This window comes from Oncorhynchus mykiss, chromosome 26, assembly GCF_013265735.2.
Source record: "Oncorhynchus mykiss isolate Arlee chromosome 26, USDA_OmykA_1.1, whole genome shotgun sequence".
Lineage (NCBI taxonomy): Eukaryota > Metazoa > Chordata > Actinopteri > Salmoniformes > Salmonidae > Oncorhynchus > Oncorhynchus mykiss.
Genome location: NC_048590.1, coordinates 8,128,221 through 8,200,309, shown reverse-complemented (window position 1 = coordinate 8,200,309; position 72,089 = coordinate 8,128,221). Strand labels below are relative to the sequence as shown.

Here is a 72,089-nt window from a genome sequence, read left to right as displayed (position 1 = left end):
GACACGTGGGCCTCGGAGAGTGAGGGGGGGGGGGGGGGGGGGGGGGGGGGCTCATGCACGGTTCTGTGTTTTTTGTCAAAGTGTGCATAAAATTAGTCTGGCCTTTTGGTAAATGACGGCTGGGTCTTCCTTTGAATTCCGTAATGGACTCTAGCCCCTGCCACATGGGTCGGGCATCAGAGCCTGTTATAATAGGATTCCACCCGTGTTCCTATACGGTCCTTTTGCTTGTTTGATGGCTCTGCGGAGGACGTAGAGGGACTTCTTGTACCTGTTCGTATCTTCAGCCGTAGCCTCTGGGTTGGCTGCGATAGCCCTGTGTGCAGTAGCAGTCCTGTAGCGTAGCCTCTGGGTTACCTATTCCCTATATAGTGGTACTACTATAGACCAGAACCCTATTCCCTATATAGTGTACTACTATAGACCAGAGCCCTATTCCCTATACATAGTGGTACTACTATAGACCAGAGCCCTATTCCCTATACATAGTGGTACTACTATAGACCAGAGCCCTATTCCCTATATAGTGGTACTACTATAGACCAGAGCCCTATTCCCTATATAGTGTACTACTATAGACCAGAGCCCTATTCCCTATATAGTGTACTACTATAGACCAGAGCCCTATTCCCTATGTAGTGCACTGCTTCTGGTCAAAAGTAGTGCACTATGTAGGGAATAGGGTTCTAGTCTATAGTAGTACACTATATAGGGAATAGGGCTCTGGTCTATAGTAGTACACTATATAGGGAATAGAGCTCTGGTCTATAGTAGTACCACTATATAGGGAATAGGTCTCTGGTCTATGGTATTACCACTATATAGGGAATAGGGCTCTGGTCTATAGTAGTACCACTATATAGGGAATAGGGCTCTGGTCTATAGTAGTACCACTATATAGGGAATAGGGCTCTGGTCTATAGTAGTACCACTATATAGGGAATAGGGCTCTGGTCTATAGTAGTACCACTATATAGGGAATAGGGCTCTGGTCTATAGTAGTACCACTATATAGGGAATAGGGCTCTGGTCTATAGTCGTACCACTATATAGGGAATAGGGCTCTGGTCTATAGTCGTACCACTATATAGGGAATAGGGCTCTGGTCTATAGTAGTACACTATATAGGGAATAGGGTGCCATTTGGGAAGCACCCTCATTGGGTCACCTGCAGAGGAAATATGAGTTGCTGTTTTAAACCCATAGATGTTAAAAAAATGTAGCTGATAGGAACCCGGTGTGGTGCAATAGCCAATCCCTGACGAGGATCGACGAGTTGTGCTTTCCCCGAGACGTCATTCTGCACATCACTGTGTGTACTACTGTGTGTACTACTGTGTGTACTACTGTGTGTACTACTGTGTGTACTACGCCATTGTTTGTATATGTTTGTGGCTCGTCTGTCATCTTGCACCATTCCTGCCATTCTCCTTCCACCTCTCTCATCAACGAGCTGTTTTCACCCACAGGACTGCCGCTGACTGGATGGGTTGTTTGGTTTGTTGTTCACCATTCTGGCTAAACCCTCGAAACTGTGGTGCGTGAAAAGCCCAGGAAGGCGGATGTTTCTGAGACACTGGATCCGTCCTTAGAGGGAGTTGTTCAGTCCCAGGGTCCTTAGAGGGAGGTGTTCGGTCCCAGGGTCCTTAGAGGGAGGTGTTCGGTCCCAGGGTCCTTAGAGGGAGTTGTTCGGTCCCAGGGAGGGTCCTTAGAGGGAGGTGTTCGGTCCCAGGGAGGGTCCTTACAGGGAGGTGTTCGGTCCCGGGTCCTTACAGGGAGGTGTTCAGTCCCAGGGTCCTTAGAGGGAGGTGTTCGGTCCCAGGGTCCTTAGAGGGAGGTGTTCGGTCCCAGGGTCCTTAGAGGGAGGTGTTCAGTCCCAGGGAGGGTCCTTACAGGGAGGTGTTCAGTCCCAGGGTCCTTACAGGGAGGTGTTCGGTCCCAGGGTCCTTAGAGGGAGGTGTTCGGTCCCAGGGTCCTTAGAGGGAGGTGTTCGGTCCCAGGGTCCTTAGAGGGAGGTGTTCGGTCCCAGGGTCCTTAGAGGGAGGTGTTCGGTCCCAGGGTCCTTAGAGGGAGGTGTTCAGTCCCAGGGAGGGTCCTTACAGGGAGGTGTTCAGTCCCAGGGTCCTTACAGGGAGGTGTTCGGTCCCAGGGTCCTTAGAGGGAGGTGTTCGGTCCCAGGGTCCTTAGAGGGAGGTGTTCGGTCCCAGGGTCCTTAGAGGGAGGTGTTCGGTCCCCGGGTCCTTAGAGGGAGGTGTTCGGTCCCCGGGTCCTTAGAGGGAGGTGTTCGGTCCCCGGGTCCTTAGTGGTGATGAGCTTAGAGGGTACTAAGGTGTTGAAAGCTGAGCTGTAGTCAATGAATGGCATTCTCACGTAGGTGTTCCTTTTGTTGGCAGGTTGGGAAAGACCAGTGTAGAGTTAGGAGCTGTGGCAGTCAGGACATTTTGTCAGACGGTTATTGTCATGCCCCTCTCACGGTAATTAAAATAAACACGTTGAGCATCTCCAGGCCTCCATTCATACCAGCCACTGATTCACACCTATGGAACATCTACATTTAAATACAATTATAATAAAGCAAAGTAGTAAACACCATCACAATAAATGCATTATTTATTTTAGTCAGGTCAAAAAGAAACATGATGATGTGAATCAAATGTATTTGAGAAGAACAGAATGTGATGTATTTGAGAAGAACAGAATGTGATGTATTTGAGAAGAACAGAATGTGATGTATTTGAGAAGAACAGAATGTGATGTATTTGAGAAGAACAGAACGTGATGTATTTGAGAACAGAATGTGATGTATTTGAGAAGAACAGAATGTGATGTATTTGAGAAGAACAGAATGTGATGTATTTGAGAAGAACAGAACGTGATGTATTTGAGAAGAACAGAATATGATGTATTTGAGAAGAACAGAATGTGATGTATTTGAGAAGAACAGAATGTGATGTATTTGAGAAGAACAGAACGTGATGTATTTGAGAAGAACAGAACGTGATGTATTTGAGAAGAACAGAATGTGATGTATTTGAGAAGAACAGAATGTGATGTATTTGAGAAGAACAGAATGTGATGTATTTGAGAAGAACAGAATGTGATGTATTTGAGAAGAACAGAACGTGATGTATTTGAGAAGAACAGAACGTGATGTATTTGAGAAGAACAGAACGTGATGTATTTGAGAAGAACAGAACGTGATGTATTTGAGAAGAACAGAATGTGATGTATTTGAGAAGAACAGAATGTGATGTATTTGAGAAGAACAGAACGTGATGTATTTGAGAAGAACAGAACGTGATGTATTTGAGAAGAACAGAATGTGATGTATTTGAGAAGAACAGAATGTGATGTATTTGAGAAGAACAGAATGTGATGTATTTGAGAAGAACAGAATGTGATGTATTTGAGAAGAACAGAATGTGATGTATTTGAGAAGAACAGAATGTGATGTATTTGAGAAGAACAGAATGTGATGTATTTGAGAAGAACAGAATGTGATGTATTTGAGAAGAACAGAACGAGATGTATTTGAGAAGAACAGAACGAGATGTATTTGAGAAGAACAGAACGTGATGTATTTGAGAAGAACAGAACGTGATGTATTTGAGAAGAACAGAATGTGATGTATTTGAGAAGAACAGAATGTGATGTATTTGAGAAGAACAGAATGTGATGTATTTGAGAAGAACAGAATGTGATGTATTTGAGAAGAACAGAATGTGATGTATTTGAGAAGAACAGAATGTGATGTATTTGAGAAGAACAGAATGTGATGTATTTGAGAAGAACAGAATACGATGTATTTGAGAAGAACAGAATACGATGTATTTGAGAAGAACAGAATACGATGTATTTGAGAAGAACAGAATACGATGTATTTGAGAAGAACAGAATACGATATATTTGAGAAGAACAGAATACGATATATTTGAGAAGAACAGAATACGATATATTTGAGAAGAACAGAATACGATGTATTTGAGAAGAACAGAATACGATGTATTTGAGAAGAACAGAATATGATGTATTTGAGAAGAACAGAATATGAGTTGTCCTTCTGTTTGTTACCTGGCTATGTTCCATGCCATATATGGGCTGTAGGCTGACAAGATGTGATTATAAGTCCCGGGACAATATTTTACTGTACTTCCACCGGCACGGGAGTAGGTCTCTGACCAGGTAGAAGTTCTCTGACCAGGGAGTAGGTCTCTGACCAGGGAGTAGGTCTCTGACCAGGGAGTAGGTCTCTGACCAGGTAGAAGGTCTCTGACCAGGGAGAAGGTCTCTGACCAGGGAGTAGGTCTCTGACCAGGGAGTAGGTCTCTGACCAGGGAGTAGTTCTCTGACCAGGGAGTAGGTCTCTGACCAGGGAGTAGGTCTCTGACCAGGGAGTAGGAGTAGGTCTCTGACCAGGGAGTAGTTCTCTGACCAGGGAGTAGGTCTCTGACCAGGGAGTAGGTCTCTGACCAGGGAGTAGGTCTCTGACCAGGGAGTAGGTCTCTGACCAGGGAGTAGTTCTCTGACCAGGGAGTAGGTCTCTGACCAGGGAGTAGGTCTCTGACCAGGGAGTAGTTCTCTGACCAGGAAGTAGTTCTCTGACCAGGGAGTAGTTCTCTGACCAGGGAGTAGGTCTCTGACCAGGGAGTAGGTCTCTGACCAGGGAGTAGGTCTCTGACCAGGGAGTAGGTCTCTGACCAGGGAGTAGTTCTCTGACCAGGGAGTAGTTCTCTGACCAGGGAGTAGGTCTCTGACCAGGGAGTAGGTCTCTGACCAGGGAGTAGTTCTCTGACCAGGGAGTAGGTCTCTGACCAGGGAGAAGGTCTCTGACCAGGTAGGAGGTCTCTGACCAGGGAGTAGGTCTCTGACCAGGGAGTAGTTCTCTGACCAGGGAGTAGTTCTCTGACCAGGGAGTAGGTTCTGATATCCTGGTCTGGACCGATGGTTCTGATATCCTGGTCTGGATGGATGGTTCTGATATTCTGGTCTGGACAGATGGTTCTGATATCCTGGTCTGGATGGATGGTTCTGATATCCTGGTCTGGACAGATGGTTCTGATATCCTGGTCTGGATGGATGGTTCTGATATCCTGGTCTGGACAGATGGTTCTGATCTGAACAGCCAGTAGAATGCTGAGCTTTATGACCAAAGCCATTCTACTCAGAGATGTCTGGCTGACGGTAACATACACATCTCTCTCTCTCTCTCTGCTTCCGTTTTAAGATATAACACATACAAGCCAGTGGATCTTATATGAATGCTTCCTGTGACCTTTCCACTTTGAAAATGCAGTTTACTTTTCATCCGTTTTCCTCTGAGATGGCGACAAATAGATGCTTTTTTAAAAAATGTTTTACTTTGTGGTCTGATGATTCTGTATCTACTGCTGGGCAAAGGCCATTTATTTGATTCAGTGTTCCTCTGTGTTAATCTGTTTTATTACATCTTACAAAGAAACATCTGCCGACAGTTTCCCCCCAACCATTATGTTTACAGGTTACTCTACTGGGAGGCGAGAGATGGAGGGAGGGTTAAGAGATGGAGGGAAGGCTGAGAGATAGGGATGGAGGGTTAAGAGATGGAGGGAGGGCTGAGAGACAGGGAGGGAGGGTTAAGAGATGGAGGGAGGGCTGAGAGACAGGGAGGGAGGGTTAAGAGATGGAGGGAGGGTTAAGAGACAGGGAGGAAGGGCTGAGAGACAGGGAGGAAGGGCTGAGAGACAGGGAGGGTGGGTTAAGAGATGGAGGGAGGGTGGGTTAAGAGATGGAGGGAGGGTGGGTTAAGAGATGGAGGGAGGGTGGGTTAAGAGATGGAGGGAGGGAGGGTTAAGAGATGGAGGGAGGGAGGGTTAAGAGATGGAGGGAGGGAGGGTTAAGAGATGGAGGGAGGGAGGGTTAAGAGATGGAGGGAGGGAGGGTTAAGAGATGGAGGGAGGGAGGGTTAAGAGATGGAGGGAGGGAGGTTAAGAGATGGAGGGAGGGAGGGTTAAGAGATGGAGGGAGGGAGGGTTAAGAGATGGAGGGAGGGTGGGTTAAGAGATGGAGGGAGGGTGGGTTAAGAGATGGAGGGAGGGTGGGTTAAGAGATGGAGGGAGGGTGGGTTAAGAGATGGAGGGAGGGTGGGTTAAGAGATGGAGGGAGGGAGGGTTAAGAGACTGGGAGGAAGGGCTGAGAGACAGGGAGGGAGGGTTAAGAGACAGGGAGGGAGGGCTAAGAGACAGGGAGGGAGGGCTAAGAGACAGGGAGGGAGGGCTAAGAGACAGGGAGGGAGGGCTGAGAGACTGGGAGGGAGGGAGGGCCAAGTACATGTGTTTGTCTGTCTCTAGGAGAGAGGGCTAAGTGCCTTTCAAGGCCTTGTAACTGTAGTTTTACTCTAAACCATGTTAAAAAACTACCAATAATTACTTTTTTCCTTGGAAAAATCCCCCATTTTGGAATGTCCCATGTCATTTTCCTGACTTCTAGGAAGATTTTAACCCAGTTAATCCCAAACTTCCCACCATCATCTCCATCTCCCCGTGCAGCCCGAACAGAGGGTCTAGAGGCCTAACAGAGGGTCTGGAGGCCTAACAAGAGGGCCTGGAGGACTAACAGAGGGTCTGGAGGCCTAACAGAGGGTCTGGAGGCCTAACAGAGGGTCTGGAGGCCTAACAGAGGGTATGGAGGCCTAACAGAGGGTATGGAGGCCTAACAGAGGGTATGGAGGCCTAACAGAGGGTATGGAGGCCTAACAGAGGGGATGGAGGCCTAACAGAGGGGATGGAGGCCTAACAGAGGGGATGGAGGCCTAACAGAGGGTCTGGAGGCCTAACAGAGGGTCTGGAGGCCTAACAGAGGGTATAGATGCCTAACAGGGGGGGTGGAGGCCTAACAGAGGGTCTTGAGGCCTAACAGAGGGGATGGAGGCCTAACAGAGGGGATGGAGGCCTAACAGAGGGGATGGAGACCTAACAGAGGGCCTAGAGGCCTAACAGAGGGTCTAGAGGCCTAACAGAGGGTCTAGAGGCCTAACAGAGGGGATGGAGGCCTAACAGAGGGGATGGAGACCTAACAGAGGGGATGGAGACCTAACAGAGGGGATGGAGGCCTAACAGAGGGGATGGAGGCCTAACAGAGGGTCTGGAGGCCTAACAGAGGGTCTGGAGGCCTAACAGAGGGGATGGAGACCTAACAGAGGGGATGGAGACCTAACAGAGGGGATGGAGACCTAACAGAGGGGATGGAGGCCTAACAGAGGGGATGGAGGCCTAACAAAGGGTCTGGAGGCCTAACAGAGGGTCTGGAGGCTTAACAGAGAGTCTAGAGGCCTAACAGAGGGTCTAGAGGCCTAACAGAGGGTGTGGAAGCCTAACAGAGGGGATGGAGACCTGACAGAGGGTCTGGAGGGCTAACAGAGGGTATAGAGGCCTAACAGAGGGTATAGAGGCCTAACAGAGGGTATAGAGGCCTAACAGAGGGTATAGAGGCCTAACAGAGGGCATAGAGGCCTAACAGAGGGCATAGAGGCCTAACAGAGGGGATGGAGGCCTAACAGAGGGTCTGGAGGCTTAACAGAGGGTCTAGAGGCCTAACAGAGGGGATGGAGGCCTAACAGAGGGTATAGAGGCCTAACAGAGGGTATAGAGGCCTAACAGAGGGTATAGAGGCCTAACAGAGGGCATAGAGGCCTAACAGAGGGCATAGAGGCCTAACAGAGGGGATGGAGGCCTAACAGAGGGTCTGGAGGCTTAACAGAGGGTCTAGAGGCCTAACAGAGGGGATGGAGGCCTAACAGAGGGGATGGAGGCCTAACAGAGAGGATGGAGGCCTAACAGAGGGGATGGAGGCCTAACAGAGCGGATGGAGGCCTAACAGAGGGGATGGAGGCCTAACAGAGGGGATGGAGGCCTAACAGAGGGGATGGAGGCCTAACAGAGGGGATGGAGGCCTAACAGAGAGGATGGAGGCCTAACAGAGGGGATGGAGGCCTAACAGAGCGGATGGAGGCCTAACAGAGGGGATGGAGGCCTAACAGAGGGGATGGAGGCCTAACAGAGGGTCTGGAGGCCTAACAGAGGGTCTGGAGGCCTAACAGAGGGTCTGGAGGCCTAACAGAGGGTCTAGGGGCCTAACAGAGGGTATAGAGGCCTAACAGAGGGTCTAGAGGCCTAACAGAGGGTATAGAGGTCTAACAGAGGGGATGGAGGCCTAACAGAGGGGATGGAGGCCTAACTGTGATCCCCAGATTTATAAAGAGGGTGTGAACTGCCAGGAGATGCTCCAGTCTGAGGAGGGTGGGTAACAATGTTCACACAATTAAGAACAGCAAATCTCAATGGTCACAACACACACACACAATCAATTAAGGTCAATCAGTCGGTCAACTAAGGTCAATCAGTAGGTCAACTAAGGTCAATCAGTAGGTCAACTAATGTCAATCAGTAGGTCAACTAAGGTCAATCAGGCCTAACAGAGGGTATGGAGGCCTAACAGAGGGTATGGAGGCCTAACAGAGGGTATGGAGGCCTAACAGAGGGGATGGAGGCCTAACAGAGGGGATGGAGGCCTAACAGAGGGTCTGGAGGCCTAACAGAGGGTCTGGAGGCCTAACAGAGGGTATAGATGCCTAACAGGGGGGGTGGAGGCCTAACAGAGGGTCTTGAGGCCTAACAGAGGGGATGGAGGCCTAACAGAGGGGATGGAGGCCTAACAGAGGGGATGGAGACCTAACAGAGGGCCTAGAGGCCTAACAGAGGGTCTAGAGGCCTAACAGAGGGGATGGAGGCCTAACAGAGGGGATGGAGACCTAACAGAGGGGATGGAGACCTAACAGAGGGGATGGAGGCCTAACAGAGGGGATGGAGGCCTAACAGAGGGTCTGGAGGCCTAACAGAGGGTCTGGAGGCCTAACAGAGGGTCTGGAGGCCTAACAGAGGGGATGGAGACCTAACAGAGGGGATGGAGACCTAACAGAGGGGATGGAGACCTAACAGAGGGGATGGAGACCTAACAGAGGGGATGGAGACCTAACAGAGGGGATGGAGGCCTAACAGAGGGGATGGAGGCCTAACAAAGGGTCTGGAGGCCTAACAGAGGGTCTAGAGGCCTAACAGAGGGTGTGGAAGCCTAACAGAGGGGATGGAGACCTAACAGAGGGTCTGGAGGCCTAACAGAGGGTATAGAGGCCTAACAGAGGGTATAGAGGCCTAACAGAGGGTATAGAGGCCTAACAGAGGGCATAGAGGCCTAACAGAGGGCATAGAGGCCTAACAGAGGGGATGGAGGCCTAACAGAGGGTCTGGAGGCTTAACAGAGGGTCTAGAGGCCTAACAGAGGGGATGGAGGCCTAACAGAGGGTATAGAGGCCTAACAGAGGGTATAGAGGCCTAACAGAGGGTATAGAGGCCTAACAGAGGGCATAGAGGCCTAACAGAGGGCATAGAGGCCTAACAGAGGGGATGGAGGCCTAACAGAGGGTCTGGAGGCTTAACAGAGGGTCTAGAGGCCTAACAGAGGGGATGGAGGCCTAACAGAGGGGATGGAGGCCTAACAGAGAGGATGGAGGCCTAACAGAGGGGATGGAGGCCTAACAGAGCGGATGGAGGCCTAACAGAGGGGATGGAGGCCTAACAGAGGGGATGGAGGCCTAACAGAGGGGATGGAGGCCTAACAGAGAGGATGGAGGCCTAACAGAGGGGATGGAGGCCTAACAGAGCGGATGGAGGCCTAACAGAGGGGATGGAGGCCTAACAGAGGGGATGGAGGCCTAACAGAGGGTCTGGAGGCCTAACAGAGGGTCTGGAGGCCTAACAGAGGGTCTGGAGGCCTAACAGAGGGTCTAGGGGCCTAACAGAGGGTATAGAGGCCTAACAGAGGGTCTAGAGGCCTAACAGAGGGTATAGAGGTCTAACAGAGGGGATGGAGGCCTAACAGAGGGGATGGAGGCCTAACTGTGATCCCCAGATTTATAAAGAGGGTGTGAACTGCCAGGAGATGCTCCAGTCTGAGGAGGGTGGGTAACAATGTTCACACAATTAAGAACAGCAAATCTCAATGGTCACAACACACACACACAATCAATTAAGGTCAATCAGTCGGTCAACTAAGGTCAATCAGTAGGTCAACTAAGGTCAATCAGTAGGTCAACTAATGTCAATCAGTAGGTCAACTAAGGTCAATCAGTAGGTCAACTAAGGTCAATCAGTAGGTCAGTAGGTCAACTAAGGTCAATCAGTAGGTCAACTAATGTCAATCAGTAGGTCAACTAAATTCCATCATAAGTGAAAACATGCATCAGATTATTGAAAAGTCTTGAAGCTGAAATCCCCCCCCTTCTGTTACACAGGTTCATTATAGGAGGATGTAACCTGTGTGGTAAAGACAGAGACTGCTCCCTCCGCTGGGTAGGGTTGTCCTTTCCTCCTGAATCCTCACCATTCTGGAATTAAACCTCCCTCTTTCTTTGGACTGACAAGTCCATCGTATTTCAGCTGTCTGTCACAGCCTGATCGTTATAAAATACAGGATCAACACGGCAGACTGATTGACAGGTCCAGTTGTTTGGCAGTTTCAGATTAAGATGTTCTCTGTTACAGGAACATTTTAGTCATTTAGTATAATGTTCTTATCCAGAGTGACTCACAGTCAGTGTATTGAACTAAGCTATGCTAGGCTAGGCTACCACATATCACAGTCAGTGTATTAAACTAAGCTAGGCTACCACATATCACAGTCAGTGTATTGAACTAAGCTAGGCTACCACATATCACAGTCAGTGTATTGAACTAAGCTAGGCTACCACATTTCACAGTCATTGTATTAAACTAGGCTAGGCTACCACAGTCATTGTATTAAACTAAGCTAGGCTACCACAGTCATTGTATTAAACTAAGCTAGGCTACCACAGTCATTGTATTAAACTAGGCTAGGCTACCACATATCACAGTCAGTGTATTAAACTAGGCTACCACATATCACAGTCAGTGTATTGAACTAAGCTAGGCTACCACATATCACAGTCAGTGTATTGAACTAGGCTACCACATATCACAGTCAGTGTATTGAACTAAGCTAGGCTACCACATATCACAGTCAGTGTATTGAACTAAGCTAGGCTACCACATATCACAGTCAGTGTACTAAGCTAGGCTACCACATATCACAGTCAGTGTATTGAACTAAGCTAGGCTAGGCTACCACATATCACAGTCAGTGTATTAAACTAGGCTAGGCTACCACATATCACAGTCAGTGTATTGAACTATGCTAGGCTATCACATATCACAGTCAGTGTATTAAACTAAGCTAGGCTACCACATATCACAGTCATTGTATTAAACTAAGCTAGGCTACCACATATCACAGTCAGTGTATTGAACTAAGCTAGGCTAGGCTACCACAGTCATTGTATTAAACTACGCTAGGCTAGGCTACCACAGTCATTGTATTAAACTAAGCTAGGCTAGGCTACCACAGTCATTGTATTAAACTAAGCTAGGCTAGGCTACCACAGTCATTGTATTAAACTAAGCTAGGCTAGGCTACCACAGTCATTGTATTAAACTACGCTAGGCTAGGCTACCACAGTCATTGTATTAAACTAAGCTAGGCTAGGCTACCACAGTCATTGTATTAAACTACGCTAGGCTAGGCTACCACAGTCATTGTATTAAACTAAGCTAGGCTAGGCTACCACAGTCATTGTATTAAACTAAGCTCGGCTGAGTTGCAGCTAAGACATGGTCAGTTCCAAGAGGCGGTGCTCGGCCTGTGTTTAGTTGATACATCAGTCATGTAAAACCTGCCAGGGGCTGTTGTTATGGAATAGGCCAAACCAGACAAACCATCCCCAATCACTACATAGAAAACAACTTCCTGCTTAACCGCTGTATCCAGGCAACAGAGCCTAGTGAAAAATACATTAGTCCCAAGACTTAAAAAAAGGAAAAAAAAGCCCTTTGAAAAAGACCTCTATCATGAATGCCAGGGGTACTCCGTACAACTGAGACGGCCCACTTCTACAGCCCTACTTATGGTGTTTCCTTCTCCCTGGTAGTTTGATCATTGGTATTGATTGGATGGGAAGTGCATTCACTTGGGGTAGTATTCATTAGTGTACACCATAGGTAAAAACATTTCTTATTGGGACACATTTTTTTGGTAGATCCCCTGCCGTTTGGTTCCTAGTGAATACGAGACCCAGGCTCCACGCTCAGTAGACTTAAAAGTATTGGAAACATTTCAGATACAAAAAAAATGAGTTGAATAATTCCTTATTCTAACATGTTTAGAAGCAAGACATTAACCACAGAAAAATAAGTTTATTCTCACAAAGAAACTTTATGTTTTCAAGTATTCCAAAACGGTTAAATAAGTACAGGGTGTGTTCACGTGATTTTTGTTGTTTTACATACTGGACATAAAAGCACTGCTCTGGTTTAAAGGTCTGTTTTAAGTGTTTTTCCCCCCCACTAACCCAACGCAACACTAAAAAAATGTCTGCAAACGATTCACATTTCTTTGTTTGTTTGTTTGTTTGTTGTTATTGAATTTCATCAAATCAGAAATGTCGACAGCTGGCTATTGAGCATAAGATCACACAGTAACACCTGGAACAGTACAGAATGGAGAGTGACCGGCGTCCATACAGGGGGAGGTACACGGTATAGCCAGGGTTGTGTTCATTAGGGCACACAACAGAAAATGTTTTGCAACAGAAAAAAAATAAAAAATAAGTGACAATTTCTTATTGGACAAGTCCAGGGAGGCCCCTCCCCTTCTTGTGCCTACATGAACACAACCCCTTGTTTATCACTGTGATTCGCTGCTTGCTGGTGATATGAACAGTACAGGACAACAGAAAGTGGAGGTAACATTCATCTCAGTTGATCCCTTGGGTTAAATCTGGCAGTTCAGTACTTCCACACTAAAAAGACTGGTTTCCCAGACAAGGATTAAAGACTAAAACAACAAAAACACGGTCGATGGAGAATAGCTTGGTAGTTCCGAGGCTAGTCTGAATATGTCTGGGAAACCAGCCCTAAATTAACTCAAACAGAAAGACTATACAGAAAGACTGGGGGGGGGGGGGGGGGGGGGGGGGGGGAGAAAGTGTTCCCGTAGTTACAGTTACCGAGGGACGACCTACAGTTCTTCACCTTCTGATAATCATTTTTTTCAAAAAAACTAGGCCTTCGACAGATACACCCCCCCCCCCCAAGAGTTGTTTGTAAGGCACCTAATACTGTTTGTGAAAAATGACTATTTCGTTGGGGATAACATTTCGATGAAGTCGTCATGTGTTCATTATGTTTGATTTGGATCTAAAGAAAAACAACAACTAAATACTCTAGTGAGTCTGAACTCGTTTTCCAGAACATGATTCAGTCTTCCTGTCACATGACTTCTGGTCTTCTTCGTGTTACTTCCTGATGACGTGTTTAAAAAAAAAAAACAGCAGACAGCGTACACGCCACGTATTCATTTAACAGATTAGTGTTTAAAAACGTTAAACCTCTCGTGGCTAGACGGTATACAGCATGTGTTCTACGGAGGGCTAAAGTGGATGCCGGTTTTCGCTCCTCCACTTGTACTCGATTGATGACTCAAGGTCACCTAATTAGTAAGGAAACTCTTCTGACCTGGTTGTCGAGGTCTTAAAAGGAACAACCAACAAAAACAGCAGACACTTTGGCCCTCCGTGGAATGAGTTTGACACCCCTGGTATACAACAACGGTAAAAAATTCATCGTTGTACGTTGGAGTCGGGTAGAATATTAGCATTTCAGCTAACCCCCAACCCTTTTCCTAACCTTTAACCTAATTCTCCTAACCTGCTAGGAAGTTAATTCTGTCCGTAGCTGTATACGATCTAGTCAAAACCCAATCAGAGGCCCCAGAAATCAGAAATGAAGCTTAAAAATTACCAAAACATTGGTCCATTTGTTGGCTTGTCAATGACCCATTACCCATCATGCTGTAAACAGTACTGTGTGAGCTTTAAACACATTTGGGATATTGCAGCCAGGGTCAACGTTCTCTTAGAGAATAACAAAAAAACACAGCCAGGAGGACAGGAGGAGCAGGGTTGGACTCAATTCCATTTCAATTCAGACAAGGAAGCAAACTGAGAGATTCCAATTCCAATTCGGAATTCCTGTTTGTTTCCGGAATTGGAACGGAGCTCAACCCTGATGAGCAGCTGATAGAACCCACTATGATTCCAGTGTGTTGGTGGGACTGAGTTCATTCATGAGTTGGAACGGTTATAGAAACCTGTCATTATTACTACAACTGAATGGATTGATCCCTATCAGAACGTTACTGGACCCATATCCCCATATCATATGGGTTTTTACAAAAACGAAATTTAAAAATTAAACAAAACAACAAAAAAAGAGTCTGGTTTGCCAACAGAGTTTAGAATTGCGTACTGTGAGACAAAATGTAAAATAAAAAAGTTCAATAAGTCTGTCTGTGGGACAAGAGGATAGTCACCATAATATCTGTACACCTTCTACAATATTCATGTTCATTATGAATATTAAATCATGACAGAAGTGCATTCACTTTTCATTTATACAAACATCTTCCTTCTGATTCTGATTTTTTTTTTGTTGCAACTTTATAAGTTATTTTTTAATGTTTTAAATGACTGTACTTCTTTAAACATCATCAACACAACAGTTGATTAGTGAGTCAAGTGTTTTCTGTACATGTAAAAGGTGGAGTGATGGACTTGAGTCCCAAAATGGCACCCTATTCCCTACCTAGTGTACTGCTATTTACCACACACAAAAGTAGTGCACAGCATAGGGAACAGTTTGACATTTGGGACGCAGCTATGAACTCCATTCAGAGAGCTTTATCAGGCGTTTAGCCTCAGAGACTGGTCTTCTCTCCTCCGGGATGAGATATCGATGTCTATTGAGTCTTTCCCCACGATGAGACGCAACCGCTTCGCCGGCGGGAGTGGAATGAAATCGTCCTCAAACTCATCGTCAAAGTAGTCATCCTCCTCCTCCTCCTCCTCCTCATCATCAGACGAAGACTCATCTACCACAATGTTTTGTATCCTGTGACCCACGTGGTTCCCACCGTTCCTGGCTTCCAGGCCGAAGGCCCCGCCACCCAGACCGCAGCCCTCCGTGTCCCCCCTGTTGTCGGTGTGCGTCTGGGCCCGTCCGTCGTCCTCCCTCTTCAGCTGGATCTTCAGCTTGGTGGAGCTGCTGGTGCTGTGGAGCCCGGGAGGCCCAAACCCGTTCAGCTTGGACACGTGGTAGGAGCTGCAGGAACTGCCCTTCTCCCTGTCCTGAGACGGGTCCTTCCTGAACATAATGCTGATCTTGGACGTTGATGAGGAGGAAGATGACGAAGAGGAGTTGACCGGGGGTTGGGCGGTAGGCTGCGGCGTTGTGGTGGTGCTGCTAGCCTGCTGCTGCGTGCTGATTGGCTCGCTGGGCTCGTTGGTCTTGCTGCTGCTGCTGTCTCTGCGCCGGCGGAGCGTCAGTTTGGGGATCCCTCCACTGTTCTCCAGGATCAGCTGGGCGTCGTAGCGCGTGATCCGCTGTTTCTTCTTCCCTTTGCTCTGCGCTCTGTCCCCCCTGTGACTCCGGTAACCTCCCTTCTCTTTATGCCGACGCCCTTTCTCCCTCCCCTTGTTCCTGTTCCTGTCCTCCCCCCGCTCCCTTCGGAGGGGCTCCCTCCCCTTGTTCCTGTTCCTGTCCTCCCCACGCTCCCTCCGGAGGGGCTCCCTCCCCTTGTCCCTGTCCCTGTCCTCCCTCCCCTTGTCCCTGTCCTCCCCCCGCTCCCTCCGGAGGGCCTCGCTCCCCCTGTAGTCCCAGTGGTGCTCTGGGACAGAGAGGCCCAGCAGCATCTTGTCGCAGTCTGCCGTGTCGGCAGTACTGTGGTGGTGACGGGGTTGTTGGGAGGACGCCACCGGGGCCACCGCTACCGGCGGGAACAGCTCGCCGTACGACGAGTCCTCGCACTTTATCGTCCGTTCGGGCCGGAGCTGGGTGAGCTGGCTGCGTCTGGTACATACCCCTCTGCTCGTGTAGCCAGCATCCAGACCTCCGCCCAGCTCCGAGCCCAACCCGTGGCCCAGGTACTGCTCCAGGTCAGCAGGCTCAGTTTTAATCTCCACCCCTCCAGGGACGGTGCCGTGGCCCTCCAGGCCCCCGGGCTCCAGTTTAACCCCAGCTGACCCGGGTACAGCCTCCTGGACCTTTACCAGGGTCCTGGTGGACCTGCGAGTCCTGTAAGTGCAAGGCTGGTTCTGGCTGCCCTCGCGGACTGCCGGGGTGTTGTTCTCCTTGGCCGCATGGCGGGTCAGACACCCCCGCTGGCCCAGTGCTGTCTGGACTGGTCCCTGTGCATCCTTCTCCGTCTTCACCGACACGCCCGCCTTACACAGCGGCGACGTCCTCGGCTCCCGGAGACCCAGGCGACCAGGCCCGGCGGTACCCAGCACCTCCCCTCGGGCCGCCGCCGCCGCCGCTTTGGGCTCCGAACCTCTGCCCCTGCTGCATCTACTGCGCAACCGGACCTTGGAGAGCGAAGGCCTGGCGGGTTTGGATCGCAGTCTCTTTGGTATCCTGCCAGTGTCTCTGTGACTTTGTTTAGAAGGTGAGGTAGAGGTTAGTGCTCTGGAAAGAGACGGTCTGCTTCGAGTTCTGGTTCTGCTGAACTTCATATTGGAGGAAGTCCTTTTCCTTCCAGCTGAGGGGGGTTGGGGGGGGGGGGAGAAGAGAGGGAAAGTAAACATTAGATCAAATTGTGGTTTGTTTTATACATTTAAAATAAAATAAAAAAATCCCCAAATTCAGCATAGAGAATTCTAACAATACAAGGGGAGGGGATCCACCTAAAACCACAAACTGAATGAACCCCCAAAAACCTCAGCCCTAATTCCAACCCTGGTGTCAACCTGTTCTTACACGTGTGTGTGTTTGGCATGTCCTGAGAGTCTATGTCGGTGTGGGAGCCCACGGAGTGGCTGTCGGAGTTCCTGCTGCCCTCTCCTCCTGCCTCCATCTTCTTCAGCCGGTTCAGGCGCTTGTCCGTCTCCCGTAACCCATACGCGCTGTTGATCACCGGAGCCTCCGCCGGCAGCCCGGCCTTGGATTTGAACGCGCCAGTGAGACGTCTGTACAACAAACAAACAAACAAACGGACCAGTAGAGTTCACAACACAATGTGCCTTGGGTAAACACCTTGTTTTCATATTCCTCCAGCCATATGAATAAACACTGCTCATTAAAAAAACTGTTTTTATGTTTTTTTGTGTATTAAAATTGTGCCTTTTACGTCACATTACCTCAAATGATGTACCCCCCCCCAAAAAAAAGGAGAGATGGAAAAACCAACAGATTTTTGTTGTTATTCAAAATCAGTAGAAAATGGACGCCGAGACCATACATACCGTTCACACGTGTAGCATTCACAATATTCGTTGTTCTCCCCGAAGAATCCGTCGCCGTAGTAACAGGAGATCTCCTCTCCCGGTTCGATGTCCCTTAGCACCTTGACACAGGCCGTGTCACGACCCGTCGACACAAACTGGAACACACCAAGACACTCATTAACCACCTTCAGCCATCCAGCTGCACAACTACACTCATTAACCACCTTCAGCCATCTAGATACACAACTAAAACAGTTAGAGATTCATTACCACCTTCAGCCATCTAGATACACAACTACACTCATTACCACCTTCAGCCATCTAGATACACAACTACACTCATTAACCACCTTCAGCCATCTAGATACACAACTAAAACAGTTAGAGATTCATTACCACCTTCAGCCATCTAGATACACAACTACACTCATTACCACCTTCAGCCATCTAGATACACAACTAAAACACACTAAGACACTAATTACCACCTTCAGCCATCTAGACACACAACTAAAACACACTAAGACACTAATTACCAACCTTCAGCCATCTAGACACACAACTAAAACACACTAAGACACTAATTACCAACCTTCAGCCATCTAGATACACAACTACATTCATTAACCACCTTCAGCCATCTAGATACACAACTACACTCATTACCACCTTCAGCCATCTAGATACACAACTACACTCATTACCACCTTCAGCCATCTAGATACACAACTACACTCATTACCACCTTCAGCCATCTGGATACACAACTACACTCATTACCACCTTCAGCCATCTAGATACACAACTACACTCATTACCACCTTCTGCCATCTAGATACACAACTACACTCATTAACCACCTTCAGCCATCTAGATACACAACTACACTCATTAACCACCTTCTGCCATCTAGATACACAACTACACTCATTAACCACCTTCAGCCATCTAGATACACAACTACACTCATTAACCACCTTCAGCCATCTGGATACACAACTACACTCATTAACCACCTTCAGCCATCTAGATACACAACTACACTCATTACCACCTTCAGCCATCTAGATACACAACTAAAACAGTTAGAGATTCATTACCACCTTCAGCCATCCAGATACACAACTAAAACAGTTAGACACCAGGGACAGTATTTACAACGAGTCTCTGAGAATACGTGCTGATCTAGGATCAGTTTAGCCTTTTAGATAACTACTGTTACTCTGTTTATTATCATCTATACAGTCACTTTACCCCTACCTACACTGATGTTACTGTCTGTTTATTATCTATATATAGTCACTTTACCCCTACCTACACTGATGTTACTGTCTGTTTATTATCTATATATAGTCACTTTACCCCTACCTACACTGATGTTACTGTTTATTATCTATATATAGTCACTTTACCCCTACCTACACTACTGTTACTGTCTGTTTATTATCTATATATAGTCACTTTACCCCTACCTACACTGATGTTACTGTCTGTTTATTATCTATATATAGTCACTTTACCCCTACCTACACTGATGTTACTGTCTGTTTATTATCTATATATAGTCACTTTACCCCTACCTACACTGATGTTACTGTTTATTATCTATATATAGTCACTTTACCCCTACCTACACTGATGTTACTGTCTGTTTATTATCTATATATAGTCACTTTACCCCTACCTACACTACTGTTACTGTTTATTATCTATATATAGTCACTTTACCCCTACCTACACTGCTGTTACTGTCTGTTTATTATCTATATATAGTCACTTTACCCCTACCTACACTGATGTTACTGTCTGTTTATTATCTATATATAGTCACTTTAACCCTACCTACACTACTGTTACTGTCTGTTTATTATCTATATATAGTCACTTTACCCCTACCTACACTGATGTTACTGTTTATTATCTATATAGTCACTTTACCCCTACCTACACTACTGTTACTGTCTGTTTATTATCTATATATAGTCACTTTACCCCTACCTACACTACTGTTACTGTCTGTTTATTATCTATATATAGTCACTTTACCCCTACCTACACTGCTGTTACTGTTTATTATCTATATATAGTCACTTTACCCCTACCTACACTGATGTTACTGTCTGTTTATTATCTATATATAGTCACTTTACCCCTACCTACACTACTGTTACTGTCTGTTTATTATCTATATATAGTCACTTTACCCCTACCTACACTACTGTTACTGTCTGTTTATTATCTATATATAGTCACTTTACCCCTACCTACACTACTGTTACTGTCTGTTTATTATCTATATATAGTCACTTTACCCCTACCTACACTACTGTTACTGTCTGTTTATTATCTATATATAGTCACTTTACCCCTACCTACACTGATGTTACTGTCTGTTTATTATCTATATATAGTCACTTTACCCCTACCTACACTACTGTTACTGTCTGTTTATTATCTATATATAGTCACTTTACCCCTACCTACACTACTGTTACTGTCTGTTTATTATCTATATATAGTCACTTTACCCCTACCTACACTGATGTTACTGTCTGTTTATTATCTATATATAGTCACTTTACCCCTACCTACACTGATGTTACTGTCTGTTTATTATCTATATATAGTCACTTTACCCCTACCTACACTGCTGTTACTGTCTGTTTATTATCTATATATAGTCACTTTACCCCTACCTACACTACTGTTACTGTCTGTTTATTATCTATATATAGTCACTTTACCCCTACCTACACTACTGTTACTGTCTGTTTATTATCTATATATAGTCACTTTACCCCTACCTACACTACTGTTACTGTCTGTTTATTATCTATATATAGTCACTTTACCCCTACCTACACTGATGTTACTGTCTGTTTATTATCTATATATAGTCACTTTACCCCTACCTACACTGATGTTACTGTCTGTTTATTATCTATATATAGTCACTTTACCCCTACCTACACTACTGTTACTGTTTATTATCTATATATAGTCACTTTACCCCTACCTACACTACTGTTACTGTTTATTATCTATATATAGTCACTTTACCCCTACCTACACTGATGTTACTGTTTATTATCTATATATAGTCACTTTACCCCTACCTACACTGATGTTACTGTCTGTTTATTATCTATATATAGTCACTTTACCCCTACCTACACTACTGTTACTGTCTGTTTATTATCTATATATAGTCACTTTACCCCTACCTACACTGATGTTACTGTCTGTTTATTATCTATATATAGTCACTTTACCACTACCTACACTACTGTTACTGTTTATTATCTATATATAGTCACTTTACCCCTACCTACACTGATGTTACTGTCTGTTTATTATCTATATATAGTCACTTTACCCCTACCTACACTGATGTTACTGTCTGTTTATTATCTATATATAGTCACTTTACCCCTACCTACACTACTGTTACTGTCTGTTTATTATCTATATATAGTCACTTTACCCCTACCTACACTGATGTTACTGTCTGTTTATTATCTATATATAGTCACTTTACCCCTACCTACACTACTGTTACTGTCTGTTTATTATCTATATATAGTCACTTTACCCCTACCTACACTACTGTTACTGTCTGTTTATTATCTATATATAGTCACTTTACCCCTACCTACACTACTGTTACTGTCTGTTTATTATCTATATATAGTCACTTTACCCCTACCTACACTGATGTTACTGTCTGTTTATTATCTATATAGTCACTTTACCCCTACCTACACTGATGTTACTGTCTGTTTATTATCTATATATAGTCACTTTACCCCTACCTACACTGATGTTACTGTTTATTATCTATATATAGTCACTTTACCCCTACCTACACTACTGTTACTGTCTGTTTATTATCTATATATAGTCACTTTACCCCTACCTACACTACTGTTACTGTCTGTTTATTATCTATATATAGTCACTTTACCCCTACCTACACTGATGTTACTGTTTATTATCTATATATAGTCACTTTACCCCTACCTACACTACTGTTACTGTCTGTTTATTATCTATATATAGTCACTTTACCCCTACCTACACTACTGTTACTGTCTGTTTATTATCTATATATAGTCACTTTACCCCTACCTACACTGATGTTACTGTTTATTATCTATATATAGTCACTTTACCCCTACCTACACTGATGTTACTGTTAATTATCTATATATAGTCACTTTACCCCTACCTACACTACTGTTACTGTCTGTTTATTATCTATATATAGTCACTTTAACCCTACCTACACTGATGTTACTGTTTATTATCTATATATAGTCACTTTACCCCTACCTACACTACTGTTACTGTCTGTTTATTATCTATATATAGTCACTTTACCCCTACCTACACTGATGTTACTGTTTATTATCTATATATAGTCACTTTACCCCTACCTACACTGATGTTACTGTCTGTTTATTATCTATATATAGTCACTTTACCCCTACCTACACTGATGTTACTGTTTATTATCTATATATAGTCACTTTACCCCTACCTACACTGATGTTACTGTTTATTATCTATATATAGTCACTTTACCCCTACCTACACTGATGTTACTGTTTATTATCTATATATAGTCACTTTACCCCTACCTACACTACTGTTACTGTCTGTTTATTATCTATATATAGTCACTTTACCCCTACCTACACTGATGTTACTGTTTATTATCTATATATAGTCACTTTACCCCTACCTACACTGATGTTACTGTTTATTATCTATATATAGTCACTTTACCCCTACCTACACTGATGTTACTGTCTGTTTATTATCTATATATAGTCACTTTACCCCTACCTACACTGATGTTACTGTTTATTATCTATATATAGTCACTTTACCCCTACCTACACTGATGTTACTGTTTATTATCTATATATAGTCACTTTACCCCTACCTACACTGATGTTACTGTTTATTATCTATATATAGTCACTTTACCCCTACCTACACTGATGTTACTGTCTGTTTATTATCTATATATAGTCACTTTACCCCTACCTACACTACTGTTACTGTCTGTTTATTATCTATATATAGTCACTTTACCCCTACCTACACTGATGTTACTGTTTATTATCTATATATAGTCACTTTACCCCTACCTACACTACTGTTACTGTCTGTTTATTATCTATATATAGTCACTTTACCCCTACCTACACTACTGTTACTGTCTGTTTATTATCTATATATAGTCACTTTACCCCTACCTACACTGATGTTACTGTTTATTATCTATATATAGTCACTTTACCCCTACCTACACTACTGTTACTGTCTGTTTATTATCTATATATAGTCACTTTACCCCTACCTACACTGATGTTACTGTTTATTATCTATATATAGTCACTATACCCCTACCTACACTGATGTTACTGTCTGTTTATTATCTATATATAGTCACTTTACCCCTACCTACACTGATGTTACTGTTTATTATCTATATATAGTCACTATACCCCTACCTACACTACTGTTACTGTCTGTTTATTATCTATATATAGTCACTTTACCCCTACCTACACTACTGTTACTGTCTGTTTATTATCTATATATAGTCACTTTACCCCTACCTACACTGATGTTACTGTCTGTTTATTATCTATATATAGTCACTTTACCCCTACCTACACTGATGTTACTGTTTATTATCTATATATAGTCACTATACCCCTACCTACACTGATGTTACTGTCTGTTTATTATCTATATATAGTCACTTTACCCCTACCTACACTGATGTTACTGTTTATTATCTATATATAGTCACTTTACCCCTACCTACACTGATGTTACTGTTTATTATCTATATATAGTCACTTTACCCCTACCTACACTACTGTTACTGTCTGTTTATTATCTATATATAGTCACTTTAACCCTACCTACACTGATGTTACTGTCTGTTTATTATCTATATATAGTCACTTTAACCCTACCTACACTACTGTTACTGTCTGTTTATTATCTATATATAGTCACTTTACCCCTACCTACACTACTGTTACTGTCTGTTTATTATCTATATATAGTCACTTTACCCCTACCTACACTGATGTTACTGTTTATTATCTATATATAGTCACCATACCCCTACCTACACTGATGTTACTGTTTATTATCTATATATAGTCACTTTACCCCTACCTACACTGATGTTACCGTCTGTTTATTATCTATATATAGTCACTTTACCCCTACCTACACTGATGTTACTGTTTATTATCTATATATAGTCACTTTACCCCTACCTACACTACTGTTACTGTCTGTTTATTATCTATATATAGTCACTTTACCCCTACCTACACTGATGTTACTGTCTGTTTATTATCTATATATAGTCACTTTACCCCTACCTACACTGATGTTACTGTTTATTATCTATATATAGTCACTTTACCCCTACCTACACTGATGTTAATGTCTGTTTATTATCTATATATAGTCACTTTACCCCTACCTACACTGATGTTACTGTCTGTTTATTATCTATATATAGTCACTTTACCCCTACCTACACTACTGTTACTGTTTATTATCTATATATAGTCACTTTACCCCTACCTACACTACTGTTACTGTCTGTTTATTATCTATATATAGTCACTTTACCCCTACCTACACTGATGTTACTGTTTATTATCTATATATAGTCACTTTACCCCTACCTACACTACTGTTACTGTCTGTTTATTATCTATATATAGTCACTTTACCCCTACCTACACTGATGTTACTGTTTATTATCTATATATAGTCACCATACCCCTACCTACACTGATGTTACTGTTTATTATCTATATATAGTCACTTTACCCCTACCTACACTGATGTTACCGTCTGTTTATTATCTATATATAGTCACTTTACCCCTACCTACACTGATGTTACTGTTTATTATCTATATATAGTCACTTTACCCCTACCTACACTACTGTTACTGTCTGTTTATTATCTATATATAGTCACTTTACCCCTACCTACACTGATGTTACTGTCTGTTTATTATCTATATATAGTCACTTTACCCCTACCTACACTGATGTTACTGTTTATTATCTATATATAGTCACTTTACCCCTACCTACACTGATGTTACTGTCTGTTTATTATCTATATATAGTCACTTTACCCCTACCTACACTACTGTTACTGTCTGTTTATTATCTATATATAGTCACTTTACCCCTACCTACACTGATGTTACTGTTTATTATCTATATATAGTCACTTTACCCCTACCTACACTGCTGTTACTGTTTATTATCTATATATAGTCACTTTACCCCTACCTACACTGATGTTACTGTTTATTATCTATATATAGTCACTTTACCCCTACCTACACTGATGTTACTGTTTATTATCTATATATAGTCACTTTACCCCTACCTACATGTACAAATTACCTTGACTAGCCTGTACCTTCCACACACTGAATTGGTGCCCATGTATATGTTATTGTTGTTTTTTCTTTAGTTTATTGTTGGTTAAGGGCTTATAATAAGCATTTAACGGTAAGGTCTACGTTGTATTCAGCACATATGACAAAATACAATTTGATGAATTCGATTATATGGAGGAGAAGGACATGATCCTAAAGTCAGCACTTTATAAATATGGACCCTGAGGTAACCTTTAATCACAGGTGGGTAGCAGAATCCCAACACTGAAGGGAACCATTCAAAGCAAAGAAAATTATTAAAAACTTTTAAAGAAGTGAACATTTTCAGTCACAACTTTAAGGTGTTTTTTGTTGTCACCAAGAAAGAAAAAATATATTATTATTTGCAATGTAATAATTTATTGTCTGTGTGTGAACCACCCTCTTTCTGCCATCTTAATCAATACACCAAGTGTATTGTGTTAACCTCATTCCACGCCAAGGGTAGCAGCCTATTGTATTGAGCCCTGGGGTCTTCGTCACTCTCACCAAGGGTAGCAGCCTATTGTATTGAGCCCTGGGCTTCGTCACTCTCACCAAGGGTAGCAGCCTATTGTATTGAGCCCTGGGGGCTTCGTCACTCTCACCAAGGGTAGCAGCCTATTGTATTGAGCCCTGGGGGCTTCGTCACTCTCACCAAGGGTAGCAGCCTATTGTATTGAGCCCTGGGCTTCGTCACTCTCACCAAGGGTAGCAGTCTATTGTATTGAGCCCTGGGCTTCGTCACTCTCACCAAGGGTAGCAGCCTATTGTATTGAGCCCTGGGCTTCGTCACTCTCACCAAGGGTAGCAGCCTATTGTATTGAGCCCTGGGCTTCGTCACTCACACCAAGGGTAGCAGCCTATTGTATTGAGCCCTGGGGGCTTCGTCACTCTCACCAAGGGTAGCAGCCTATTGTATTGAGCCCTGGGGGCTTCGTCACTCTCACCAAGGGTAGCAGCCTATTGTATTGAGCCCTGGGCTTCGTCACTCTCACCAAGGGTAGCAGTCTATTGTATTGAGCCCTGGGCTTCGTCACTCTCACCAAGGGTAGCAGCCTATTGTATTGAGCCCTGGGCTTCGTCACTCACACCAAGGGTAGCAGCCTATTGTATTGAGCCCTGGGCTTTGTTACTCTCACCAAGGGTAGCAGCTTATTGTATTGAGCCCTGGGCTTCGTCACTCTCACCAAGGGTAGCAGCCTATTGTATTGAACCCTGGGCTTCGTCACTCTCACCAAGGGTAGCAGCCTATTGTATTGAGCCCTGGGGGCTTCGTCACTCTCACCAAGGGTAGCAGCCTATTGTATTGAGCCCTGGGGGCTTCGTCACTCTCACCGAGGTTAGCAACCTATTGTATTGAGCCCTGGGGGCTTCGTCACTCTCACCAAGGGTAGCAGCCTATTGTATTGAGCCCTGGGGGCTTCGTCACTCTCACCAAGGTTAGCAGCCTATTGTATTGAGCCCTGGGGGCTTCGTCACTCTCACCAAGGTTAGCAGCCTATTGTATTGAGCCCTGGGGGCTTCGTCACTCTCACCAAGGGTAGCAGCCTATTGTATTGAGCCCTGGGGCTTCGTCACTCTCACCAAGGGTAGCAGCCTATTGTATTGAGCCCTGGGGGCGTCATCACTCTCACCAAGGGTAGCAGCCTATTGTATTGAGCCCTGGGGGCTTCGTCACTCTCACCAAGGGTAGCAGTCTATTGTATTGAGCCCTGGGCTTCGTCACTCTCACCAAGGGTAGCAGCCTATTGTATTGAGCCCTGGGGGCTTCGTCACTCTCACCAAGGGTAGCAGTCTATTGTATTGAGCCCTGGGCTTCGTCACACTCACCAAGGGTAGCAGCATATTGTATTGAGCCCTGGGCTTCGTCACTCTCACCAAGGGTAGCAGCCTATTGTATTGAGCCCTGGGGGCTTCGTCACTCTCACCAAGGGTAGCAGCCTATTGTATTGAGCCCTGGGCTTCGTCACTCTCACCAAGGGTAGCAGCCTATTGTATTGAGCCCTGGGGGCTTCGTCACTCTCACCAAGGGTAGCAGCCTATTGTATTGAGCCCTGGGGGCTTCGTCACTCTCACCAAGGTTAGCAGCCTATTGTATTGAGCCCTGGGGGCTTCGTCACTCTCACCAAGGGTAGCAGCCTATTGTATTGAGCCCTGGGCTTCGTCCCACTCACCAAGGGGAGCAGCCTATTGTATTGAGCCCTGGGGGCTTCATCACTCTCACCAAGGGTAGCAGCCTATTGTATTGAGCCCTGGGGTTCATCACTCTCACCAAGGGTAGCAGCCTATTGTATTGAGCCCTGGGGTTCATCACTCTCACCAAGGGTAGCAGTCTATTGTATTGAGCCCTGGGCTTCGTCACTCACACCAAGGGTAGCAGCCTATTGTATTGAGCCCTGGGCTTCGTCACTCTCACCAAGGGTAGCAGTCTATTGTATTGAGCCCTGGGGGCTTCGTCACTCTCACCAAGGGTAGCAGTCTATTGTATTGAGCCCTGGGCTTCGTCACTCACACCAAGGGTAGCAGCCTATTGTATTGAGCCCTGGGCTTCGTCACACTCACCAAGGGTAGCAGCCTATTGTATTGAGCCCTGGGCTTCGTCACTCTCACCAAGGGTAGCAGCCTATTGTATTGAGCCCTGGGCTTTGTCACTCTCACCAAGGGTAGCAGCTTATTGTATTGAGCCCTGGGCTTCGTCACTCTCACCAAGGTTAGCAGCCTATTGTATTGAGCCCTGGGGGCTTCGTCACTCTCACCAAGGTTAGCAGCCTATTGTATTGAGCCCTGGGGGGTTCGTCACTCTCACCAAGGGTAGCAGCCTATTGTATTGAGCCCTGGGCTTCGTCACACTCACCAAGGGTAGCAGCCTATTGTATTGAGCCCTGGGGGCTTCGTCACTCTCACCAAGGGTAGCAGCCTATTGTATTGAGCCCTGGGCTTCGTCACACTCACCAAGGGTAGCAGCCTATTGTATTGAGCCCTGGGGGCGTCATCACTCTCACCAAGGGTAGCAGCCTATTGTATTGAGCCCTGGGCTTCGTCACTCTCACCAAGGGTAGCAGCCTATTGTATTGAGCCCTGGGGGCTTCGTCACTCTCACCAAGGGTAGCAGCCTATTGTATTGAGCCCTGGGCTTCGTCACACTCACCAAGGGTAGCAGCCTATTGTATTGAGCCCTGGGGGCTTCGTCACTCTCACCAAGGGTAGCAGCCTATTGTATTGAGCCCTGGGGGCTTCGTCACTCTCACCAAGGGTAGCAGCCTATTGTATTGAGCCCTGGGGGCGTCATCACTCTCACCAAGGGTAGCAGTCTATTGTATTGAGCCCTGGGCTTCGTCACTCTCACCAAGGGTAGCAGCCTATTGTATTGAGCCCTGGGGGCTTCGTCACTCTCACCAAGGGTAGCAGCCTATTGTATTGAGCCCTGGGCTTCGTCACTCTCACCAAGGGTAGCAGCCTATTGTATTGAGCCCTGGGCTTGGTCACTCTCACCAAGGGTAGCAGCCTATTGTATTGAGCCCTGGGCTTGGTCACTCTCACCAAGGGTAGCAGCCTATTGTATTGAGCCCTGGGCTTCGTCACTCTCACCAAGGGTAGCAGCCTATTGTATTGAGCCCTGGGGGCTTCGTCACTCTCACCAAGGGTAGCAGTCTATTGTATTGAGCCCTGGGCTTCGTCACTCTCACCAAGGGTAGCAGCCTATTGTATTGAGCCCTGGGCTTGGTCACTCTCACCAAGGGTAGCAGCCTATTGTATTGAGCCCTGGGCTTGGTCACTCTCACCAAGGGTAGCAGCCTATTGTATTGAGCCCTGGGCTTGGTCACTCTCACCAAGGGTAGCAGCCTATTGTATTGAGCCCTGGGCTTCGTCACTCTCACCAAGGGTAGCAGCCTATTGTATTGAGCCCTGGGGGCTTCATCACTCTCACCAAGGGTAGCAGCCTATTGTATTGAACCCTGGGCTTCGTCACACTCACCAAGGGTAGCAGCCTATTGTATTGAGCCCTGGGCTTGGTCACACTCACCTTGCAATTTGGCCGGCAATCTGAAAAAACAAAGCAACACAGAAGATTAGGATCCTAGTTTCCTCACAGAGAGAGACTGCAGCATAACTTCAATTGTTCTTCTGGAACACTTGACAAAGGACCCGCCCCAAACGGCACCCTAGTACTTATTTAGTGCACTACTTTAGACCAGGGTCTGATATTAAACACCTATTATCTGTTTCCGTGTTGGAGACGGACCCAAACATCCCATTGTAACTGTCCAGAATAAATCTGTCCATTGTAACTACCCAGAATACAGCTATCGGTAAACTCTATTTGGGAGTGCTGGCTGTATTTTTTTCATGTAAGTCGGTTTACTTGTTATATTTTGATTCATTTAAAATGTGGTGTAGTAATTTATACTGGTAAGTGATATGATATTGGTATTGGTATTTCCAATGACAACCTGTACGGTGTTGGCAGTGGAGACTGTCGTACCGTGGTTGATGAAGGCTGCAGGCCCCAGCCACAGCTGAGCACAGTTCTTGCGTGTCGAGTACATGACGCTGAAGTCATTCTCCCCGTGACGCAGCAACATGTTCTCCTCGCTCTCCGACAGCTCGGCGATGCAGCCCACCAAGTACTCTATCTTATCGTTCCTTTTCCTGAAGTACAAGAGAAAGAAAGAGAGAAATAAAGGAAGAGAAAGAGAGAAAGAAAGAAAGAGAAATAAAGGAAGAGAAAGAGAGAAAGAAAAGTCGATCCAAATAAGGGACGTGATCAATATGACACAGAAAATCAAGGACTAAAGAGCATAGTGATTTCAGTGGTTTGAGAGAAGATCGGTCCATTTCAATGATGATGATGTCAGAACAGTGGGGAGTGTAGGTCGGTCCATTTCAATGATGATGATGTCAGAACAGTGGGGAGTGTAGGTCCATTTCAATGATGAAGATGATGTCAGAACAGTGGGGAGTGTAGGTCCATTTCAATGATGAAGATGATGTCAGAACAGTGGGGAGTGTAGGTCGGTCCATTTCAATGATGATGATGTCAGAACAGTGGGGAGTGTAGGTCGGTCCATTTCAATGACGAAGATGATGTCAGAACAGTGGGGAGTGTAGGTCGGTCCATTTCAATGATGATGATGTCAGAACAGTGGGGAGTGTAGGTCGGTCCATTTCAATGATGATGATGTCAGAACAGTGGGGAGTGTAGGTCGGTCCATTTCAATGGTGAAGATGTCAGAACAGTGGGGAGTGTAGGTCGGTCCATTTCAATGATGATGATGTCAGAACAGTGGGGAGTGTAGGTCGGTCCATTTCAATGATGAAGATGATGTCAGAACAGTGGGGAGTGTAGGTCGGTCCATTTCAATGATGATGATGTCAGAACAGTGGGGAGTGTAGGTCGGTCCATTTCAATGATGATGATGTCAGAACAGTGGGGAGTGTAGGTCGGTCCATTTCAATGGTGAAGATGTCAGAACAGTGGGGAGTGTAGGTCGGTCCATTTCAATGATGATGATGTCAGAACAGTGGGGAGTGTAGGTCGGTCCATTTCAATGATGATGATGTCAGAACAGTGGGGAGTGTAGGTCGGTCCATTTCAATGATGAAGATGATGTCAGAACAGTGGGGAGTGTAGGTCGGTCCATTTCAATGATGATGATGTCAGAACAGTGGGGAGTGTAGGTCGGTCCATTTCAATGATGATGATGTCAGAACAGTGGGGAGTGTAGGTCGGTCCATTTCAATGGTGAAGATGTCAGAACAGTGGGGAGTGTAGGTCGGTCCATTTCAATGATGATGATGTCAGAACAGTGGGGAGTGTAGGTCGGTCCATTTCAATGATGAAGATGATGTCAGAACAGTGGGGAGTGTAGGTCGGTCCATTTCAATGATGATGATGTCAGAACAGTGGGGAGTGTAGGTCGGTCCATTTCAATGATGAAGATGATGTCAGAACAGTGGGGAGTGTAGGTCGGTCCATTTCAATGATGAAGATGATGTCAGAACAGTGGGGAGTGTAGGTCGGTCCATTTCAATGACAATGATGTCAGAACAGTGGGGAGTGTAGGTTGGTCCATTTCAATGATGAAGATGATGTCAGAACAGTGGGGAGTGTAGGTCGGTCCATTTTAATGACGATGATGTCAGAACAACAGGAAGTGTGACAGTCGGTCCGTTTCAATGACGATGATGTCAGAACAACAGGAAGTGTGACAGTCGGTCCGTTTCAATGACGCTGATGTCAGAACAACAGGAAGTGTGACAGTCAGTCCGTTTCAATGACGATGATGTCAGAACAACAGGAAGTGTGAAGAAGGAAAAAACCCAGTGTTCCTCACCATTCCTTTGTGGCCACGATCTTGGCTCCGTTCTGCTCAGAGGAGTAGCGGTTACACGGGAGAATCTCAAACCCGCTGTCAGCCGCAAACATCCGCAGATACACAAATACCTGGAACAAAATGGAAAACAAACAAACAAACAAACAAACAAACAAGTTACGAGGAAAAGAAGGGACTGGATCTTGTGGATAACCAACCTAATAAAATATATGTTGTTAGATCAGTTGATTGGTGCAGACTCTACTTCATTTATTATTATTTGGTGAACCTTTGTGACCTGGCATAGAGTGTAATTTGTGACTCGGTGGTGTTGTAATCTCACGTGTTGTTTGAAGAGCTTCTCCTGGGCTTTAGACTTGTGTAGGAAGTGGTGTCTGGACCAGTCTCCAGAGGTGAGTGCTCTGAAAGCCTTGTCCAGGTTGTCGTGCTTCTTGAACCGCTCGATAATCTCCTTCAGCTCTTCCTGTCTTCCCTTGATTGGTCGAAACCTGTCACGACATCACAGGTGTCGTCGATAACGACAAAACATTCCGGTTTCCGAATACCATTCATACTATCTAGCAAAAAGGAAGACTATAAAGTGAATAAGAGACATGGCACATACAAAACATTTCCTGATGCATTCTAAAGTCCTCACGGTGAGTAACTGCCAGAGGTGTGGACTCGAGTCACATGACTTGGACTAGAGTCAGACTCGAGTCACAAATATGATGACTTGCAACTCAACTTGGACTTGAGCCTTTTGACTCGACCTGACACCCTCCCCAAGCCCAAATATTAAAAATTATGCTATTCAAAAAAAAAACAATTGTGCAGCGCATCAACTTCTTAATTTAACGGATTACAGTTTGAATCGGACAGCAGCCAATCAAATTGTGCCAGCTGAGAAAAAGTTGTGCGTGGCAGTGCAGAGGAACGTCGGGGGGGGGGGTGAATTCAGATGGAGCCCTTGGAAAGATGATCTCCAAAATGTTTATTTTGTGATATAAAGACGACGCTGTATCAACAACAAAACGGATTGCAACTTACAAAACATGCGGGAAGAAAATGACAGACGGAGACGCAACAATTTTACAACTTTGTTCGCCATTTGAAGATGCACAAAGAACGGTGAGTCGTGGCTAATACAGCCGACAGCGATATCATTCATAACGTTGCCAGTAGGCTAATGTAACGTTAAATCAATGAGCCTCCACACAGTCAGTCAGTCAGTCAGTCAGTCAGTGTGGGAACGTGATCATTGCACCCAAGATTGAGCTACAACTGGCTAGACAGTTGGTAGCCTAAATCCTACCTGATGTTACTGCTGTTCCTAAAACCATTGACATACGTTAGCCTACTGTAACCACACAGAGAGAGTGTGTGTGCGTGTGTGTTAAGGTTGGGCGATTGTGTGCAAGCCTACATCACCCGATTGAGCCCCATAGCGATCCTCGATTGCTATTGGGGGGGGCGCTTTCTTATGGATACCCATGTTTTTCAATGGAAATATAAAGTTTACTTGGATAGTAATAAATATATTTTTAAAAGCATTCCTGATTTCCGTGAATGTAATATACTAACTATTACTGTTAAAAATATGAAATGGTATTACATTTGGTGAAGAGCACATTATGACTTGTTTAGGACTCGAAACTCAAAGTCTAGAACTTGAGACTTGACGGCCTTGACTTGTGCTAAGACTTGAGACTTACTTGTGACTTGTAAAACAATGACTTGGTCCCACCTCTGGTAACTGCAATTGATTCGATTTCTATACTGCTTTTCCAGACAGTAGCACTCTGACAGAGATGAGAGAGGAGGTCCAGACCTGGCTCAGTAATGAGAGAGGAGGAAAGAGGAGGTCTAGACCTGGCTCAGTGATGAGAGAGGAGGAAAGAGGAGGTCTATACCTGGCTCAGTGATGAGAGAGGAGGAAAGAGGAGGTCTAGACCTGGCTCAGTGATGAGAGGAAGAAAGAGGTCTAGACCTGGCTCAGTGATGAGAGAGGAGGAAAGAGGAGGTCCAGACCTGGCTCAGTGATGAGAGAGGAGGAAAGAGGAGGTCTAGACCTGGCTCAGTGATGAGAGCGGAGGAAAGATGAGGTCTAGGTCTGGGTCCATATTCGCAGTGTCCCGAGTGCTGATCTAGGATCAGTTTGGCCTTTTAAATCCTATTGAATAAGACGGGGAACCTGATCCTAGACCAGCACTGCTACTTTGAGATGCTTTGTAAATACAGTTCGGGATATAGACAGGTTGCCTGGCAACCCCACACAAATGATGCAGAGATCTTCTGGGGACTCTTTAAAACGCACATTCTACTTAAAAAACACATGAAAAATGTAATGATGTCGACACCATCTGGAATCTGTGATACGACCCACCGCGCCGCGGGGAGACGAGGCCCACCGCGCCGCGGGGAGAAGAGGCCCACCGCGCCGCGGGGAGAAGAGGCCCACCGCGCCGCGGGGAGAAGAGGCCCACCGCGCCGCGGGGAGAAGAGGCCCACCGCGCCGCGGGGAGAAGAGGCCCACCGCGCCGCGGGGAGAAGAGGCCCACCGCGCCGCGGGGAGAAGAGGCCCACCGCGCCGCGGGGAGAAGAGGCCCACCGCGCCGCGGGGAGAAGAGGCCCACCGCGCCGCGGGGAGTAGAGGCCCACCGCGCCGCGGGGAGAAGAGGCCCACCGCGCCGCGGGGAGAAGAGGCCCACCGCGCCGCGGGGAGAAGAGGCCCACCGCGCCGCGGGGAGAAGAGGCCCACCGCGCCGCGGGGAGAAGAGGCCCACCGCGCCGCGGGGAGACGAGGCCCACCGCGCCGCAGGGAGACGAGGCCCACCGCGCCGCAGGGAGATGAGGCCCACCGCGCCGCAGGGAGACGAGGAGGAGCATGCGGTGGCTGGATACTAACCTGTCACTCTGATCTTAAAGGGACAGTGTGAGATTTTGGGAAACTTACCCAGATGAACTCATGGACAACCATGTTTATGTCTCTGCGTGCAGTTTGAGGGAAGTGGAAGGCTGTTTCAGGAGCCGTTGCTAACTAGTGTTAGCACAATGACTAGAACTCCATAGACATCCAGTCATTGAGCTAACGCTAGCTAGCAACCTTCAAACTGCACACAGACATAAAAATGATATCCATGAGTTTAATTGCCAAAATCTCACACTCTTTAAAATCAGTCTAGAGTTTAGCAGGGGAAGCCCAGGTATTGGATGAGGATCAGAGTCAGGTTTAAGGTTAGGGTTAAGGCCCCAGACTGACCTGGTGTTCATCTTGTGTGTCTGGAAGCCCAGGTATTGGATGAGGATGAGGATCAGAGTCAGGTTTAAGGTTAGGGTTAAGGCCCCAGACTGACCTGGTGTTCATCTTGTGTGTCTGGAAGCCCAGGTAAGGGTCGAGGATGAGGCTGGTGGTGAGGTCATCGTGCTCACACAGCTCCTTGGCGGTCATCCCAGAGGACGGGATACAGCGTCGCTCCGCCTCCAGGCTGGCCGCACTGAACCCTGGGAAAAACATGAGAGTAAATGAGTACGGTGAAGTTACCCCCTAAGACCAGCGGTTCCTCAACCTTTCCCATTCCGGGGGAACACACAAATCAATATTTAAAAGCTCGAGGACACCATACTCGGAACCATTTTAACATGTCTTGGCGGTCATATTATGATTAACAATTTGCATTGTGAAGAGTAATGTAATATCGATTAGAATACGATTAATACTCCCAACTGTTATTGATTAAAAAAATAAAAATAAAAAAACGTGTAAAAGTAAATAATTTAAATTGCGGACCACCTGCAGCACCACTGTGGACGTTGGTCAAATTATTATTATGATTTATAAATGTTTTCTTCCACAAAATGAGTAACAATTGGGAGTATAAAATCATAAGCGATGTTACATTACTTTTCACAATGCGAACTGTTAATAATAATAATAATAATCCTTTAATTTGTTATTTTCACTGCAAAAATTGACCAAATTTGACCGCCCAATATATGTTGTTAACTTCTTATGGGCAGGTGAGACGGTGGCGTCCCAACATCCGGTGAAATTACAGAGGGTCGAAATTCAAACTACAGAATTATAAATATTTAACTTCCATAAAATCACAAGTGTAATACATCAAAATAAAGCTTACCTTCTTGTTAATCCGGCCGCTGTGTAAGATTTCAAAAAGGCTTTACGGCGAAAGCAAACCATCTGAGGACAGCTCCCGGCGTACAAAAGCATGAAAAACATATTTCAACCAGGCAGGTGCGCCACGAAAGTAAGAAATAGCGATATAATAAATGCCTTACCTTTGATGATCTTCTTCTGTTGGCACTCCAAAAGGTCCCAGATACATCACAAATGGTCCTTTTGTTTCGATAATGTCCTTCTTTATATCCATAAAAACTCAGTTTAGCTGGCGCGTTTCAGTCAATAATCCACCCAGTTTCCCTCCATCAAAATGCATACAAAATGAATCCCAAACGTTACTAATAAACTTTTCCAAACAAGTCAAACAACGTTTATAAATCAAACCTTAGGTACCCTAATACGTCAATAAACGATACAAATTAAGACAGAGAAACGTTATCGTCTTTACCGGAGAAAAATACCAAAGAACGCGCTCTCTTCCACGCGCTTGGAAACACTACAGCCAAAATGGGAGCCACCTAGAAAAACTACAATTTCTGGCTCATTTTTCCAAAAACCAGGAAAAAGGAAACAAACTGAAGCCAACGGACTGAAAACGGGACAGGATTACCTGAACGTGTCCAATAAGAAACTCTTTGTTTTTTGCTGCAAAATGTTTTCCCGTTGTAAAACGTTTTGATACGGTGTACACTTATGAATATGACCCACATATGATAGAATATATTCCCAGTCCCAGTACTCACGGCGGCTACATCTCCTGCTGCCAGTCCCTGGTCGGAGAGAGCTCCTCTGTGGGTGTAGCTGCTGCTGGGAGCGGGTCTGGCTCTGGCTCACGGGCTGCTGCTCACTGGTGGAGTACCTGCTGCCATTCAACACCATGCTCTTGGATTGGCCCAGCCACTTCATACCCACAAGCCCCCTGGTCCAGTTGCATTGAGTCTCTGAGTTGAGGGAGCACTCAGAGTGGGGAAGACTGGAAGCTAGGGGCCGTCACCTGGGGTGGGAAGAGGAATGGATGAAGGCCCGGTTAGAGACCACACACACACACACCATCTCATTACATCATCCAGTCATACTGAAGACATGGTCTCCACCCTGAAGAGATGGGTGTGGGCCCGATCAAAGTGCCTGCATACCCATATTTTCAGTCCGAGCCAGCCCTAGCATTTTGGGGCCCCTACGAGATATTGTTACCCCCCACCTTGCGAGCAAATCACTTTAGCCCTCGCCCCCACCGGACAGCAGAGAAAAAAATGTTTTAGAATTAATTTCCTGCCATTCTACACATTTTGCCATGGGGCGAAGACAAGATTTAGCAATTTTATAACTTCATGCAATTATACTGATTTTGCCAATAGGGTAGAAACAAAAAAGTGCAGTTTTACAGCTCATTTCCTGCAAATCTACACATTTTTCCATATGGTGGAGAGAAATGTTTGCAGTTTTTAATATGATGATATTTGAGTGAGAGAGAAACTAAAAATCAAAAGTGGTCGGTAATTCAACCATGATTACTACAAATTTAAATAGCTAGCCGCTAGACTAACTTTCGAATGAATATAACATTTTTTTTTGCTGACAAGGGCTAATTGAGTGACTGTCAGTGAATGATGAGAGAAACTGCTGATGCACAACCACATTTAGAAATTGCAACTTGTGTATTTGGTGAGGTGACGCTGCAACATGTCCCCTGTGCAACTAGAGGCGACTTGATCTCCTTCACTCCACACAGAAACACATACAAAGCTCTCCCTCACCCACCATTTGGCCAAATATGACCATAAAGATATCCTTCTGATTCCTGCTTACAGGGAAAAATTCAAAACAGGAAGTACCAGTGACGGAAGTGGTCCGATGAAGCGGTTGCTAAGCTACAGGACTGTTTTGCTAGCACAGACTGGAATATGTTCCGAGATTCGAACGATAACATTGAAGAGTTTACCACATCAGTCGCCGGCTTCATTAAGTCTTGTGTGGTGTTCGGGTCTGTGGGACCAATTTACAACGTTTACAAAAAAAAAATTATACTATGATTTATTTTTTCAACCTGAGACTCATTGGCCTTGGCTCATTTTCATTGAGGGCACACTGTGCACCCCCCTACACATTTATATTACATATGTGGTGTTAGGTCAGCTGGACCCAAGGGTAGTAAAAGTGTGCAAAAGTGTGTGTGTTGGTGAAAACAATGAAATATGAAACAAAAAGGTTTGCTGTGGGCCTTCACTCTGTCTTCCTCCTCCCTGGACCTGCTGTTTCAACACAGCACCAAGAACCTGTCTGTCTGTCTTCCTCCTCCCTGGACCTGCTGTTTCAACACAGCACCAAGAGCCTGTCTGTCTGTCTTCCTCCTCCCTGGACCTGCTGTTTCAACACAGCACCAAGAACCTGTCCGTCTCCCTGTCTTCCTCCTCCCTGGACCTGCTGTTTCAACACAGCACCAAGAACCTGTCTGTCTGTCTTCCTCCTCCCTGGACCTGCTGTTTCAACACAGCACCAAGAGCCTGTCTGTCTGTCTTCCTCCTCCCTGGACCTGCTGTTTCAACACAGCACCAAGAGCCTGTCTGTCTGTCTTCCTCCTCCCTGGACCTGCTGTTTCAACACAGCACCAAGAACCTGTCCGTCTCCCTGTCTTCCTCCTCCCTGGACCCGCTGTTTCAACACAGCACCAAGAACCTGTCTGTCTCCCTGCCTCCCGCTTTTCTCACACTCTTTACCCTTTGTAGTGTGTGAAACTACACAATGTCATGCGGGAACCTGCACAATGTTCTTACAGTACATTATTTCGATACATCGTAAAAACCTCTATTTCCCCACACTTTACCCCAGCCAGGTGCAAATTGGAGGAGGGACACAACAAATAAATATCTTTGCATGTGTGACTCCTTACCACAATCAATCAGTATTGATAAATATAATCTCTGCTCAGAGGGCCCTAGAAACAATTTTCGCAGAGAGAGAAGCTAGTGTGAAAGGAGAGTCTTCCACTTTGGAATGAGGATCATGTCTCAGAATCTAACAGTGAGTTGTAAGAAGAGGATGAGATTGACCCTCAGCCAGCCCCAGGGCCAGCCCCAGGGCCAGCCCCAGGACCAGCCCCAGGACCAGCCCCAGGACCAGCCCCAGGACCAGCCCCAGGACCAGCCCCAGGACCAGCCCCAGGACCAGCCCCAAGCTCATCATCAGCCTGCAGGAAGAGAAATACGGACGTTAAAAAAATGGTGAAATTGAATGGTGTTCTTGCCCAAGGAATGCCCCCCCCCCCCATGACTGCTAACGGGGAGGATGCAACCAGGGTCGACGCGGATGGCGGTTACTCATTTCATACAAGTAGTGTAGGACATAAAGTCTTCTCTTCAACTGTTCATCCCAGACACCATACAGAAAATAATTCTGGACTGCACTAATTTTGGAGGGAAGGTGTGTTTTTTGGAGAGAGATGGAAGGAGATGGACCAAACTCATCAACATGCATACTTAGGGGTTCTTATCCTTGTTGGTGTTTTCAGATCCAAAATGGGGAATCCACAGAATCCCTGTGGGATGCAGAAACTGACAGAGAACTTTTCCGTGCAACAATGTCTCTGGAAAACTTCCTGATTATTTCCAGAATGATCCATTTCGATAACACCAGACCAGCTTGTAAGTGTATACGGAGAAGCCAGATGGAGGAGCCCCTGAGAAGAACCAAGGGATGAGGGCTGTCCTGGACAGGACACAGGGACTGGACGTTTAATAGGCAAAATATCAAAGGAGGCAATTCTTTTTTTGAAAGACTTCCACATGGCCATTGAAACCAGTAGTCTATTGTTTTATAAAGACTTCCATATACAATTGAAACCAGTAGTCTATTGGTTTATAGACATATACCATTGAAACCAGTAGTCTATTGGTTTATAGACATATACCATTGAAACCAGTAGTCTATTGGTTTATAGACATATGCCATTGAAACCAGTAGACTCTTTCTCTCAGGTTCTGTTGGTTTTCAACATTCTCTCATTGTCTGGTAGCCAGATGCCCAGTAGACTATTGTTTTGGACTTCCATATGCCATTGAAACCAGTAGTCTATTATTTTATAAAGACATATACCATTGAAACCAGTAGTGTATTGTTTTATAAAGACTTCCATGTACCATTGAAACCAGTAGTCTATTGTTTTATAGACATATACCATTGAAACCAGTAGTCTATTGTTTTATAAAGACTTCCATATACCATTGAAACCAGTAGTCTATTGTTTTATAGACATATACCATTGAAACCAGTAGTCTATTGTTTTCTAAAGACTTCCATATACCATTAAAACCAGTAGTCTATTGTTTTCTAAAGACTTCCATATACCATTGAAACCAGTAGTCTATTGTTTTCTAAAGACTTCCATATACCATTGAAACCAGTAGTCTATTGTTTTCTAAAGACTTCCATATACCATTGAAACCAGTAGTCTATTGTTTTATAGACATATACCATTGAAACCAGTAGTCTATTGTTTTATAGACATATACCATTGAAACCAGTAGTCTATTGGTTTATAGACATATACCATTGAAACCAGTAGACTCTTTCTCTCAGGTTCTGTTGGTTTTCAACATTCTCTCATTGTCTGGTAGCCAGATGCCCATTCACCCATACCCTTACTGCACTAATAATGTTAACAAATAATAGTTGATCAACATTTGAAGCCAAAACGTTCTGATCGTTTTATTTTTATGTAGCCTAGTCCTACTGGTTGTATGAATTTGTGATCTATCATCCCGGAGTCTGGTTTGGACATTTCTTTCTGGACAAGCTGACCAATAGAATAGAGCAACTTTTCTACAATGGGGGGGATGGTAGATTGACGTAGCTTTCCCTATGAGCCTTTCTTATAGACACACCACCTAAGTAAATTGAATTAAATTGCCAAAATTACATAGCCTAATTAGCCTACTCCTGTCTGTACAGAACTAAATCAAATCATTCATATAAGCTACTAAAGCATGACTAAAGCATGATTTGGCCACAGAGGGTCATTAGCTTCCCCTAGCCGTAATTAATATATTTTTAAATCACATTGCCTACAGTTGGAAGGAAAGGCAGCCCGCTTGGTAAATACCCTAATAGATGATTGAGTTGTGACAGTCAGTGTAAAGTAAAAGACGGCCCAGCCAGGCATATCGCAATATTTATAAATTCAAAAACCTAGTTTGGGGAAAACCTAGTTTGGAAAAGCAAAATGGCTACTGTTTTTAAAAGAGAAGAAAATGAAAAGACGAACCTATGGTTTAGTTCTAAACTTAATAGATGGGAACAACAGTAGGCCTACAGCCCATCTCCTAAGCACCAGTGGAGAGTATCGGCCACATCCCCGGGTGAGTGCTCACCGAGCATTATTCACTACTCATCGTTGTTGGGTCGGTGCCAGTTTAGACGTCATATTCTATGTGTGTCTCCCCGTCCTCATAGGATCATTATATGGACAACGTCATGTTAATTGATCTGTTTGTCAGTGTCTGCGATGTAGGCTACCCTGTCATTTGGCGTATAAAAAAAAAAATAAAAAAAATAATAAGAATTCTGCAAATGTCTCCAGTCATTAAAGTGTAATAGAATTGCATGAAATGTATCCCCCCACCCGTGCAAAAAAAACATGATATAGCCTATAGCTCAGGCCTCTACGCTATACTGCTCAGCCACGCATTGTGAACAGTGCTTGAGTTATATTATTAGTCTAAATTACAACTCTCCAATCTACTCATCACATCGGGATTAGTAGGCTATATTACATAGGTCTGCAAACACATGGAATGAGTTATATTATTAGTCTAAATTACAACTCTCCAATCTACTCATCACATCAGGATTAGTAGGCTATATTACATAGGTCTGCAAACACATGGAATGAGTTATATTATTAGACTAAATTACAACTATCCAATCATCACATCAGGATTAGTAGGCTATATTACATAGGTCTGCAAACACATGGAATGAGTTATATTATTAGACTAAATTACAACTATCCAATCATCACATCAGGATTAGTAGGCTATATTACATAGGTCTGCAAACACATGGAATGCTTTATTGTAAAACGGTGCATTTGTTAAATGGTGAACGTTACTTTCGCCAAACTTGAAAGACACGCAACAGGCTAATGATTTTTCTGTTCGTTACTTGGCTTCAAAGTGCGCGGTAAGGACACGTTTATCGCATCCTCAACTTGCATGTTCTGTTAAAATTAAATAGCATCATTTAAAAATGTGATTTCGTGTCATTCTGAGCACGGTGGGTGGATGCCCGAATCAGGTTACACAGCCAATGCATATGGGACCCGTCTCATTTACAGAAACCCTGCAGCAACACTCACATCTGTAGCCATGAAATGCTTTGAAAAAGGCTGGTCATGGCTCACAACACCATCATCCCAGACACCCTGGACCAACCCAACAGATGACCCAGTCTCTATTCCACTCCAAACTGCATCAGCAGTTGGATATATCCAACGTACGCATCAAATTGTACACGTAGATTTGACAGAAATAGTAGCAAAAAAGGTGAAATGTTGAACTTTCATTGCACACATATGCAGTAAACATTTTGGGATTACATAATGAAAAGTTGGACAGCAGAATTACGCAGCATTGACGCGTTAGTCCCCTCCTGTACTTCCTGTTCACCCAGGACTGCGTCGCCAGGCACGACTCCAAAAACACCATCATCAAGTTCTTTGACGACACGACGGTGTTAGGCCTGGTCACCAACGACAATAAGACCGCCTGTAGGGGAGGTGGTCAGTGACCTAGCAGTGTGTTGCCAGGACAACAACCTTTCCTTCAACGTGTCAACAAGACAAAAAGGAGCTGATGGTGGACTACAGGAAACGGAGGGCCGAGCCACGCCCCCAATCTACATCAACGGGGCTGTAGTGGAGCGGGTTGAAAGTTCCTCATGGTCCACACACACCAACACGGTCGTTAAGAAGGCACGACAACGCCTCTTCCCTCTCAGGAGGCTGCAAAAAGATTTGTCATGGTTCATCAGATCCTCCAAAAAGTTCTACAGCTGCACCATTGAGAGCATCTTGACTCACTGCGTCACCGCCTGATAGGGCAACTGCTTGGCATCCGACCACAAGATGCTACAGAGGGTAGTGGGTACGGCCCAGTACATCCATGGTGTCGACCTCCCTGCCATCCAGGACCTCTATATCAGTTGGTGTCGGAAGGCCCTAAAAATTGTCAGACTCCTGCCACCCAAGTCATAGACTGTTCTCTCTGCTACCGCACGGCAAGCGGTACCGATGCACCAAACCTGGAATAGGGCGGTATCCATTTCTCCCCAATACCTTCATACCATCCTTGGGTTTACGGTATTACCAAATGTTTACATAAACAAGAAGACCGCAGATAGGGTGGGAATCAAGGCTTTTAACTCTGCATGCTGGCAAACGAACAAACAGCATTACGTTTCTTCAAATATAAAACACGCAACTTACGATTGCAAATAGATAGTAAATATTTAATAAGGAAAACAACTAAGTGAGAGAAGGTTTAGGCCTCCTGGAATGGAAATGACTAGCAGTTGCTGCTTCCAAAAACAGGACAAAACAGTGTAGCCTGCGACACAAGACACAAAATATAACAAAACTATTAAATAAGAAACACCAGCAAGAACTACAATCAGACTTTTGTTCAGCAGCATGAATATTGTACCTACTGATCAACAAAAAGATATAAATAAAACTTAGGCCTTCGAAATGACCAGCAGCTTAGATGCCAGGTACAATAGGACAGTCAAAATAGCTAATTGTTAGCATGTTCACCGACCGATCTTAAAAACAAATAATACCAAATAGTAGTAAACAATAAGAATAGTTCAGCACTGAATTGCACATGTTGAGGTAAATAAAAGCTACTAAATAAGGCTTATATAAGGCTATCAAATTCCTGAAAAAAAATTGCACAAGTAGACTAACTAACTACATTCAATGCTGCTGGTTGCAGCTAAAAAACCATCCAAGTTCTTTGCCAGAAAGACCAGCACGTCCACCTTTCAGGAATCGCTCTCTGAAGAGTGACGACATTCCCTGCCCGTGCCAAAAGACTGGCTCTGAAGCTGAGCGTGTGGCACATCTACACAATGACTTGTAGGCAACCTTTTTGCGAGTAAAAGGAAAACTGCGTTCATTTCTCTGCCACCAGAGCAGTGGGTTCTCCTCTCCTTCAATGGCTGGTTCATGCAGGTAAGTTGTCAGTTTCTTCAATGGCGGGAGGCAGCTAGTGCAACAGCTGAGCCCTTCTTCCCAATTAGACTGCCCAACCCCTTCCACCCTTATTCTGACAGGCGCTCGTCCGAGGATGATTACCTCATGCTCAACCTTTTGTTTTCAGTCTCGTCCAGTGTGCTATCATGGTCCCAACGGCAGCGAGGGTCGACGAAGGTGATGTTTTTTGTTTCCCCCCCAAGCCTTCAGATCAGTGCAGTGCCTCCATCTTCGTCCACTAAGATTTCTTCCTTTAACAGGGTGAGCATTGGGATGGAATGAGGAGATGGTGACATATTGCTCCGTGGCTTCAGCGCTTGGTTGATGGACTCCAAAAAACAGCGATGTCTTGCCATGACGGCGTTTGACATCCTCCGCTACCCGTCGAATTGCCTCCTCCGCTACCCGTCGAATTGCCTCCTCCGCTACCCGTCGAATTGCCTCCTCCGCTACCCGTCGAATTGCCTCCTCCGCTACCCGTCGAATTGCCTCCTCCGCTACCCGTCGAATTGCCTCCTCCGTTACCCGGTGAATTGCCTCCTCCGTTACCCGGTGAATTGCCTCCTCCGTTACCCGGTGAATTGCCTCCTCCGTTACCCGGTGAATTGCCTCCTCCGTTACCCGGTGAATTGCCTCCTCCGTTACCCGGTGAATTGCCTCCTCCGTTACCCGGTGAATTGTCTCCATTACCCGGTGAATTGCCTCCTTTACCCGGTGAATTGCTGCACACTGCTCTAGTATTCTTTATAATGTTCTGTTTTGACCCCAAACAAGTCACTGTCCTGTGTGGATAAAAATGTGACATTACATTAGAAGAATGTTATAAAAATCACCACAGCTTGTAACAATAGCGTAGCAAAACTGTAATAACCCAACTCTTTTTTTCGTACATTTTTTTAATTGGATTTGTGCATGGCCAAGGCTACTACACATTACAAATGGTAATATATTGTTTTGAAATGTAGTTACTGTGTGAGAAGGAGACATTAATAGTAAGGCAGACAACCAAGGTTCCCTCTGTTATCTGTTACTCATTCTACACAGAGTTTGTTACTTTAAAAGGATTAAATTGTGGCCAAAACAATTCAACCATTTCCAGCCCAGTTCTCTAATTGCAGCTGTAATGTTTACAGTATTGTTTGTTGTTATTGTGGACCGTTTCTCTTCAAAAACGGACGTTATTTGAGTGCCTCTACGGAGTGCGTCAGCTAGGTAGTCGGCTGTGTGGTGTTCTGGGAGAAAAGCTTTTCTTCTGGCATTTAGAATGCCGTTTCCTGTCTTCAGTAAGGTGTACTGTTTAAGAGAAATGTACGGTGTCGTGTTAACACTGGACCAAAACGTCTGTGGTCGAGGAAAAGGGATCCGCACCCGACACCAAAACCTGGACCTCTCATCGGACTCTGTTGTAAAGGTCCAGAATTTCTGTTTTTGATGAATATTTTCTCAGCTTGTACTGGGGGGGGGGGGGTCTAATGTGTGGATCATGTCCTCCAATGCCTTCTTTTCCACCGGGTGGAACCAAACCATTTATTTTTGCCATGTATATGGAAACAGCATCCGTGCACTTTGTCCACCAGGTGGTGGTTTTTGTATTTAACGCTGAACAAAAAATATTTTTTAAAAACGCAACAAGTTGTTGGTTCCATGTTTTATGAGCTGAAATTAAAGATCACAGAAATGTTCCATACGCACAACAAAAAACGAAGCTTATTTCACTCAAATTTTGTACACTAATTCGTTTACATCCCTGTTAAGTGAGCATTTCTTCTTTGCCAAGATAATCGCTTCACACCTGACAGATGTGCCATATCACGAAGATGAAATAGTTAACGAACTAGCGACCTGGACTTTTTGCATTGACCACACCCCTTTGCTCTGCCTTATGACTCATCACATATGCTGCTGGTATTGTTTATTATTCATCCTGTTGCCTAGTTACTTTACCCCTACCTACAGTGCATTCGGAAAGTATTCAGACCCCTTCACGTTAAAAAAAACTAAAATTAAATAAAAACATTTTACAGCGATGCACCGATTTTACATTTTTGACCGATACCGATATTCAATATTTTCCGATAACCGATAACCAATATTTTACATTTTAGCGGACTTAAGCATTTTAGTAAAGTTAAAGTTAAATACTTGAAACGCACACCAAAAAGTTATTTTGTTGGCATTTAAGTATGTCCCCATTACCAGTAAAACATCATCAAAACCTATTTCTTTCACTTACTTCCTGTGCTGTTTCATTGTTCATTTGTTCAGTCGTTTCATTCTCAACCAGGATTTCATCATACATGTCAAGTAGTGAAGTTTCAGCTGTCTGTCTATGTCCTCTTCCGTTTCCATCTTGTCCAGCTGTGTCCAGACATTTCACGTAAACCCTGTTTCTTGTCTGAATCGAAGTAGCGGTCCAACGAGCTCCATGGCGACACAGTCAAACGGCCCAGAGAGAACCCCGCTTGTTCACCGTCTCTAGTAGAGTACTTCTGTACGTTTTAACCCCGCGGCCTGTCGGCAGTTTTGTTGAACAGGCGTTTCAGTGCCGTGACAGAGGGTATCACGTCTGCTGTTTTGTTGAGCAGGTGTTTCAGTGCCGTGACAGAGGGTATCACGTCTGCTGTTTTGTTGAGCAGGCGTTTCAGTGCCATGACAGAGGGTATCACATCTGCTGTTTTGTTGAGCAGGCGTTTCAGTGCCGTGACAGAGGGTATCACATCTGCTGTTTTGTTGAGCAGGTGTTTCAGTGCCATGACAGAGGATATCACGTCTGCTGTTTTGTTGAGCAGGCGTTTCAGTGCCGTGACAGAGGGTATCACATCTGCTGTTTTGTTGAGCAGGTGTTTCAGTGCCATGACAGAGGGTATCACGTCTGCTGTTTTGTTGAGCAGGTGTTTCAGTGCCATGACAGAGGGTATCACATCTGCTGTTTTGTTGAGCAGGCGTTTCAGTGCCATGACAGAGGGTATCACGTCTGCTGTTTTGTTGAGCAGGCGTTTCAGTGCCATGACAGAGGGTATCACGTCTGCTGTTTTGATAGAACAGGCGTTTCAGTGCCATGACAGAGGATATCACGTCTGCTGTTTTGTTGAGCAGGTGTTTCAGTGCCATGACAGAGGGTATCACATCTGCTGTTTTGTTGAGCAGGCGTTTCAGTGCCATGACAGAGGGTATCACGTCTGCTGTTTTGTTGAGCAGGCGTTTCAGTGCCATGACAGAGGGTATCACATCTGCTGTTTTGTTGAGCAGGCGTTTCAGTGCCATGACAGAGGGTATCACGTCTGCTGTTTTGTTGAGCAGGCGTTTCAGTGCCATGACAGAGGGTATCACGTCTGCTGTTTTGATAGAACAGGCGTTTCAGTGCCATGACAGAGGATATCACGTCTGCTGTTTTGTTGAGCAGGTGTTTCAGTGCCATGACGGAGGGTATCACGTCTGCTGCAGACACAGTTGATGAGCTTATTTCTCCAGTCAGTTGTTCGAAAGGAGCTAGCTAGCGTGTTCATGTTCCCAGGTTTCAAACATGTTCTCATATGCCATTGAAAATGGCAGCAGCGGTAGGAGAACCAGCACATTCTTGAGCATGCAATTACGGCTTTCCTCAGTACGAAATACTCCTTGTTTAGTCATGATTGCACAGCCAGGCACGACTCCAACACAATTATCAAATTTGCAGATGACACAACAGTGGTAGGCCTGATCACCAACAACGACGAGACAGCCTATAGGGAGGTCAGAGACCTGACCGCGTGGTCAGTGGAGCAGTTTGAGAGCTTCAAGTTCCTTGGTGTCCACATCAACAAGCTAACATGGTCAAAACACTCCAAGGCAGTCGTGAAGAGGGCACGACAAAACCTATTTCCCCCTTTGGAGACTGAAGAGATTTGGCATGGGTCCTCAGATCCTCAAAAGGTTCTACAGCTGCACCATTGAGAGCATCCTGCCTGGTTGCATCACCGCCTGGTTTGGCAACTGTTCGGCCTCCGACCGCAAGGCACTACGGAGGGTAGTGCGTACGGCCCAGTACATCACTGGGGCCAAGCTTCCTTCCATCCAGGACCTCTATACCAGGGGTGTCAGAGGAAGGTCCAAAAATGGTCAAAGACTCCAGCCACCCTAGTCATACACTGTTCTCTCTGCTACCGCACGGCAAGCGGTAACGGAGCGTCATGTCTAGGTCCAAGAGGCTTCTACACAGCTTCTACCCCCAAGCCATAAGACTCCTAAAGATGTAATTTTTTCAGTTATGAACATATTCTTATTTTCAATGACGGTCTAGGAACCATGTTCAGGGGCAGAACAACATTTTTTACCTTGTCAGCTTGAAGATTCTATCTGGCAACCTTTCGGGTTACTAGTCCAACGCTCTAACCACTAGGCTACCTGCCGACCAATGGACATTAGACTGGTAGAAATCTGTCCTTTGGTCTGATGATTCCAAATTAGATTTTTGGTTCCAACTGCTATGTCCTTGTGAGACGCAGAGTAGGGTGAATGCATGATCTCTGCATGTGTGGTTCCCACTGCGAAGCATGGAGGTGGTGGTGTGATGGTATGGGGGTGCTTTGCTGTGACACTATTGGTGATTTATTTAGAATTCAAGGTACACTTCACCAGCATGGCTACTACCGCATTCTGAAGAAACATGCCATCCCATCTGGTTTGCGCTTAGTGGGACTATCATTTGTTTTTCAACAGGACAATGACCCAACACACCTCCAGGCTGTGCAAGGGCTATTTTACCAAGAAGGAGAGTGATGGTGTGCTGCATCAGATGACCTGGCCTCCACAATCACCCGACCTCAGCCGAATTGAGATGGTTTGGGATGAGATGGACCACAGAGTGAAGGAAAAGCAGCCAACAAGTGCTCAGTATATGTGGGAACTCCTTCAAGACTGTTGGAAAAGCATTCCAGGTTAAGCTGGTTAACTCAATTCCACGAACGTGCAAAGTTGTCATCAAGGCAAAGGGTGGCTACTTTGAAGAATCGAAAATATATTTTGATTTGTTCAACACTTTTTTGGTAACTACATTATTCCATTTGTTATTTCATAGTTGGATGTCTTCACTATTATTCTACAATGTAGAAAATGGTAAAAAAACAAATAAAAACCCTTGAATGAGTAGGTGTCCAAACTTTTGACTGGTACTGTATATCTTATTGTCCCAGGGAAGACAGGATGGCCTCAATTTCAAGCCCTGGAGGGTATTATTTTAGAAAAAGACCAAAAGTATTTAGGTGTAATTGTAACGTTTCAATATTTCACAGGCAACCAAGGGTGGTGCACCAACCTCCAGGCAAGCCTTAAAGGGGCCGTGTTGTATTTTGAGACAGGCCTACATTGTCTGACGCTCTATGGGAAGAAAGCTAGTAATGCATTTCACTGTTAGTCTACACCTGTTGTATTTACAAAGCATGTGACAAATAAAAAAGTTATTTATAGTTTAACTCTCAACAGTAAATTGAGACCCAGAATGAGTCCCCCCCCCCACCAAAAAAATCTATATAATAATCTAAAATATAAATGGTGTAGAATCTTCAGATTCTGATTTAGATTATAACTACAGCGCCACTTAGTGGTCGAATGAGGGAAGCCGCTTTGGCCGACTCAAATTTGGTACGTTTGAGACGTGCGTGATGATGTCTTATTTGCCAGCCAGATACACACGTAACAATAAAATATTGATCGGAAGTTAAACTAATGGGCAATAGAAGCCATGCATTTATTTTATGGAACAATGGATTTGGTAACACTTCTTTAGCTAGCTACACCCTTGAACACTAGCAATTGAAATACGCCCCGGCGTAACGTCAGTACAAGCTAACAACAACACAAGAGGTTGTACTGACAGGGCCTCGTCAAAAAACAGCTGGCAAATTAGTGCAACACCTCATTCTGAGGGTATCTCAATGGCAGAAACGTTACCACTTCATGTGCGAGTTTACGTTCGCTAGTTAGTTGACTGTTTTGAGAAAAGTGTTCAACGAGGAACCCGGAAGGACACCACTGATACATGTTTGCCAACTTTCCATTTCAAACAGAGGCCTTATGATAGCCAACTCGCCGTTAATGTAGTCTATTTGCATGTCAGAGGGTGGACATTACACAATATTTAGCGATGTTACATAGCTATGTAGGTTGGCCCGGCATTAGTTTAACAAATTATGGATGGCTTGAAAACTTGAAAGCGACTAACTATTTACAGAAAGTTGACATACATCTCACTCACCGGCACTGATAATATTCGTTTCAATGCCTCGGTGTTAACAGGGTTTAGTAATGTTAGTTAGCTAACAATCAATAACAGTAAAGTAAAACACCCGTGTTAACTAGCTAAAGCAAATCATCTGTATAGCTAGCTAATTATCTACCAGTTAGATAGGTACCGAAACAATCTAGCTAGTGATTTTCAACACAAAAGTCGAGCGTAAATACACCTCTAATATACAAACATTGTACGATAAACACGTAGCTAAACGTTAACTATCTGTTTTTGAAAAGCAAAATAGACAAAACACTCGCCCAGGCCCAATAACCGAGGTTAGCTAGCCAGCTAGCATGGCTAACGCTAGTTCAGGAAAACTGACTAGCTTGTCCATATCTCGTTTGTTTTCTTTATTACTAGGTAACTTACTATCATGGCTGAGTTTGGATGTTTAATAGTGCTCTAGTTATCTACATTACCTGACAAATGTTACAGTAACTAGCTGGCTACAAAACGGCACAGTTGTTAGCGAGGTAACTTACGTTCTGAAAACATTTTTCCACCCATAGAAGTGTCAGGGACGTCTTGCAACGACCATTCACCGATTGAACAAATAACGTAAAAATACTCACTAAATATTTATTCCAAGATGAGCAGGAACATTAGATAATCCTTCAACAACAACAAAAAAAATAATCCAGAATTGGTACGACACTGTAATCGGAAAAAAATATCGTCGGAAACAAAACATTTCAGAAATTAAGATTAAAATTCAAGATGGCGGCTATAGCACAGGGAGCGAGCAGAAAGGCGAAGCACTGCCATCCAGAAGAAATAGACCCGAGGAATACTCCAGCCATTCGGCATCAATCATGTCCAATAGTTTAAGATTAAACATAATGTAATTGTCATAACGACTTTAATATAAGTTAACTGATGATTTCGAGAAATAAAACACTATTAATTCCTGATTTTGTAAAAAAAAAAAAAATCGGATGTACACAAAAGTAGTGCTGCATAAACAAACCTCTAAAGCGCTTCCTAAGAATCCAACGACAGCTGATAGGATCTACGCTCTTCTGCAGTCACACTCCGATAGAAAGCAAGTGAAGAGCAGCAAATATCGTGCAATAAGTCTATCTGCATAAAGATGGCATGTGAGCACAAAGGACTATTCTATACGGCAATACTACATTGACTCTCACCACTACCACTACAATTTAACCAGTTGTTCAGAAACCGGTTTCCCGGTGGACCTATCTATGGCACAAGTTGATGTGCGGTAGCTATGGTTCTAAGGTACTTGTAGTTAAATCCATACACGACAGCAAACGATATATCTATAAATCTGGGCACAGAGGGGTAATACAGAAATCTGCAATATAAACGACATTATTTGTCTAATCTCTGCTGATGTCATGTTCAAAGCATAATATTCTTAATCATACAAAAAATAAAGAAGTTAACGCTGCCAGCTGTAAGACTTTCTCTCACACACACACAACTGGGCCGATTTGGCTACAATGGGTGAATTGCCCTGTCCTGATGGACTTGCAAGACATTCTGCACCAAATTTTCAAACGAAGCAACATATTTCAGGGTTGTTGTCCTTTCTTATTTGACAGTGTAGATCAGTGCCCAAACCTATGTAATTCCATGGTAGTCGGAGTAATGACACATTTGTAACATGTACCAGTTTGCAATGTGTCATACACTGACTTTCGAATTGAAAATATTATAATAAATTGCAGTAGCATACAAGTTGTGCATTTCCATTTCACGCTTCACTCTGTTGCATTTTTAAAACCCAACTCCTTGAGTATGGTGGATGTGGGTGTTCACTGCTTTCTAACTGGGCATTATATCCTTCCCGAGGGGGCATTTATTCAGAGATATTGACAGCTTCTTTGAAAATAGGAAAATATACAGTGCCTTGCAAAAAATAAAAAAATTAAATAAAATTTTGTGCACAACTCATGTCCTCGAGGCACTGCCCTTTTCAACCTGTATGAGAGAAGAGGAACAAAAAGTGTATGCAAGCCCTGGTTTATTGTGAAAAAGACAAAGTGATAAAGAAATCTTAACACACAACATGTTTTTAGAACATTTGAATAGCAGTAAAATGTTTTGTGTTGAAATATTGTTAAAATGATCAATTGGCTAGTTGACATAATCAGTTACTGGCCCAGCGAGTCACCTGAGTGAGCCTGAGTCACCTGAGTGAGCCATTATTCAGGATAGTGTCTCAAGTTAAGTTAAATATCAATTCAAAAAAAAAAAAAAAAAAGTTGACAGTGAACATTATTACAAGAGTTAATATAAAACATGTTACACACACAGTAAATTAAAATATTAATAATTAAAACAAAACAAAAAACCTTAAATACTACAATACTCCTGAAAAATTGTCTGTTTCCCATTTATAGTCTCCACCATCCTGTTACTTGGAAACCTGAGGGTGGAAAGAGAAGAGGCCATGTTAAATAAACCAAAGATCTTTTCAAATCACACAAAAAAAAAGTAGTTACTAGAGCCTGACCGATACAGTGCCATCAGAAAATGTTCAACATTTGGTTGTGTTACAGCCTGAATTCAAAATGGATTACATTACCCCTCCCCCCTCTCCTTATCGACACACAATACCCCATGGTGACATGGTGAAAACAAGTGAAGTGGAAACAAGTGAAGAAGTTTTTGCTCATTTATTTAACATGAAATACAGAAATCTAATTTACATACATATTAACAGCTGAGTCAATACTTTATGGAAGCACGTTTGGAGGCAAATACAGCCTTGAGTCGTCCTGGGTGTGTCTGTATCAGCTTAGAGTCGTCCTGGGTGTGTCTGTATCAGCTTTGAGTCGTCCTGGGTGTGTCTGTATCAGCTTTGAGTCGTCCTGGGTGTGTCTGTATCAGCTTTGAGTCGTCCTGGGTGTGTCTGTATCAGCTTTGAGTCGTCCTGGGTGTGTCTGTATCAGCTTACAGTCGTCCTGGGTGTGTCTGTATCAGCTTTGAGTCGTGTTGGGTGTGTCTGTATCAGCTTAGAGTCGTCCTGGGTGTGTCTGTATCAGCTTAGAGTCGTCCTGGGTGTGTCTGTATCAGCTTAGAGTCGTCCTGGGTGTGTCTGTATCAGCTTTGAGTCGTGTTGGGTGTGTCTGTATCAGCTTTGAGTCGTGTTGGGTGTGTCTGTATCAGCTTAGAGTCGTCCTGGGTGTGTCTGTATCAGCTTAGAGTCGTCCTGGGTGGGTCTGTATCAGCTTAGAGTCGTCCTGGGTGTGTCTGTATCAGCTTAGAGTCGTCCTGGGTGTGTCTGTATCAGCTTTGAGTCGTGTTGGGTGTGTCTGTATCAGCTTAGAGTTGTCCTGGGTGTGTCTGTATCAGCTTAGAGTCGTCCTGATTGGGTTCTTGCCCAATTGCTCAGTTAGGTCAGACAGCCAGCTCTAAGCAGTCTGGGTAGTTCCATATTTTTTCAATTTCCTATGATGGAGACCACTGGGCTCATGGAAACTTCTTCAACACTCTAAACATTTTTTATACCCTTCCCCCAGATATAATTGTGTTTAAGCATACAGTATATCTCAGAGCACTACGGACAGCTCCTTGTCTGTATCAGCTTAGAGTCGTCTTGGGTGTGTCTGTATCAGCTTTGAGTCGTGCTGGGTGTGTCTGTATCAGCTTAGAGTCGTGTTGGGTGTGTCTGTATCAGCTTTCTCAAGCTTTCTTAAGTTAGATGGGGAGTGGCGGTGAACAGCAATCTTCAAGTTTTTCCACAGATTTTAAATGGGACTAAGTCTAGGCCACTCAGGACTTTCACATTCTTGTTCTGAAGCCATTCAAGCGTTGCTTTGGCTGTATGCTTGGGGTCCTTGTCCCGTTGAAACGTCACTCTTTGCTCCCAGTCTAAGGTTGTTTGCGCTCTGAAGCAGGTTCTTATCACAGATTTTCCTGTATTTGGCTCCATTCATTGTTCCCTCTATCCTTACCAGTCTCTGCCGCTGAAAAGCATCCCCATAGCATGACACTGCCACCACCACCAACTTCACAGTAGGGAATGTGTTAAGACAGGCGATGAGCTGTGCCTGTTTTATTCCAGACACTGATTTACATTCACGCCAAAGAGTTATATAATTCGTCTCATCAGACCACAGGATATTTTGCCTTATGCTCTGTCTTTAACATTACTTTTTGCAAACACCAGGTGTGCCGTCATATACCTTTTCCTCAGGAGTGGCTTCCGTCTGACCACCCTCCCATAAAGCCCAGATTGGTGAAGTGCTGTAAAGACTGTTGTCCTTCTGACAGGTTCTCCCATCTCAGCCAAGGAACTCTGTAGATCTGTTAGAGTGGTCATTGGGTTCTTGCCCAATTGCTCAGTTAGGTCAGACAGCCAGCTCTAGGCAGTCTGGGTAGTTCCATATTTTTTCAATTTCCTATGATGGAGACCACTGGGCTCATGGAAACTTCTTCATCACTCTAAACATGTTTTATACCCTTCCCCCAGATATAATTGTGATTAAGCATACAGTATATCTCAGAGCACTACGGACAGTTCCTTGGACTTGATGCTATAGTTTCTGCTCTGTCAACAAACAGTGGGACTTTATTTACACACACAGCTGTGTTTTTTTCTAAATCATGTCCACATGTAGACTTCAAATCGAGTTGTAGTGACAAACCCAAGGATGATTAAAGGACATTGGATGCAATTTGTAGTGTCATAGCAAAGAGGTGTGAATACTGATGTAAATTAGACATATTTCTGTATTTCATTTTTCAATATATTTTCAACATTTCTAAAAAACAACATGTTTTCACTTTGTTATTATAGGGTATTGTGTGTAGATAAATGGATTAGAAAAAATACATGAAATCCATTTTAAATTCATGTGTAATAAGTCAAGGGGTACAATCACCAATACTGTCCTTTTTAACCGCTAAATCGGTACGGGCAGATGTTCACTGATAGCCGATATTGAATAAATAGAATGAAACGAGAGAATCTCATGCTGATCTGAACACCTGCAGCCATTTTGCGTGACATTATTATTATCGTCACAAAGTATGAAATCAACATTTGAAGCGTAGTTATTGGACAATTGCTCTTTTGGATCGAAATGTCTGAGAATTCAGAGTAGAAAGATGACACGTTTTCATTTACCACTCTAAAAAATATATATATATCGGCATCGGGAACTTTTGACACCCCCCAAAAAAATCGTAATCCAGATCCAGATATGGTTCTAGTAGTTACAACCTGAAAACATACACAGTGTTGTTGACAAATAGTGGAAAGTTTAATTGGAAAAACCCTTTGAACACACACACACACACACACACACACACACACACACACACACACACACACACACACCACAGAGAGATCTATAGGAGATGACAAAAACAAGCAGAACGCTCAGTGGACTCCATGTTGATTACCTTTTAAGCAGAGCCCTGTTCCTCCTTGACCTTGTTCTCCGCCTCCATCTCCTCCACGCCAGCCTGGGTCATCAGGTCACCAATGTTCTTCTCCAGGTCATCGATGCGGCCACTCATCTCATCGAGTACTCTTGTCAAGGAAGCGGGAACAACATTCAGGTGCCATGCCTACTATACAAGATATCCCCAACTCCCAAAAGTTCCATAGAACTATGTAGCACCAATCCCTTTGGCCCAATCTGTCTGCTTGTTTACAGCGGTCCATCAGTAATACAACGCCGATATTAATGTTCTGTATTTGGAAATGTTAGCAAAAAGTTTAACATTTCACTGTTAGTCTACAACTGTTGTTTATTAAAGAAGCATGTGACAAATACAAGTGATTGATTTACACAATTTGCTTCAAACCCGGGCTGACAAAACCTCCAGGATTGAGTGCATTACATGTATCTGAATGGTCAAGTCGTTGATAATCATTAGACTACGCTATGAGCAATCCAATTCAATTGTAACATAAAACGGTGTCATTCTAAAAGTCTGTCTTTGATAGCATTGAAATGGTGAAAAAAAAAAAATAGCATTGAAATTGTAAAAAAGGCAGGATATTTCTTCCAATGATCTGGTCTGACATGGTCTGGAATTTATCCTGCATCTGCTGCAGCAATGTCTGGACCTGTAAGAGAGGAGGACAGAACATGTAATCACTGTTTGTTGCAATGTGTGGGTGGACACGTTTATATCCTGTAGCATAGCAGAATCGTATTGCATGCATGCATGCATACTATTGAACTTTGTGGGCGTTGAAGCTGCCTCTGATGCCTACACCGCTGATACCATGGAAACCATGGGGATTTGCAGTTTTGTCGTCAAAAAAAAACAAAAAGTCAAGCTTTACAAGCCGGGAACACAATTACGTTTAGCCATCTATCACCCATCTATCAGTTACATTTCAATAATAATAGCTGTAGCTAGCTAGCTAAACAGGACTAAAACAAAAGGTAATGTAGCTAAACAGAATTTGACTGCAACTATTTCATTGAGATAAAAAAAAAAGTTAATGTTGCTACAAAAACGATTGGGGGAGAAAACAGTAACTTTAGCCAGTTAGCCAGCCTGCTAGCTAACGCTAGCTAGTTCTCAGGTTTTGAAATGGGATAGGATATGGCAAGGATTTGGGTCTAATAATAAGACTCACCACCCCAGTCAGGTCCTGTACAGATTTCGGATCCTGGATCTCTGACATTACACTAAATTCGTGGCGCTGCTGTACTTATAAACCACTGGTTCGTCCGAGACGTCTTCTTCCTTCTCTGCAGTCGAAGCGAAACAACCTTGAATGATTGAGGGAATTATTTTACACTGGCCTGGGTTGAAACGGGCAATGGCCGTTTACCTCATCGGGCAAAAACGGAGAGGGAGGAGCGCCCTTCTTCAAATAGGACAGTCATCTGCACCGCTTGGTCATGTTGTCAACAACGCAGCATGGTGCATCGTCTAGAAACAAACAACATATATTTTCCAATAAAATACATTTTCTAATTAGTTTTAATTGGGATGGCAGATAAAGCGTTTTTCTTTAAATCAAAAGCAATCACATGGAAAAATACATACTCTAACTAATTACTACACGTGCTTGATTACCAAACTTTTGTCTTGAGCCGATTTCCCAATCTGACGGTCAGAGCATGGCACCTGGCTCATGCCCATAAAGCAGCCCGGTTCCAAATTCATTCAACTTTGAGCCGGTGTTAAACACGCTAACACGGGCGCCAGAGCAAGATTAATCGAATCCCTCACTGACGAGCTACAGACCCCCCAACGAGTAAACAGTGAAGCATGCGCATGATAAATCTCGCGAGTTTACCAAAACGGGAAACGAGCAAAAAGTATTGGATTAGAAGCGTTTATAATATAATGCAACAACATTAGTGAGTATTTGGAAGAAATAGAGCAGAACCTGGAACATGATGCATGGCGAACAAGCATTTAGTAGGAATATATATTTCAAAGGAATTTGCATTCTCTTCGATTTGGTTTATTCGCCATTCATTTTCTGCCGGTTGAATTCACTCAACTCTTGACTTTTTCCTATCCTGGCTTTGATGAACAAAAGCCTCCCTATCATATAGGTAGGTTGACTACAGTCCGTTTTTATTTCTCACCTCGTGTTGATTTGTAATTCATGCCAGAATACGAGCTCAGCAGAAGTTTCAGCTTTGAAATAGGTTACAGTTTACCGTCTGACTGATTTGCAGTTAAAAAAGTAAATAAACAAAACTACAACAACATCTTACAGATTCTGTTTAGGGCCTACCTACATGCACTATTGAACTAACGGAACTAAAGTCTGACGTTATGTTCGGTGCATTGGATCAGAGCCTACTGGTGGAAAGCTGTGCTGTGGTGTCCTATTCGTTGTGAGAGACATGGACAACAGACTGGGTCTGGGTGATGAAGAGGAGGGAGATGTGGGGACCCTGTGGCACTCTTTGGACTGGCTGACGTCCTGTGTGATGGTGGCTGGAGGGGCTCTGCCTTACGCCTCACAGTACCGGCAGATCCTTCGGACCAAGAACACAGACGGCTTCTCTACACGCGTCTGCCTGGTTCTGCTGGTCGCTAACATCCTCCGCATCCTCTTCTGGCGAGTGGGTTTGGGTGTTTGGGGGTAAGGTTTACCTGGAGATAATGCAGTGTCAGGTATTCCGCTAATGTGTGTGTATGTATGTGTGTGCGTCTGCCTGTTTGTTTGTTTGTGTGTGTGTGTGCGTGTGTGTGTATGTATGTGTGTGCGTCTGCCTGCCTGTTTGTGTGTGTGTGTGTGTGTGCATCTGCCTGTTTGTCTGTGTGTGTGTGTGTGTGTGTGTGTGTGTGTGTGTATGTATGTTTGTGTGTGTATTATGTGTGTGCGTCTGCCTGTTTGTGTGTGTGTGTATGTATGTGTGTGCATCTGCCTGTTTGTGTGTGTGTGTGTGCGTGTGTGTGTATATGTATGTGTGGGCATCTGCCTGTTTGTGTGTGTGTGTATATGTATGTGTGTGCGTCTGCCTGTTTGTGTGTGTGTGTGTGTGTGTGTGTGTGTGTGCGTCTGCCTGTGTGTGTGTGTTTTCACACCTGCAGGTTTGGGAAGCAGTTTGAGGTGACTCTGCTCCTGCAGAGTGTGGTGATGATTCTCACCATGCTGGTGATGCTCAACCTCTGCTGCTCTGTACAGAACACCAACCGTATCAGCACCAAACAGCACCACATCACAGGTAACAGCAACCCTATAGCACTAGTAGAATAACTATCTAACAGCCATCTGACTACGGCTCCAGGCGTTTGGTTACGTTGAAAGCTTGTAGCAAAGGCTAACAACATCCTTTTAAAAACCATAAGACAGCCATCTATCACCCATCTATCACCCATATATCACCCATATATCACCCATCTCTCACCCATCTATCCACCCATCTATCCACCCATCTATCCACCCATCTATCCACCCATCTATCCACCCATCTATCCACCATCTATCACCCATCTACCACCCATCTACCACCCATCTACCACCCATCTACCACCCATCTATCACCCATCTATCACCCATCTATCACCCATCTATCACCCATCTATCCACCATTTCATAACCATCCAGCCACCTCTGCAGCTGTTCTATTGTTTCACCACTAGAGGGAGATATTGGGGAGGAAAGAGGAAACAAAAACCTTCCATTGTTTACCTTCTGTCTGTGTCTGTCTGTATCTCTCTCTCTGTCTATGTCTATGTCTCTCTCTCTGTCTGTCTGTATCTATCTCTCTGTATCTATGTCTCTCTGTCTGTGTCTCTGTCTGTATCTATGTCTCTCTGTCTGTGTCTCTGTCTCTCTGTCTGTGTCTCTGTCTGTCTGTGTCTCTGTCTCTCTGTCTGTGACTGTCTCTCTGTCTCTCTCTCTGTCTGTCTCTCTGTCTGTGTCTCTGTCTCTCTGTCTGTGTCTCTGTCTCTCTGTCTGTGTCTCTGTCTCTCTCTCTCTGTCTGTATCTATGTCTCTCTGTCTGTATCTCTGTCTCTCTGTCTGTGTCTGTGTCTCTGTCTTTCTCTCTCTGTCTGTCTCTGTCTGTGTCGCTGTCTCTGTCTGTGTCTCTGTCTCTCTGTCTGTGTCTCTGTCTCTCTCTCTCTGTCTGTATCTATGTCTCTGTCTGTATCTCTGTCTCTCTGCTGTGTCTATGTCTCTCTCTGTGTCTCTGTCTCTCTCTCTCTCTCTGTCTGTATCTCTGTCTCTCTGTCTGTTTCTGTCTCTCTCTGTCTGTATCTCTGTGTCTGTGTCTGTGTCTCTGTCTCTCTCTCTCTGTCTGTATCTCTGTGTCTGTGTCTCGGTCTCTCTCTCTGTCTGTATCTCTGTGTCTGTGTCTCTGTCTGTCTGTGTCTCTGTCTGTGTTTCTCTGTGTCTCTGTCTCGCTCTCTCTCTCCATCCACCCCATCTCTCTCTCTCTATCAGATCTGGAACCCCGGTTCTTTTGGAGCTGGGATGGCTTTGAGGACTACCTCATCTTCCTATTGGCCTTCACGCTGCCCTGTGCCTTCACCACCCTTCTCCTCCTGGACTCCTCTCTGTTTGTGGAGTCCCTGGGCTTCCTGGCCGTGCTGACGGAGGCCATGCTGGGGCTACCACAGCTGCTCCAGAACCAACGCAACCACTCCACCACCGGCATGAGGTGAGGCTGAGGAAACAAACACATTTTCTTCAGGAAATTGACCCGCTCTACTCAGATAAAGGTTACCAGCTCTCACTCACCTGCTTCTCTCAGCCACCCTATCAGCCGTCACTCACCTGCTTCTCTCAGCATCGCCTACCAGCCCTCACTCACCTGCTTCTCTCAGCATCCCCTATCAGCCGTCACTCACCTGCTTCTCTCAGCATCCCCTACCAGCCGTCACTCACCTGCTTCTCTCTGCATCACCCTATCAGCCGTCACTCACCTGCTTCTCTCAGCATCCCCTACCAGCCCTCACTCACCTGCTTCTCTCAGCATCCCCTACCAGCCGTCACTCACCTGCTTCTCTCTGCATCACCCTATCAGCCGTCACTCACCTGCTTCTCTCAGCCACCCTACCAGCCCTCACTCACCTGCTTCTCTCAGCATCCCCTACCAGCCCTCACTCACCTGCTTCTCTCAGCATCCCCTACCAGCCCTCACTCACCTGCTTCTCTCAGCATCCCCTACCAGCCGTCACTCACCTGCTGCTCTCAGCATCCCCTACCAGCCGTCACTCACCTGCTTCTCTCAGCATCCCCTACCAGCCATCACACACCTGCTTCTCTCTGCATCCACTACCAGCCGTCACTCACCTGCGTCTCTCTGTCCGCTCTTCATACCCATCTATTCCTCTCTGTTTTATATTCTAATGCAGCCGTGATGGCGAGCGGGGATGCAGACCCTGATGAGTGTTTTGTCGTTGAACATGTTATACATTGGAGCAGAGCGCCGAGCGAGCCAACTTAACACATTGTATAATTGAATTGCCTGGTATAACCAAGAGCACAGGCCAGTCTGAGTAGGCTTTGCAATTACACGTTTGCTAGCCTGTCACACAGTCTCTTGAGTGCCAGAGGAAAAATGGAGCACAGCTTCGCGACAGGCATGTCTTCAGCGTTACAGAAAGGAAAACGCCTCGTCTCAAAAAACACGAGACATTTTTACCAGAGCCACCATTTTTTTTCTGCACGATTTCGTGCGCATTTGATATAATTTCACAGAACCACGTCGCGGGCCGTTTTTAAACTAATCCCGGGCCGCTAATTATTGGTTTGATAACAAACAACGTCATGTTCAATCATGTTACCTAGCTAGCTAACAACCTGGTAACTTCACACTAGGTTTAGGCACATCTGATTGGTCCAGGAAGAAAGGAAAAGGGTTTGCTACTCGTGAGATGTGATTCCAAGGTAGGATTCATATAGGCCTAATGGCAGACTAAACTCTATAGGATTCATATAGGCCTAATGGCAGAATAAACTCTATAGGATTCATATAGGCCTAATGGGAGACTAAACTCTATAGGATTCATATAGGCCTAATGGCAGACTAAACTATATAGGATTCATATAGGCCTAATGGCAGACTAAACTCTATAGGATTCATATAGGCCTAATGGCAGACTAAACTATATAGGATTCATATAGGCCTAATGGCAGACTAAACTCTATAGGATTCATGTAGGCCTAATGGCAGACTAAACTCTATAGGATTCATGTAGGCCTAATGGCAGACTAAACTCTATAGGATTCATGTAGGCCTAATGGCAGACTAAACTCTATAGGATTCATATAGGCCTAATGGCAGACTAAACTATATAGGATTCATATAGGCCTAATGGCAGACTAAACTCTATAGGATTCATGTAGGCCTAATGGGAGACTAAACTCTATAGGATTCATATAGGCCTAATGGGAGACTAAACTCTATAGGATTCATATAGGCCTAATGGCAGACTAAACTATATAGGATTCATATAGGCCTAATGGCAGACTAAACTCTATAGGATTCATATAGGCCTAATGGGAGACTAAACTCTATAGGATTCATGTAGGCCTAATGGCAGACTAAACTCTATAGGATTCATATAGGCCTAATGGGAGACTAAACTATATAGGATTCATGTAGGCCTAATGGCAGACTAAACTATATAGGATTCATATAGGCCTAATGGGAGACTAAACTATATAGGATTCATATAGGCCTAATGGGAGACTAAACTATATAGGATTCATATAGGCCTAATGGCAGACTAAACTATATAGGATTCATATAGGCCTAATGGCAGACTAAACTCTATAGGATTCATGTAGGCCTAATGGGAGACTAAACTCTATAGGATTCATGTAGGCCTAATGGCAGACTAAACTCTATAGGATTCATGTAGGCCTAATGGGAGACTAAACTCTATAGGATTCATGTAGGCCTAATGGCAGACTAAACTCTATAGGATTCATATAGGCCTAATGGGAGACTAAACTATATAGGATTCATATAGGCCTAATGGGAGACTAAACTATATAGGATTCATGTAGGCCTAATGGCAGACTAAACTATATAGGATTCATATAGGCCTAATGGGAGACTAAACTATATAGGATTCATATAGGCCTAATGGGAGACTAAACTATATAGGATTCATATAGGCCTAATGGCAGACTAAACTATATAGGATTCATATAGGCCTAATGGGAGACTAAACTCTATAGGATTCATATAGGCCTAATGGGAGACTAAACTATATAGGATTCATATAGGCCTAATGGGAGACTATATACGATTCATATAGGCCTACCTAATGGGAGACTAAACTATATAGGATTCATATAGGCCTAATGGCAGACTAAACTCTATAGGATTCATGTAGGCCTAATGGGAGACTATATACGATTCATATAGGCCTACCTAATGGCAGACTAAACTATATAGGATTCATATAGGCCTAATGGGAGACTAAACTATATAGGATTCATATAGGCCTAATGGGAGACTAAACTATATAGGATTCATATAGGCCTAATGGCAGACTAAACTATATAGGATTCATATAGGCCTAATGGGAGACTAAACTATATAGGATTCATATAGGCCTAATGGGAGACTAAACTATATAGGATTCATATAGGCCTAATGGGAGACTATATACGATTCATATAGGCCTACCTAATGGGAGACTAAACTCTATAGGATTCATATAGGCCTAATGGCAGACTAAACTCTATAGGATTCATGTAGGCCTAATGGCAGACTAAACTATATAGGATTCATATAGGCCTAATGGGAGACTAAACTATATAGGATTCATATAGGCCTAATGGGAGACTAAACTATATAGGATTCATATAGGCCTAATGGGAGACTAAACTATATAGGATTCATGTAGGCCTAATGGGAGACTATATAGGATTCATATAGTTCTAATGGGAGACTAAACTATATAGGATTCATGTAGGCCTAATGGCAGACTAAACTATATAGGATTCATAAAGGCCTAATGGCAGACTAAACTCTATGGGATTCATATAGGCCTAATGGCAGACTAAACTCTATAGGATTCATATAGGCCTAATGGGAGACTAAACTCTATAGGATTCATATAGGCCTAATGGGAGACTAAACTCTATAGGATTCATATAGGCCTAATGGGAGACTAAACTATATAGGATTCATATAGGCCTAATGGCAGACTAAACTCTATAGGATTCATGTAGGCCTAATGGCAGACTAAACTATATAGGATTCATATAGGCCTAATGGGAGACTATATAGGATTCATCTAGGTCTAATGGGAGACTATATAGGATTCATATAGGCCTAATGGGAGACTATATAGGATTCATATAGTTCTAATGGGAGACTATATAGGATTCATATAGGCCTAATGGAAGACTAAACTATATAGGATTCATATAGGCCTAATGGGAGACTAAACTATATAGGATTCATATAGTTCTAATTGGAGACTATATAGGATTCATATAGTTCTAATGGGAGACTATATAGGATTCATATAGGCCTAATGGAAGACTAAACTATATAGGATTCATATAGGCCTAATGGGAGACTAAGCTATATAGGATTCATATAGGCCTAATGGAAGACTAAACTATATAGGATTCGTGTAGTCCTAATGGGAGACTAAACTATATAGGATTCATATAGTTCTTATGGGAGACTAAACTATATAGGATTCATATAGGCCTAATGGGAGACTAAATTATATAGGATTCACATTGGCTTAATGGGAGACTAAACTATATAGGATTCATATAGGCCTAATGGGAGACTAAACTATATAGGATTCATATAGGCCTAATGGGAGACTATATAGGATTCATATAGTTCTAATGGGAGACTATATAGGATTCATATAGGCCTAATGGAAGACTAAACTATATAGGATTCATATAGGCCTAATGGGAGACTAAACTATATAGGATTCATATAGGCCTAATGGCAGACTAAACTATATAGGATTCATATAGGCCTACCTAATGGGAGACTAAACTATATAGGATTCATATAGGCCTAATGGGAGACTAAACTATATAGGATTCATGTAGGCCTAATGGCAGACTAAACTATATAGGATTCATGTAGGCCTAATGGCAGACTAAACTCTATAGGATTCATATAGGCCTAATGGCAGACTAAACTATATAGGATTCATATAGTCCTAATGGGAGACTAAACTATATAGGATTCATATAGGCCTAATGGGAGACTAAACTATATAGGATTCATATAGGCCTAATGGGAGACTAAACTATATAGGATTCATGTAGGCCTAATGGGAGACTATATAGGATTCATATAGTTCTAATGGGAGACTAAACTATATAGGATTCATGTAGGCCTAATGGCAGACTAAACTATATAGGATTCATAAAGGCCTAATGGCAGACTAAACTCTATAGGATTCATATAGGCCTAATGGCAGACTAAACTCTATAGGATTCATATAGGCCTAATGGGAGACTAAACTCTATAGGATTCATATAGGCCTAATGGGAGACTAAACTATATAGGATTCATATAGGCCTAATGGCAGACTAAACTATATAGGATTCATGTAGGCCTAATGGCAGACTAAACTATATAGGATTCATATAGGCCTAATGGGAGACTATATAGGATTCATGTAGGTCTAATTGGAGACTATATAGGATTCATATAGGCCTAATGGAAGACTAAACTATATAGGATTCATGTAGGCCTAATGGGAGACTATATAGAATTCATATAGTTCTAATGGGAGACTAAACTATATAGGATTCATGTAGGCCTAATGGCAGACTAAACTATATAGGATTCATGTAGGCCTAATGGCAGACTAAACTATATAGGATTCATATAGGCCTAATGGAAGACTAAACTATATAGGATTCATATAGGCCTAATGGGAGACTAAGCTATATAGGATTCATATAGGCCTAATGGGAGACTAAGCTATATAGGATTCATATAGGCCTAATGGGAGACTAAACTATATAGGATTCATGTAGGTCTAATGGGAGACTATATAGGATTCATATAGGCCTAATGGAAGACTAAACTATATAGGATTCATGTAGGCCTAATGGGAGACTATATAGAATTCATATAGTTCTAATGGGAGACTATATAGAATTCATATAGTTCTAATGGGAGACTATATAGGATTCATATAGGCCTAATGGGAGACTAAACTATATAGGATTCATATAGTTCTAATGGGAGACTAAACTATATAGGATTCATATAGGCCTAATGGGAGACTAAATTATATAGGATTCACATTGGCTTAATGGGAGACTAAACTATATAGGATTCATATAGGCCTAATGGCAGACTAAACTATATAGGATTCATATAGGCCTAATGGCAGACTAAACTATATAGGATTCATATAGGCCTACCTAATGGGAGACTAAACTATATAGGATTCATATAGGCCTAATGGGAGACTAAACTATATAGGATTCATATAGGCCTAATGGGAGACTAAACTATATAGGATTCATATAGGCCTAATGGGAGACTAAACTATATAGGATTCATGTAGGCCTAATGGCAGACTAAACTATATAGGATTCATGTAGGCCTAATGGCAGACTAAACTATATAGGATTCATGTAGGCCTAATGGCAGACTAAACTCTATAGGATTCATATAGGCCTAATGGCAGACTAAACTATATAGGATTCATGTAGGCCTAATGGCAGACTAAACTCTATGGGATTCATATAGGCCTAATGGCAGACTAAACTCTATAGGATTCATATAGGCCTAATGGCAGACTAAACTATATAGGATTCATGTAGGCCTAATGGCAGACTAAACTCTATAGGATTCATATAGGCCTAATGGCAGACTAAACTCTATAGGATTCATATAGGCCTAATGGCAGACTAAACTCTATAGGATTCATGTAGGCCTAATGGCAGACTAAACTCTATAGGATTCATATAGGCCTAATGGCAGACTAAACTCTATAGGATTCATGTAGGCCTAATGGCAGACTAAACTATATAGGATTCATATAGGCCTAATGGGAGACTAAACTATATAGGATTCATGTAGGCCTAATGGCAGACTAAACTCTATAGGATTCATATAGGCCTAATGGCAGACTAAACTATATAGGATTCATGTAGGCCTAATGGCAGACTAAACTCTATAGGATTCATATAGGCCTAATGGCAGACTAAACTCTATAGGATTCATGTAGGCCTAATGGCAGACTAAACTATATAGGATTCATATAGGCCTAATGGCAGACTAAACTCTATAGGATTCATGTAGGCCTAATGGCAGACTAAACTATATAGGATTCATATAGGCCTAATGGGAGACTATATAGGATTCATGTAGGTCTAATGGGAGACTATATAGGATTCATATAGGCCTAATGGAAGACTAAACTATATAGGATTCATGTAGGCCTAATGGGAGACTATATAGGATTCATATAGTTCTAATGGGAGACTATATAGGATTCATATAGGCCTAATGGAAGACTAAACTATATAGGATTCATATAGGCCTAATGGAAGACTAAACTATATAGGATTCATATAGGCCTAATGGGAGACTATATAGAATTCATATAGTTCTAATGGAAGACTAAACTATATAGGATTCATATAGGCCTAATGGGAGACTAAACTATATAGAATTCATATAGTTCTAATGGAAGACTAAACTATATAGGATTCATATAGGCCTAATGGCAGACTAAACTATATAGGATTCATGTAGGCCTAATGGCAGACTAAACTATATAGGATTCATAAAGGCCTAATGGGAGACTAAACTATATAGGATTCATATAGGCCTAATGGGAGACTAAACTATATAGGATTCATATAGGCCTAATGGGAGACTAAACTATATAGGATTCATGTAGGCCTAATGGCAGACTAAACTCTATAGGATTCATATAGGCCTAATGGGAGACTAAACTATATAGGATTCATGTAGGCCTAATGGCAGACTAAACTCTATAGGATTCATATAGGCCTAATGGCAGACTAAACTATATAGGATTCATGTAGGCCTAATGGCAGACTAAACTCTATAGGATTCATATAGGCCTAATGGCAGACTAAACTATATAGGATTCATGTAGGCCTAATGGCAGACTAAACTCTATAGGATTCATGTAGGCCTAATGGGAGACTAAACTATAAAACAACTCTCTCTTTCTTGGGCTACTTAAATTCTGTTTGGTGCCTAAGGTTTTTTTTAAAGTTGGGAGCAGTTTGTTTGTGGGAGACAGAGAGAGTGGTGTGTATTTATGAAAACTAGGGGGGTGGGGTGTGAAAAACAAGTTTCATCCTAACTGCCACTTTTTTTATCTAGTTAAGAACAAATTCTTATTTTCAATGACGGCCTAGGAACAGTGGGTTAACTGCCTTGTTCAGGGGCAGAACAACAGATACCTTGTCAGGGGGTTTGAACTTGCAACCTTCCGGTTACTAGTCCAACACTCTAACCACTAGGCTACCCTGCCGCCCCGTATCATTATGCATGTTTCCTTCCTGCCATATCTCCAGACCAATCACAGCTAGGCCTTTGGATATGAGCCGATCAGCCAATCAATGCAGCATTATATTGTACAGTGAACAATGTGCTGTATTGACTAGAAGGGTCAAGGTAAATTCAATGTGTTGTATTGACTAGAAGGGTCAAGTTAAATTCAATGTGTTGTATTGACTAGAAGGGTCAAGTTAAATTCAATGTGTTGTATTGACTAGAATGGTCAAGTTAAATTCAATGTGCTTTATTGACTAGAAGGGTCAAGTTAAATTCAATGTGCTTTATTGACTAGAAGGGTCAAGTTAAATTCAATGTGTTGTATTGACTAGAAGGGTCAAGTTAAATTCAATGTGCTGTATTGACTAGAAGGGTCAAGTTAAATTCAATGTGTTGTATTGACTAGAAGGGTCAAGTTAAATTCAATGTGCTGTATTGACTAGAAGGGTGCATATCAGTGACAGTTTTTTGTGTAATGCATAGGCAGAACATTTAGAAAATGAGAGAACAAGCTCTTCTAAATTTCATTTAAAAATACATTATATTTCCTAGCAACAACCGATTTTAAATGAATTTGCCCATGGAGTTTAGAGGATGCAATATATATTTATTTATTTTATTTCACCTCTATTTAACCAGGTAGGCTAGTTGAGAACAAGTTCTCATTTACAACTGCGACCTGGTCAAGATAAAGCAAAGCAGTGTGACACAGACAACAACACAGAGTTACACACGGAGTAAACAATAAACAAGTCAATAACACAATAAAACAAGTCAATGACACAGTAGAAAAAAAAGAAAGTCTATATACAGTGTGTGCAAAAGGCATGGTGAGGTAGGCAATAAAAAGGCCACAGGAGTGAATAATTACAATTTAGCGATATAATATAGGTTACCCTTGGATGCACAACGGGGCCTGGGAGGCTCACAGGAATCCACAGTAGGCCCACTCTATCTATGATCCAGTTTTCAATGCATTACTTATTTTATTCCCCCCCCCCCCCAAAATGTGTTTAGCACTGTAATTTAAGTTTTAAAACTGCAAAATTATCTTTACGCCATGGAATCATTTGTACTGTTACAGAAAATTAGCTTTAAAACTGCAAATGTTCTCTCTGTCCCTTGGCAAAATGTGTAGAAGTGTAGGAAATTAACATGAAAACTACAACATTTTCTCTCCAATATGAAGAGAGAGAGAGAGGGGGGGGGGGGGGGGGGGGTGCTTTAAAATGTCCTTTCCCAGGCCCCAGACTTGGTTAGTCCGGCCATGAGCTGCAGCAGTAAAACTCCTGGTATGCTTGTAGTTGCTGAATGTTTTTTTTTCTCATTGTGAGGTGAAGCTAATGAGTGTTTACTCTGACGAGAGCTATCCTCTGAAACGCGTTCCAGCCGTACCCTGAGACACACTAACTAACCTACTAAATGAACTAAGATTGTCTCAAAATGGCACCGTATTCCCTACCTATAATGCAATGCACCTACACAGTGCACTATCTGGGGAATAAGTTGGCATTTGGATGTGAGCCAATAATACTCAGATGACACCCGGCTGTCTGCCAAAACCTGTTGGTTATGATCATGAAGAAGCACCATTAAGTTAAGTCAACAACCATTGTAGAGTTGAGGTCACGATGATGTGAGACTGTCAACCATGCCCATGCTCCTCTGTTTAAATTGGACAAGATAGATAAGCTACGTATACAGATGCTAAGCTAATACCAGTTTGTGGCTTGGCACATTGTAGAGTTGAGGTCACGATGATGTGAGACTCTCAGCCTTGCCATGCTTCTCTGTTTAAACTGGATATGATAGATAATCATTAAGATAAGCTACATATACAGATGCTAAGCTAATACCAGTTTGTGGCTTGGCACATTGTAGAGTTGAGGTCACGATGATGTGAGACTGTCAGCCTCGCCATGCTTCTCTGTTTAAATTGGACAAGATAGATAAGCTACATATACAGATGCTAAGCTAATACCAGTTTGTGGCTTGGCACAGGGAGAACGGTGCGACTGCAGACCGAAATTCATCTGCAGGAATTCCTCTTTATACTTCGTTGGGTAAAAATGTTATGCTATGACTCCTGGGAGGCAAGTGCACTCCAGTACAGTAGGGGGCGGTAACCGTATGCTCGCCAGACCTAAATAATACTCCGGTACACATTAGGGAGCCGGCATCGTGTGCTAGCTAGTCCTAAAGAGGACTCTGCTACACCTTCTGGGTGTCATAGGGCTATAGGGCCATGTTGGGCTGTCTCAGACACCAGTCAGCCTGGCCTACAGACCTTCTGGGTGTCGTAGGGCTATAGGGCCAGGTTGGGCTGCCTCAGACACCAGTCAGCCTGGCCTACAGACCTTCTGGGTGTCATAGGGCCCATGTTGGGCTGCCTCAGACACCAGTCAGCCTGGCCTACAGACCTTCTGGGTGTCATAGGGCCATGTTGGGTTGCCTCAGACACCAGTCAGCCTGTCCTACAGACCTTCTGGGTGTCATAGGGCTATAGGGCCCATGTTGGACTGTCTCAGACACCAGTCAGCCTGTCCTACAGACCTTCTGGGTGTCATAGGGCTATAGGGCCCATGTTGGACTGTTTCAGACACCAGTCAGACCTATTTGACACTGATGATCAATAAGGACCTCTTCAGTTCGGTGCTCAAACCGATCTAAAGACACACCTGGAGGCAAACAGGTGCAGCACCATGTTTCCTCTCCTCAGTGACTCTGTCATTCAAAGGGATGGTCAATGATCCTGTTTTCTTATTGACATGTTTTCTGTCTTCAGTGTGAACATGGTCCTACTGTGGATGGCCGGGGACAGCTTCAAGACGGCCTACTTTGCCCTGAAGGAGAGCCCGCTCCAGTTCCTGTTGTGTGGGTTGACTCAGGTACTGGTGGATCTGGCTATCCTCTATCAAGTGTGTCTCTACAGCCAAGACCCCTGGGACAAACTGGCTTAACTAACCCTAACCCTAGCTATCTCTAACCCTAACTATCTCTAACCCTAGCTAACTCTAACCCTAGCTAACTCTAACTAACGCTAACCCTAGCTAACGCTAACCCTAGCTAACTCTAACCCTAACTAACTCTAGCTAACTCTAACCCTAGCTATCACAAGCTAACTCTTTCATTAGCTAACACTAGCTAACTCTAACCCTAGCTAACTCTAACCCTAGCTAATTCTAACCCTAGCTATCACTAGCTAACTCTAACCCTAGCTAACACTAGCTAACTCTAACCCTAGCTAACTCTAACCCAAGCTAACTCTAACCCTAGCTATCACTAGCTAACTCTAACCCTAGCTATCACTAGCTAACTCTAACTCTAGCTAACTCGAACCCTAGCTAACTCTAACCCTAGCTATCACTAGCTAACTCTAACCCAAGCTAACTCTAACCCTAGCTAACTCTAACATTAGCTAACACTAGCTAACTCTAACCCTAATCATAACCCTCTATCAAGTGTGTCTCTACAGCCAAGACCCCTGGGACAAACTGGCTTAACTAACCCTAACCTAACTAACCCTAGCTAACCCTAACCCTAGCTAACCCTAACCCCAACTAACTCTAACCCTAGTTAACCCTAACAAACTCTAACCCTAACAAACTCTAACCCTAACTAACTCTAACCTTAACTAACCCAAATTAACTCTAACCCTAGCTAACTCTAACCCTAGCTAACTCTAGCCCTAGCTAACTCTAGCCCTAACTAATTCTAGCCCTAACTAATTCTAGCTCTAACTAATCCTAACTAACTCTGACCCTAACTAACTCTGACCCTAACTAACTCTGACCCTAACTAACTCTGACCCTAACTAACTCTGACCCTAACTAACTCTGACCCTAACTAACTCTGACCCTAACTAACTCTGACCCTAACTAACTCTGACCCTAACTAACTCTGACCCTAACTAACTCTAGCCCTATCTAACTCTAGTCCTAATTAACCCTAACCCTAACTAACTCTAGCCCTAACTAACCCAAACTAACTCTAACCCTAACTAACCCTAGCTTGGAGAGGAGTATAAGGTGCTCAACTAAGGTGAGATGAGGTTCAACCTGGCCACATCTACATCATGTTTATGATGTTACACTGGAAACCAAAACAAACTGTTTCTGTCAGTTTGTTAGCGTTTTGTTGCGTTTCCTGTCTACTGACAACAGCTACAGGGTCAACAACACATGTCAACACAGGAAGAGCCACCAGTAGGAGTCAGACATAACAGTCGTATACTACAATACCAAGCACAGATATACTGAGTGGACAAAACATTAGGAACACCTGCTCTTTCCACAACATAGACTGACCAGGTGAATCCAGGTGAAAGATATGATCCCTTA

At 43.8% G+C, this 72,089-nt stretch overlaps 3 protein-coding genes across 11 annotated transcripts; 1 reads left to right on the top strand and 2 right to left on the bottom strand.

Moving 5' to 3' along the window:
* Window positions 1-12,284: 12,284 nt before the first annotated feature.
* On the bottom strand, window positions 12,285-51,650 carry LOC110526843 (histone-lysine N-methyltransferase KMT5B-like). 6 transcript variants are annotated; one of them, XM_036964173.1, is made up of 11 exons: window positions 50,413-51,650; window positions 36,068-36,318; window positions 34,540-34,687; window positions 31,527-31,692; window positions 31,205-31,314; window positions 29,353-29,519; window positions 28,894-28,913; window positions 17,402-17,538; window positions 16,917-17,125; window positions 16,163-16,698; window positions 12,285-16,132 (listed from the first exon to the last, which is right to left on the bottom strand). In XM_036964173.1, the coding sequence occupies exons 2-11, from the start codon at window positions 36,228-36,230 to the stop codon at window positions 14,846-14,848; spliced, it is 2,943 nt and encodes a 980-aa protein (XP_036820068.1). In that variant the 5' UTR covers window positions 36,231-36,318; window positions 50,413-51,650; the 3' UTR covers window positions 12,285-14,845. The 6 variants fall into 6 exon arrangements, with proteins under 6 accessions (XP_036820068.1, XP_036820066.1, XP_036820065.1 ...); XM_036964171.1 differs by having other exon boundaries at window positions 12,285-16,698; window positions 50,323-51,650; XM_036964170.1 differs by having other exon boundaries at window positions 12,285-16,698.
* A 160-nt stretch (window positions 51,651-51,810) lies between these two features.
* LOC110526841 (heat shock factor-binding protein 1) lies at window positions 51,811-56,573 on the bottom strand. Its single transcript, XM_036964181.1, has 4 exons — window positions 56,412-56,573; window positions 55,823-55,889; window positions 55,217-55,341; window positions 51,811-52,232 (listed from the first exon to the last, which is right to left on the bottom strand). Exons 1-3 carry the CDS (start codon window positions 56,457-56,459, stop codon window positions 55,220-55,222), a joined length of 237 nt encoding a protein of 78 aa, XP_036820076.1. The 5' UTR covers window positions 56,460-56,573; the 3' UTR covers window positions 51,811-52,232; window positions 55,217-55,219.
* A 373-nt stretch (window positions 56,574-56,946) lies between these two features.
* On the top strand, window positions 56,947-70,982 carry LOC118944505 (solute carrier family 66 member 2-like). 4 transcript variants are annotated; one of them, XM_036964177.1, is made up of 6 exons: window positions 56,950-57,102; window positions 57,330-57,345; window positions 57,593-57,860; window positions 58,337-58,470; window positions 59,694-59,910; window positions 70,535-70,982. In XM_036964177.1, exons 3-6 carry the CDS (start codon window positions 57,643-57,645, stop codon window positions 70,707-70,709), a joined length of 744 nt encoding a protein of 247 aa, XP_036820072.1. In that variant the 5' UTR covers window positions 56,950-57,102; window positions 57,330-57,345; window positions 57,593-57,642; the 3' UTR covers window positions 70,710-70,982. The 4 variants fall into 4 exon arrangements, with proteins under 4 accessions (XP_036820073.1, XP_036820071.1, XP_036820072.1 ...); XM_036964178.1 differs by lacking the exon at window positions 57,330-57,345 and having other exon boundaries at window positions 56,947-57,102; XM_036964176.1 differs by having other exon boundaries at window positions 56,948-57,345; window positions 57,513-57,860; window positions 70,535-70,981.
* Window positions 70,983-72,089: the final 1,107 nt, after the last annotated feature.

Coding starts and splice junctions, on each gene's coding strand:
- LOC118944505 (XM_036964178.1), top strand. CDS start 57,643: ATGGACAACAGACTGGGTCTGGGTGATGAAGAGGAGGGAGATGTGGGG. Junction 58,471..59,693: donor CAAACAGCACCACATCACAG/GTAACAGCAACC, acceptor TCTCTCTATCAG/ATCTGGAACCCCGGTTCTTT. Junction 59,911..70,534: donor CACTCCACCACCGGCATGAG/GTGAGGCTGAGG, acceptor TTCTGTCTTCAG/TGTGAACATGGTCCTACTGT.
- LOC110526841 (XM_036964181.1), bottom strand. CDS start 56,459: ATGTCAGAGATCCAGGATCCGAAATCTGTACAGGACCTGACTGGGGTG. Junction 55,890..56,411: donor TACAGGACCTGACTGGGGTG/GTGAGTCTTATT, acceptor CCTCTCTTACAG/GTCCAGACATTGCTGCAGCA. Junction 55,342..55,822: donor AGACCAGATCATTGGAAGAA/ATATCCTGCCTT, acceptor TGACAAGAGTAC/TCGATGAGATGAGTGGCCGC.
- LOC110526843 (XM_036964171.1), bottom strand. CDS start 36,230: ATGAAGTGGCTGGGCCAATCCAAGAGCATGGTGTTGAATGGCAGCAGG. Junction 29,520..31,204: donor ATCGTGGCCACAAAGGAATG/GTGAGGAACACT, acceptor CTTGTACTTCAG/GAAAAGGAACGATAAGATAG. Junction 17,126..17,401: donor GAATGCTACACGTGTGAACG/GTATGTATGGTC, acceptor TTTGTTGTACAG/ACGTCTCACTGGCGCGTTCA.